This window comes from Arachis stenosperma, chromosome 5, assembly GCF_014773155.1.
Source record: "Arachis stenosperma cultivar V10309 chromosome 5, arast.V10309.gnm1.PFL2, whole genome shotgun sequence".
Lineage (NCBI taxonomy): Eukaryota > Viridiplantae > Streptophyta > Magnoliopsida > Fabales > Fabaceae > Arachis > Arachis stenosperma.
In genome coordinates, this window is record NC_080381.1 from 19,969,787 (window position 1) to 20,038,858 (window position 69,072).

A 69,072-nucleotide genomic window follows, 5' to 3' on the forward strand; every position below is an offset into this window, starting at 1 on the left:
TACTATTGTATTTAGAGAGACTTTGGTAGCTATCTTCGTTTTATGCTATCTTAGACCTTTGGGAGGCTGGCCATTCGGCCATGCCTAGACCTTGTTCTTATGTATTTTCAACGGTGGAGTTTCTACACACCATAGATTAAGGTGTGGAGCTCTGCTGTACCTCGAGTATTAATGCAATTACTATTGTTCTTCCATTCAACTCCGCTTGTTCTTTATCCAAGATATCACTTGTTCTTCAACGTGATGAAGGTGATGATTGACGCCCATCACCATTCTCACTCATGAACAAGGTGACTGACAACCACTCTTGTTCTATAAGCATATGAGGCTTAGTGAATATCTCTTGGATTCTTTAATCGGAATCTTCGTGGTATAGGCAGGACCTGATGGCGGCATTCAAGAGAATCTGGAAGGTCTAAACCTTGTCTGTGGTATTCTGAGTAGGATTCAATGACTGAATGACTGTGACGTGCTTCAAACTCCTAGCAGGCTAGGGCGTTAGTGACAGACGCAAAAGTATCAATGGATATTATTCCGGCCTGACCGAGAACCGACAGCTGAATTCCGCTATGCCGTGACAGGACATATGCAATCGCTTTCACTGAGAGGATGGGAGGTAGCTGCTGACAACAGTGAAACCCTACACGAGCTTGCCATGGAAAGGAGTAAGAAGGATTGGATGAAGGCAGTAGGAAAGCAGAGAGACGGAAGGGAAGGCATCTTCATACACTTGTCTGAAGCTCTTACACCAATGATATACATAAGTATCTCTATCTTTATCTTTATGTTATTTTCGTTCATCATCATATACATTTGAGTTTGCCTGACTAAGATTTACAAGATGACCATAGCTTGCTTCAATGCTAACAATCTCCGTGGGATCGACCCTTACTCACGTAAGGTATTACTTGGACGACTGATGAGCGGATAATTTGTATGCTTTTTGGCATTATTTTTAGTATGTTTTTAGTATCTTTTAGTTAGTTTTTAGTACATTTTTATTAGTTTTTAATTAAAATTCACTTTTCTGGACTTTACTATGAGTTTGTGTGTTTTTCTGTGATTTCAGGTATTTTCTGACTGAAATTGAGGGTCCTGAGCAAAAATCTGATCAAGAGACTGAAAAGGACTGCAGATGCTGTTGGATTCTGACCTCCCTGCACTCGAAGCGGATTTTCTGGAGCTACAGAAGCCCAATTGGCGCGCTCTCAACGGCATTGGAAAGTAGACATCCAGGGCTTTCCAGCAATATATAATAGTCCATACTTTGTCCAAGATTTGATGGCCCAAACCCGCGTAGCAATCCGGCCTCAGAAATTCCAGCGTTAAACGCCGGAACTGGAATAAAAGTTGGAGTTAAACGCCCAAACTGGCATGAGAACTGGCGTTTAACTCCAGAAAACGTCTCTACACATAAAAGCTTCAATGCTCAGCCCAAGCACACACCAAGTGGGCCCGGAAGTGGATTTTTCTGTCATTTACTCATTTCTGTAAACCTTAGGATACTAGTTTACTACTTATAGGACCTTTTGACATTGTAATCAAAACCTGATGACCTCATAACATTTCATACACGTTCTTTCCACAGTATGAGCCTCTAAACCCCATGGTTGGGGGTGAGGAGCTCTGCTGTGTCTTGATGGATTAATGCAATTACTACTGTTTCTTATTCAATCATGCTTGCTTCCGTTCTAAGATAACACTGTTCTTAATCCGGATGAATGTGATGATCCGTGACAATCATCATCATTCTCAACCATGAACAACGTGCCTGACAAGCACCTCTGTTCTATCTTAGATGAGTAGTTATCTCTTGGGTTCTTTAATCGGAATCTTCGTGGTATAGGCAGGACCTGATGGCAGCATTCAAGAGAATCCGGAAGGTCTAAACCTTGTCTGTGGTATTCTGAGTAGGATTCAATGATTGAATGACTGTGATGTGCTTCAAACCTGTAACCTACTGGGCGTTAGTGACAGACGCAAAAGAGTGATTCTATTCCGGTAGGGGAGGGAACCAAACCGGTGATTGGCGGCACTGTGACAGAGTGCTTTGCATTAGCTTTCACTGCGCGGATGGGAGGTAGCTGCTGACAACAGTGAGACCCTACACGAGCTTGCCATGGAAGGAGACATGCGTGTTTGATGAAGAAGACAGTGGGAAAGCAGAGATTCAGAAGATGGAGCATCTCCAAACCTCAACCCATTCTCCATCACTGCAATACAAGTAACCATTACATGTTCTTTTGCTTTTTACAATCAATCCTGATAATTTCTGATATCCTGACTAAGATTTACAAATAACCATAGCTTGCTTCAAGCCGACAATCTCCGTGGGATCGACCCTTGCTCACGCAAGGTATTACTTGGACGACCCAGTGCACTTGCTGGTTAGTTGTGCGGGATTGCAAAAGTGTTATTGCAATTTCGTGCACCAAGTTTTTGGCGCCGTTGCCGGGGATTGTTCGAGTTTGGACAACTGACGGTTTATTTTGTTGCTTAGATTAGGACTTTTTGTTTTTGTTGGTTTAGAGTCTTTTTAGTTGAGTCCAGTTTCATATTCTAAGTTTGGTGTCATTTGCATGATTTTGTTTTTCTTGTGATTTTCGAATTTTGCATGTTCTTAGCCCTTTTTGATTCATAAAAGTTCTAAGTTGGTGTCCTCTTTGTGTTTTTCCTTTAAAATTTTCGAAAAATTAGTGTTTGATTTTCTAAAATTTTAAGTTTGGTGTCTTTGTGTGTTTTTCTCTTTCCTCTTTTTAAAAAAATCAAATCTTTTTCATAAAAGTTTTTCAATCATATCTTCTTAATTGCTGTTCTCAAAATCTTTTCTTCATTAATTGATTCAGTTCTCAATTTGCTTTGATCTTATTTTATTTTTAATTTTCGAATTTTCTTTTATTTTCCTTTTATTTTATTTTATTGAATTTTATTTTTCGGTTATTTCAAAAAAAATAATAATAATAAAAAAATAAACAAATTCATCTCTTTGCAATTATTCTCATTTCCCTTTTGTCTATTATGGACTTAAGTGGAATTAATCAGTCCAGAAGGACTCTGGGGTCCTATGCCAACCCCAGTACAGCTGCATATGGGAGTAGCATCAGTGTACCTCCCATCAAAGCAAGCAGCTTTGAGCTAAACCCTCAACTCATTATCATAGTGCAGCAAAATTGCCAGTATTCCGGTCTTCCAGAGGAAGAACCTACTGAGTTTCTGGCACAGTTCTTACAAATTGCTGACACAATACATGATAAAGAGGTAGATCAGGATGTCTACAGACTGTTACTGTTTCCGTTTGCTGTAAAAGATCAAGCAAAAAGGTGGTTAAATAACCAACCTACAGCAAGCATAAAGACATGGAAACAGTTATCAGAAAAATTCCTGAATCATTTTTACCCTCCAAAAAGGATGACACAGCTAAGGCTGGACATCCAAGGCTTTAAACAAGAGGATAATGAATCCCTTTATAATGCCTGGGAGAGGTATAGAGGTATGCTAAGAAAATGTCCCTCTGAAATGTTTTCAGAGTGGGTACAGTTAGACATTTTCTACTATGGGCTCACAGAAAAAGCTCAGATGTCTTTAGATCACTCAGCTGGTGGATCTATACACATGAGGAAGACAATTGAAGAAGCTCAAGAGCTTATAGACATTGTTGCTAGAAACCAATACTTATATCTAGCAAGGAATTCGTTCCACAAGAAGAGGTCATGGCAGTAGTCACTGATCCTGATCCTCAAGAACAGATGAATGAGCTTAATCAACAACTACTCCTGATGACTGAACAGTTAGCAGAATTTAAAGAAATGCTCCATGATACTAAGGTTGCTAACAAGAGCATAGAACTGCAGTTGAATCAAGCAAAACAGCAAATATCTAAACAAATAACAGAAGAATGTCAAGCAGTTCAACTGAGGAGTGGGAAAACACTGAATGCCACTGCTCAAAAGAGCAAGAAGTCAATTAAGGAACAGTTGACAGAGGATGACCAAGCCACTGTTCAAAATCCCTCTGAGGACAGTAAGAGCCCAGAGAGGAATATTATTGGCGTTCAAACGCCAGAAAGGGGAGGAAAATTGGCGTTAAACGCCCATTCCTTGCCCAATATTGGCGTTCAAACGCCAGAACAGGGAGGAAAGCTGGCGTTAAACGCCCATCCCTGCCCAGTTCTGGCGTTCAAACGCCAGAAAAGGGGGAGAAGTTGGCGTTTAACGCCCAAACTTCATCCACTCCTGGCGTTCAAACGCCCCAGGAGAATCAGACACCTGAGAGTGCTGACAGTAATCCCTCTAACAAGGCTTCTTCAACCACTTCTGTAAGGAATAAACCTGCAGCATCTAAGGTTGAAGAATATCAAGCCAAGATGCCTTATCCTCAGAAACTCCGCAAAGCGGAACAGGATAAGCAATTTGCCCGCTTTGCAGACTATTTAAGGACTCTTGAAATAAAGATTCCTTTTGCAGAGGCACTTGAGCAAATACCCTCTTATGCTAAGTTCATGAAAGAGATCTTAAGTCATAAGAAGGATTGGAGAGAAACTGAAAAAGTATTTCTCACTGAAGAATGCAGTGCAGTCATTCTAAAAAGCTTACCAGAAAAGCTTCAAGATCCTGGAAGCTTTCTGATACCATGCACATTGGAAGGCACTTACACCAAGGTAGCCTTATGTGATCTTGGAGCAAGTATTAACTTAATACCTGCATCCACTATCAGAAAGCTTGGGTTGATTGGAGAAGTCAAACCAACCAGGATATGCCTCCAACTTGCTGATGGCTCCATTAAACACCCATCAGGCATAATAGAGGACATGATTGTCAAGGTTGGGCCGTTTGCCTTTCCAACTGACTTTGTGGTGCTGGAAATGGAGGAGCATAAAAATGCAACTCTCATTCTAGGAAGACCTTTCCTAGCAACTGGACGAACTCTCATTGATGTACAAAAGGGGGAAGTAACCTTGAGAGTCAATGAGGATGAGTTCAAGTTGAATGCTGTAAAAGCTATGCAGCATCCAGACACACCAGAGGACTGCATGGGCGCTGACATTATGACTCTCTGGTAGAAGAGATCAATATGGCTGAAAGCCTAGAATCAGAACTTGAGAACATCCTCAAGGATGCTCAAACTGATCAGGAAGCGCCAGAGGAGGCAATGGAATTTTCGAAAATTCCTCAGGAGGAAGATAAGCCTCCTAAGCCTGAACTCAAGCCATTACCACCATCCCTGAAATATGCATTTCTGGGAGAGGGTGATACTTTTCCAGTGATTATAAGCTCTGCTTTAAATTCACAGGAAGAGGAAGCACTGATTAAAGTGCTAAGGACACACAAGACAGCTCTTGGGTGGTCCATAAGTGATCTCAAGGGCATTAGCCCAGCCAGATGCATGCACAAGATCCTGTTGGAGGATAATGCCAAACCAGTGGTTCAACCACAGAGGAGGCTAAATCCTGCCATGAAGGAGGTGGTGCAGAAAGAGGTCACTAAATTACTGGAGGCTGGGATTATTTATCCTATTTCTGACAGCCCATGGGTGAGCCCTGTCCAAGTTGTTCCCAAAAAGGGAGGCATGACAGTGGTTCATAATGAAAAAAATGAACTGGTTCCTACAAGGACAGTCACAGGGTGGCGCATGTGTATTGACTACAGAAGGCTCAATACAGCCACCAGAAAGGATCATTTTCCTTTACCATTCATAGACCAAATGCTAGAAAGACTAGCTGGCCATGATTATTACTGCTTTTTGGATGGCTATTCAGGCTACAACCAAATTGCAGTAGACCCTCAGGACCAAGAGAAGACAGCATTCACCTGCCCTTCAGGCGTGTTTGCCTATAGGAGAATGCCTTTTGGTCTGTGCAATGCACCTGCAACCTTTCAGAGGTGCATGCTCTCTATCTTCTCAGATATGGTAGAGAAATTTCTGGAAGTCTTCATGGATGACTTTTCAGTATATGGAGACTCATTTAGCTCCTGTCTTAACCACCTATCACTTGTCCTGAAAAGATGCAAGAGACTAACCTGGTTTTAAACTGGGAGAAATGTCACTTTATGGTGACTGAAGGAATTGTCCTTGGGCACAAAATTTCAAGCAGGGAATAGAGGTGGATAAGGCAAAGGTGGAAGTAATTGAAAAATTACCACCACCTGCCAATGTTAAGGCAATCAGAAGCTTTCTGGGGCATGCAGGATTCTACAGAAGGTTTATCAAGGATTTTTCGAAAATTGCTAAACCTCTGAGTAACCTGCTAGCTGCTGACACACCATTTGTGTTTGACACACAGTGTTTGCAGGCATTTGAGACCCTGAAAGCTAAGCTGGTCACAGCACCAGTCATCTCTGCACCAGATTGGGCATTACCATTTGAATTAATGTGTGATGCCAGTGATCATGCCATTGGTGCAGTGTTGGGACAGAGGCATAACAAACTTCTGCATGTCATTTATTATGCCAGCCGTGTTCTAAATGATGCACAGAAGAATTACACAACCACAGAAAAAGAATTACTTGCAGTGGTCTATGCCATTGACAAGTTTAGATCCTACTTAGTGGGATCAAAGGTGATTGTGTACACTGACCATGCTGCTCTTAAATACTTACTCACAAAGCAGGATTCAAAACCCAGGCTTATCAGATGGGTGTTGCTTCTGCAAGAGTTTGATATAGAAATAAGAGACAGAAAAGGGACAGAGAACCAAGTGGCAGATCATCTGTCCAGAATAGAGCCAGTAGCTGGGGCGTCCCTCCCTTCTACTGAGATCTCTGAGACTTTCCCAGATGAGCAACTCTTTGCCATCCAGGAAGCTCCATGGTTTGCAGACATTGCAAATTATAAAGCTGTGAGGTTCATACCCAAGGAGTACAGTCATTGCAAAAAAGAAACTAATTTCAGATGCCAAGTACTACCTTTGGGATGAACCATATCTCTTTAAGAGATGTGCTGACGGAGTGATCCGCAGGTGTATACCCAGAGAGGAAGCACGAAGGATCCTATGGCACTGCCATGGATCACAGTATGGAGGACACTTTGGAAGTGAGCGAACAGCCACTAAAGTTCTCCAGTGCGGCTTCTACTGGCCTACTCTCTATAAAGACTCCCGAGAGTTTGTGCGTAACTGTGACAGTTGCCAAAGAGCTGGTAACCTGCCTCACGGATATGCCATGCCTCAACAAGGGATATTAGAGATAGAGCTGTTTGATGTATGGGGAATTGACTTCATGGGGCCATTCCCACCATCATACTCAAACACTTACATTCTGGTGGCAGTGGACTATGTATCTAAGTGGGTAGAAGCAATTGCTACACCCACTAATGATACCAAAACCGTGCTGAAATTCCTCCAGAAAAACATTTTCAGCAGGTTTGGCGTCCCTAGAGTACTAATCAGTGATGGGGTACTCATTTCTGCAATAAACAGCTATACTCTGCTATGGTTAGATATGGAATCAGCCATAAAGTGGCAACTCCGTATCATCCACAGACAAATGGGCAAGCTGAAGTCTCTAACAGAGAGCTAAAAAGAATCCTGGAACGGACTGTGATGTCCCGAAGAAAGGATTGGGCAAAGAGCTTGGATGATGCTCTGTGGGCATACAGAACAGCATTCAAGACTCCTATAGGCACCTCTCCATACCAATGGTGTATGGAAAGGCCTGCCATTTGCCTGTGGAACTGGAACATAAAGCCTACTGGGCAACCAGATTCCTAAACATGGATGCACAGTTAGCTGGAGAGAAAAGACTGCTCCAGCTAAATGAGCTAGAGGAGTTCAGACTCAATGCCTTTGAAAATGCTAGATCTATAAGGAAAAGGCAAAGAAGTGGCATGACAAGAGATTGTCAACCAGAGTCTTTGAACCAGGACAAAAAGTTCTGCTCTTCAACTCTAGGCTCAGACTGTTTCCAGGAAAACTCAAATCCGGTGGAGGGGTCCATATGTGATTACAAAAGTGTCACCATATGGGTATGTTGAGCTTCAGGATATTGATTCTGACAGTAAGTTCATTGTTAATGGACAGAGGATCAAAACACTATCTTGAAGGAAATTTGAGCAGGAATGCTCAAAACTGAGACTTGAGTGATTCTCAGTGAAAGTCCAGCTAAAGACAGTAAAGAAGCGCTTGCTGGGAGGCAACCCAGTCATTAGGAAGTTGTACGATTAGTTCTTACAGAGGCAAGTATCAAAAATGAAGGAATTCACAGAGTTACAGAAGGATTCAGCTCAAAAAGCAGAGAAATGAGCTTACTGGCGAAAAAACGCCAGTAAGGGGCATTTTGGGCGTTAAACGCCAGAATGGGCACCATTCTGGGCGTTAACGCCAGTAATGGTACCATTCTGGGCGTTAAACGCCAGAATGGGCACCATTCTGGGCGTTTAACGCCAGGTGTGCAGCATCACTGGGCGTTCAGAAAAACGCCCAGTGAGGAAGGTTTTCTGGCGTTTAACGCCAGCCAGGGTACCTGGCTGGGCGTTAAACGCCCAAAAGGGGCAACAAATGGGCGTTAAACGCCAGAATGGGTGCCATTCTGGGCGTTTAACGCCAGCTTGGTGGGGAGACCACATTTTGTTTTCAACTCAGATTTTCTCAAACTTTCCTTTCTCACCCATACTTTTCTACAAAATCACACTTCAATCATTCATTATTCACTTTCAAATCTTCAAAAATCAAAACAATTTTTCAAATCTATTTCAAAATAATCCCAAATCTTCTCAAAAACTCACCCTTTTCTCAAAAATCTTTCATATCTTTTCAAATTTCCTTTCAAATCTCTCTTTTGTTTTCGAAATTCTCCTCCCCCCACTCTACAAATGAACGTTCCTCACCCCTCCTTCCTCACACCATTCGAATTTTCTCTCCCTCTCTCTCTCTCTCTCTTATTTCTTTTCTTTTTGCTTGAGGACAAGCAAAACCTCTAAGTTTGGTGTGCTTTTCCGTGATCACTAAGCCAAGATTCATCAATATCATGGCTCCCAAGGGAAAACAAACCAACTCAAGAGGAAGGAAAGAGACCAATCCAAAGAATCTTTGGAATGAAGAGAAGTTTTTAACCAAAGAACATGAGGACCATTATCACAAAATAATGGGACTGAGGTCAGTGATCCCAGAAGTTAAATTTGATCTGAAAGAAGATGAATATCCGGAGATCCAAGAGCAAATTCGAAACAGAGGTTGGGAAGTTCTGACCAATCCTGAGACAAGGTTGGAAGGAACATGGTTCAGGAATTCTACTCAAATCTGTGGCTCACAGATAAGCAAAGAATGACTGGAACCGCTTTTCCTACCCACAGAACCATGGTCAGAGGGAAAGTTATGTACTTCCATCTGGACAAAATAAGAGAAATCTTCAAGTTACCTCAACTACAAGATGATCCTGATTCCTTCAATAGGAGGATGGTGAGAGTAGATAAGGGGTTGGATCAAGTTCTAGAGGACATATGCCTCCCTGGAACTAAGTGGATAACCAATTCTAAGGGTGTCCCAAACCAACTCAAGAGGGGAGACCTCAAGCCAATTGCAAGAGGTTGGCTAGACTTTATTGGGCGTTCCATATTGCCCACTAGCAACCGTTCTGAGGTCACCATCAAGAGAGCAGTAATGATTCACTGTATTATGCTTGGAAAAGCAGTGGAGGTGCATCATGTGATTGCTTGTGAGATCTACACAATTGCAAATAAGAATTCCACTGAAGCCAAATTGGCCTACCCAAGCTTAATCTCCTTGCTCTGCAAAGAGGCTGGGGTAAAGATGGGAGTAGATGAGTTCATACCCATTGAACACCCAATCACCAAGAAGTCAATGGAAGGACAAGTGCAAGACAACTCCATCAAAAGGAGGGCGCGTGAGTTCCTCCCTGAATTCCCTGAAATTGGCTACTGGGCCAGCCTAGAAGCATCCATCAACAAGCTGCAAGAGACTATGGAGCAACTGAAGGAAGAACAGCAGAATCAGAACTGCATGATCTGCAAATTGCTGAAGGAACAAGAGAAGCAGGGGCGTGATATCAAGGAACTGAAACGCCAAAAGCTCTCCTCTCAAGCTGGGGGAGCATCCACTTCTCAAAATCAAGGTTGTTGAGTCCTAACTCTGTGAAACCTCTATCATTAGAGGCCTCTGTTTTTCGTTTTTTTTTTTATCTCTTTCCTTTATTTTTAGTCTCATCTTATATCTATAATTGAGTCTTGTTCTTAATTAATAAAAATAATAAAGTTTATGCCTTAAAGCTATGAATGTCCTATGAATCCGTCACCTCTCTTAAAAGAAAAATGCTTTAATCACAAAAGAACAAGAAGTACAGGATTTCAAAATTTATCTCTGAAACTAGTTGAATTAGTTTGATGTGGTGACAATACTTTTTGTTCTCTGAATGAATGCTTGAACAGTGCATATGTCTTTTGAATTTGTTGTTTTAAGAATGTTAAAATTGTTGGCTCTTGAAAGAATGAGGAGAAAGAGAACTGTTATTGAGGATCTGAAAAATCATCAAAATTGATTCTTGAAGCAAGAAAAGCAGTGAAAAAAAAAAAAAAAATTTTCGAAAAAAAAAAAAAAAAAAAAAAAGAAAAGAAAAAAGAGAAGGAAATAAAGTTGTGATCCAAGGCATTAAGAGTGTGCTTAAGAACCCTGGACACCTCTAATTGGGGACTTTAGCAAAGCTGAGTCACAATCTAAAAAGGTTCACCCAATTATGTGTCTGTGGCATGTATGTATCCGGTGGTAATACTGGAAGACAGAGTGCTTTGGGCCACAGCCAAGACTCATACACTGGCTATGTTCAAGATCAATGTACTTAACTAGGAGAATCAATAACACTATCTGAGTTCTGAGTTCTTATAGATGCCAATCATTCTGAACTTCAAAGGATAGAGTGAGATGCCAAAACTGTTCGGAGGCAAAAAGCTACTAGTCCCGCTCATCTGATTGGAACTATGTTTCTTTGATATTTTGGAATCTATAGTATATTCTCTTCTTTTTAGCCTATTTTGATTTTCAGTTGCTTGGGGACAAGCAACAATTTAAGTTTGGTGTTGTGATGAGCGGATAATTTGTATGCTTTTTGGCATTATTTTTAGTATGTTTTTAGTATCTTTTAGTTAGTTTTTAGTACATTTTTATTAGTTTTTAATTAAAATTCACTTTTCTGGACTTTACTATGAGTTTGTGTGTTTTTCTGTGATTTCAGGTATTTTCTGACTGAAATTGAGGGTCCTGAGCAAAAATCTGATCAAGAGACTGAAAAGGACTGCAGATGCTGTTGGATTCTGACCTCCCTGCACTCGAAGCGGATTTTCTGGAGCTACAGAAGCCCAATTGGCGCGCTCTCAACGGCATTGGAAAGTAGACATCCAGGGCTTTCCAGCAATATATAATAGTCCATACTTTGTCCAAGATTTGATGGCCCAAACCCGCGTAGCAATCCGGCCTCAGAAATTCCAGCGTTAAACGCCGGAACTGGAATAAAAGTTGGAGTTAAACGCCCAAACTGGCATGAGAACTGGCGTTTAACTCCAGAAAACGTCTCTACACATAAAAGCTTCAATGCTCAGCCCAAGCACACACCAAGTGGGCCCGGAAGTGGATTTTTCTGTCATTTACTCATTTCTGTAAACCTTAGGATACTAGTTTACTACTTATAGGACCTTTTGACATTGTAATCAAAACCTGATGACCTCATAACATTTCATACACGTTCTTTCCACAGTATGAGCCTCTAAACCCCATGGTTGGGGGTGAGGAGCTCTGCTGTGTCTTGATGGATTAATGCAATTACTACTGTTTCTTATTCAATCATGCTTGCTTCCGTTCTAAGATAACACTTGTTCTTAATCCGGATGAATGTGATGATCCGTGACAATCATCATCATTCTCAACCATGAACACGTGCCTGACAAGCACCTCTGTTCTATCTTAGATTGAGTAGTTATCTCTTGGGTTCTTTAATCGGAATCTTCGTGGTATAGGCAGGACCTGATGGCAGCATTCAAGAGAATCCGGAAGGTCTAAACCTTGTCTGTGGTATTCTGAGTAGGATTCAATGATTGAATGACTGTGATGTGCTTCAAACCTGTAACCTACTGGGCGTTAGTGACAGACGCAAAAGAGTGATTCTATTCCGGTAGGGGAGGGAACCAAACCGGTGATTGGCGGCACTGTGACAGAGTGCTTTGCATTAGCTTTCACTGCGCGGATGGGAGGTAGCTGCTGACAACAGTGAGACCCTACACGAGCTTGCCATGGAAGGAGACATGCGTGTTTGATGAAGAAGACAGTGGGAAAGCAGAGATTCAGAAGATGGAGCATCTCCAAACCTCAACCCATTCTCCATCACTGCAATACAAGTAACCATTACATGTTCTTTTGCTTTTTACAATCAATCCTGATAATTTCTGATATCCTGACTAAGATTTACAAAATAACCATAGCTTGCTTCAAGCCGACAATCTCCGTGGGATCGACCCTTGCTCACGCAAGGTATTACTTGGACGACCCAGTGCACTTGCTGGTTAGTTGTGCGGGATTGCAAAAGTGTTATTGCAATTTCGTGCACCAACGACCCAGTGCACTTGCTGGTTAGTTGTGCGAAGTTGTGTAATGCCATGGAATTGAACCACCAAGTTTTTGGAGTTCATGACCAGGGATTATGAGAGTTGTGAAAAGTATTGTTCACAATTTCGCGCTACCAAGTTTTTGGCGCCGTTGCCGGGGATTGTTCAAGTTTTGAGCAAGCTTTTGGTAACAATGCCTGGGATTGTTCTAGTTTGGACAAATGACGGTTCATCTTGTTGCTTAGATTAGGTATTTATTTTTTTTCGAAATTCTTGAAGATGAATTCTAGAGTTTCATGATGATTTGTTGAAATCTGGCTGGCTGAGAAGCCATGTCTAATCTGATTGGACCGAGGTTTCAACTTATCACCACAAGAGCTTGTTGATTTTCATCAATTTTGCTTTTGGAGCAGTGATCCGCTAAGGCTTGGCTGACCTTTGGTCATGTCTAGTGTTTTGGACCGAAGCTTCTTTGAAAGCTTGGCTGGCTGTGAAGCCATGTCTAATTCCTGGACCGGAGTCTTAGACTAGCATTGCACTGATTCCTGGAATTCTCATTAAGAATTTTGATACCTTTTTCCACTTAATTTTCGAAAAACACAAAAAAATTACAAAATCATAAAAACCAAAAAAATATTTGCTGTTTCTTGCTTAAGTCTAGTGTCTCATCTTAAGTTTGGTGTCAATTACATGCATTCATTCATGTGTCTTAAGGATCTTCAAGTAATTCTTGATGATTTCTTGCTCTGATCTTTGAATTCTTTTGGCTTGAGTATTTATGTGTCTCATATAGTGTCAGTAGTACACAAACTGCTAAGTTTGGTGTCTTGCATGCATTGTTATTTGATTCTTGTTGCATTTTGATTATTAAAAATCCAAAAATATTTTTAATTTGTGTCTTTTCAAGTCAATAATACAAAGAATTGAAGATTCAGAACATACTGCAGAGGAATTATACAGAAAAAGCTGAGCATTCAAAAATGCCCAGTGAAGAAGGCAGACTGGCGTTTAAACGCCAGCCAGGGTACCTGGTTGGGCGTTTAACGCCCAAAAAGGTAGCATTTTGGGCGTTAAACGCCAGAATGTATACCATTCTGGGCGTTTAACGCCAGGATGGTGCTAGGGGAAGATTTTGTTTTTCAAATCAATTTTTTTTTTAAGTTTTCAAAGTTTTTCAAAACCAAATCTTTTTCAAATCATATCTTTTCAATCAAATGTTTTCAAAATCAGTTTCTTTCCTTTTTCAAAGATACTTACTAACAATTAATGATTTGATTGAACATTTTTTGCCTTTTCTATTAAGGAAGGTTTTATGTTTGAATCATATCTTTTCTTGTTAGGCAAGTCATCAATTTTTTTTAAAATCACATCTTTTCAAATTGTTTTCAAATCATATCCTTTAAAGTTGTTTTCAAACCATATCTTCTCAATCACATCTTTTTAAAACCATAACTTTTCAATCAAATCTTTTTAACCTCATCTTTTTTTTAAATAGTTTTCAATCAAATCTTTTTAATTTCTAATTTCAAAATCTTTTTCAAAAATCACTTGATTTCTTTTTCACTTTTAATTTTCGAAAATTATCAATCAAATTTTCAAAATGTTTTCAAAATCTTTTAATTGAATTTTCGAAAATTCTCTTCCCTCCTTCCCACATCCTTCTATTTATGGAGTACCACTCCTTCTAAATGCACAATTCGAACCTTATCTAATTAAAGTTCGAATTCTTCTTCTCCTTCTTCTTACTATTTCTCTTTTCCTCTGACACTTCAAGGAATCTCTATACTGTGACATAGAGGATTCCACATTTTCTTTTTCTCTCCTATTTCATATGAGCAGGAGCAGAGACAAAGGCATTCTTGTTGAAGCTGATCCTGAACCTGAAAGGACCTTGAAGAGAAAGCTAAGAGAAGCTAAAGCACAACTCTCTTTAGAGGACCTGACCGAATTCTTCAAGGAAGAAGAACACATGGCAGCCGAAAACAACAACAATGCCAACAATGCAAGGAAGGTGCTGGGTGACTTCACTGCACCTACTCCTGATTTTTATGGGAGAAGCATCTCTATCCCTGCCATTGGAGCAAACAACTTTGAGCTTAAGCCTCAATTAGTTTCTCTAATGCAACAGAATTGCAAGTTCCATGGACTTCCAATGGAAGATCCTCATCAGTTCTTAGCTGAATTCTTGCAAATCTGTGAAACAGTCAAGACTAATGGGGTTAACCCTGAGGTCTACAGACTGATGCATTCCCTTTTGCTGTAAGAGACAGAGCTAGAATATGGTTGGATTCTCAACCTAAAGAAAGCCTGGACTCTTGGGAAAAGCTAGTCAATGCCTTCTTGGCAAAGTTCTTTCCACACAAAGATGGAGTAAGCTTAGAGTGGAAGTCCAAACCTTCAGACAGAAGGATGGAGAATCCCTCTATGAAGCTTGGGAAAGATACAAACAATTAATCAGAAGATGTCCTTCAGACATGCTTTCTGAATGGAGCATCATAGGTATTTTCTATGATGGTCTCTCTGAACTATCCAAGATGTCTTTGGATAGCTCTGCTGGAGGATCTCTTCATCTGAAGAAGACGCCTGCAGAAGCTCAAGAATTGATTGAAATGGTTGCAAATAACCAATTCATGTACACTTCTGAAAGGAATCCTGTGAACAATGGGACTAGTCAGAAGAAAGGAGTTCTTGAGATTGACACTCTGAATGCCATATTGGCTCAGAACAAGATATTGACTCAACAAGTCAATTTGATTTCTCAAAGTCTGTCTGGAATGCAAAATGCACCAAACAGTACTAAGGATGCTTCATCTGAGGAAGAAGCTTATGATCCTGAGAACCCTTCAATGGAAGAGGTGAATTACCTAGGAGAACCCTATGGAAACACCTATAATTCTTCATGGAGAAATCACCCAAATTTCTCATGGAAGAATCAAGAGAGACCTCAACAAGGTTTCAACAACAATAATGGTGGAAGAAACAGGTTTAGCAATAGCAAGCCTTTTCCATCATCTTCTCAGCAACAGACAGAGAGTTCTAAGCAGAGTACTTCTGACTTAGCAACAATGGTCTCTGATCTAATAAAGACCACTCAAAGTTTCATGAATGAAACAAGGTCCTCCATCAGAAATTTGGAAGGACAAGTGGGACAGCTGAGCAAGAAAATTACTGAACTCCCTCCTAGTACTCTTCCAAGTAATACAGAAGAAAATCCAAAAGGAGAGTGCAAAGCCATAGATATGGCCGAATATGGAGAGGAAAGAGAGGAGGAGGACGCCACTGAGGAAGACCTCAGTGGGCGTGTACCAATCTCCTCTGAGTTCCTCAATGAGGAACCATGGGAATCTGAGGCTCAAATTGAGACCATAGAGATTCCATTGGACTTACTTCTGCCATTCATGAGCTCTGATGAGTATTCTTCCTCTGAAGAGGATGAGTATGTCACTGAAGAGCAAGTTGCTAAATACCTTGGAGCAATCATGAAGCTAAATGACAAGTTATTTGGAAATGAGACTTGGGAGGAAGAACCACCTTTGCTCACCAAAGAACTGGATGACTTGTCTAGGCAGAAACTGCCTCTAAAGAGGCAAGATCCTGGGAAGTTTTTTATACCTTGTACCATAGGCACCATGACCTTCAAGAAGGCCTTGTGTGACTTAGGGTCAAGTGTAAACCTCATGCCCCTCTCTGTAATGGAGAAATTAGGGATCTTTGAGGTGCAAGCTGCAAGAATCTCATTAGAGATGGCAGACAATTCAAGAAAACAAGCTCATGGACTTGTAGAGAATGTTTTGGTGAAGATTGAAGACCATTACATCCCTACTGATTTCATAGTCCTAGAGACTGGGAAGTGCATGGATGAATCCATCATCCTTGGCAGACCCTTCCTAGCCACAGCAAAGGCTGTGATTGATGTTGATAGAGGAGAGTTGATCATTCAAGTGAATGAAAAATCCTTGGTGTTTAAGGCCCAAGGACATCCCTCTATCATCATGGAGAGGAAGCATGAAGAGCTTCTCTCAAAACAGAGCCAAGCAGAGCCCCCACAGTCAAACTCTAAGTTTGGTGTTGGGAGGCCACAACCAAACTCTAAGTTTGGTGTTGAACCCCCACATTCAAACTCTAAGTTTGGTGTTGGGAGGTTCCAACACGGTTCTGAGTATTTCTGAGGCTCCATGAGAGTCCTCTGTCAAGCTAATGACATTAAAGAAGCGCTTGTTGGGAGGCAACCCAATGTTTTATAGCTAATTATTTTCTTTTGTTATTTTATCTTTTTTGTAGGTTGATGATCATAAGAAGTCACAAAAACAATAAAAAAAGCAAAAACAGAATGAAAAATAGGAAGAAAAACTGCACACCCTGGAGGAGAAGAAGCTGGCGTTCAAACGCCAGTAATGCTAGCTGTTGGGCGTTTAACGCCCAGTCTGGCACCATTCTGGGCGTTTAACGCCAGAAAGGGGCACCAGACTGGCGTTAAACGCCAGTAAAGGGCAACAACCTGGCGTTAAATGCCAGGAATGGGCACCAGCCCGGCGTTTAACGCCAGAAATACCTCAAAACGTGATTTTGAGCAACATTTGGTGCAGGGATGACTTTTCCTTGACACCACAGGATCTGTGGACCCTACAGGACCCCACCATCACTCTCTCTCTTCTTCCCCCATTCACCAATCACCTCAATACCTCTTCCCCAAAAACCCTTCACCTATCAAATCCCATCTTTCTCTTCACCACTCACATCCATCCTTCATAAATCCCCACCAACCTCACCCTTCAAATTCAAACCACTTTCCCTCCCAAACCCACCCATCATGGCCGAACCATTACCCCCCCTCTCTCCTATATATACCCTTCTTCAACCCTTCATTTTCACACAACCTAAACACCCCTTCTTTCCCTTCTTGGCCGAACACACCACCTTCCCCCTCTTCCTCATTTCTTCTTCTTCTACTCTCTTCTTTCTTCTTTTGCTCGAGGACGAGCAAACATTTTAAGTTTGGTGTGGTAAAAGCGTTGCTTTTTCGTTTTTCCATAACCATTTATGGCATCCAAGGCCGGAGAAACCTCTAAAAAGAGGAAAGGGAAGGCAAAAGCTTCCACCTCCGAGTCATGGGAGATGGATAGATTCATCTCAAGGGTGCATCAAGACCACTTCTATGAAGTTGTGGCCTTGAAGAAGGTGATCCCCGAGGTCCCCTTTTCACTCAAAAAGGGTGAATATCCGGAGATCCGACATGAGATCCGAAGAAGAGGTTGGGAAGTTCTTACCAACCCCATTCAACAAGTCAGAATATTGATGGTTCAAGAGTTCTATGCCAATGCATGGATCACCAAGAACCATGACCAAAGTATGAACCCAAATCCAAAGAATTATCTTACTATGGTTCGGGGGAATTACTTGGATTTTAGTCCGGAAAGTGTAAGGTTGGCATTCAATTTGCCCATGATGCAAGAAGAGGAACATCCTTACACTAGAAGGGTCAACTTTGATCAAAGGTTGGACCAAGTCCTCACAGTCATATGTGAAGAGGGCGCACAATGGAAGAGAGATTCAAGAGGCAAGCCGGTTCAATTGAGAAGGCATGACCTCAAACCCATGGCTAGAGGATGGTTGGAGTTCATTCAACGCTCAATCATTCCCACTAGCAACCGGTCCGAAGTTACTCTAGACCGGGCCATCATGATTCATAGCATCATGATTGGAGAAGAAGTGGAAGTTCATGAGGTTATAGCCCAAGAACTTTATAAGGTGGCGGACAAGTCCCCTACCTTAGCAAGATTAGCCTTTCCTCATCTCATTTGTCACCTCTGTTATTCAGTAGGAGTTGACATAGAGGGAGACATCCCCATTGATGAGGATAAGCCCATCACTAAGAAAAGGATGGAGCACACAAGAGACCCTACTCATCATGAGATCCCTGAGATTCCTCAAGGGATGCACTTTCCTCCACAAAATTATTGGGAGCAACTAAACACCTCCCTAGGAGAGTTGAGTTCCGACATGGGACAACTAAGGGTGGAGCATCAAGAACACTCCATTCTCCTCCATGAAATTAGAGAAGACCAAAGAATCATGAGGGAGGAGCAACAAAGACAAGGAAGAGACATTGAGGAGCTCAAGCACTCCATAGGATCTTCAAGAGCAAGAAAGAGCCGCCATCACTAAGGTGGACCCGTTCCTCGATTTTCTTGTTCTTTATTCTTCTGTTTTTCGATTTTTATGCTTTATGTTTATCCATGTTTGTGTCTTATGATCATTAGTATCTTAGTGTCTATGCCTTAAAGTTATGAATGTCCTATGAATCCATCACCTTTCTTGAATAAAAACGTGCTTAATTGATAAAGGAAAGAATTGCATGAATTCTGAATTTTATAATAGTTTAATTATTTTGATGTGGTGGCAACACTTTTGTTCTCTGAATGTATGCTTGAACAGTGCATATGTCTTTTGAACTTGTGGTTCATGAATGTTGGCTCTTGAAAGAATGATGAAAAAGGAGACATGTTACTGAGGATCTGAAAAATCATTAAAAATGATTCTTGAAGCAAGAAAAAGCAGAAAAAAAAAAGAGAAAAAGCAAACGAAAAAAAAAACCGAAAGAAAAAAAAAGAGAAAGAATAAAAAAAAAAGAAAGAAATAAAGTTGTGATCCAAGGCAAATAAGAGTGTGCTTAAGAACCCTGGACACCTCTAATTGGGGACTTTAGCAAAGCTGAGTCACAATCTGAAAAGGTTCACCCAATTATGTGTCTGTGGCATGTATGTATCCGGTGGTAATACTGGAAGACAGAGTGCTTTGGGTCACGGCCAAGACTCAAGAAATAGCTATGTTCAAGAATCATCATACTTTACTAGGAGAATCATTAACACTATCTGGATTCTGAGTTCCTAAAGAAGCCAATCATTCTGAATTACAAGGGATAGAGTGAGATGCCAAAACTATTCAGAGGCAAAAAGATAAAAGCCCCGCTCATCTAATTAATACTGATCTTCATAGATGTTTTTGGAGTTCATTGCATATTCTCTTCTTTTTATCTTATTTGATCTTCAGTTGCTTGGGGACAAGCAACAATTTAAGTTTGGTGTTGTGATGAGCGGATAATTTGTATGCTTTTTGGCATTGTTTTTAGTATATTTTTAGTATGATCTAGTTAGTTTTTAGTATATTTTTATTAGTTTTTAGTTAAAATTCACTTTTCTGGACTTTACTATGAGTTTGTGTGTTTTTCTGTGATTTCAGGTATTTTCTGGCTGAAATTGAGGGACCTGAGCAAAAATCTGATCCAGAGACTCAAAAGGACTGCAGATGCTGTTGGATTCTGACCTCCCTGCACTCGAAGTAGATTTTCTGGAGCTACAGAAGCCCAATTGGCGCGCTCTCAACGGCGTTGGAAAGTAGACATCCTGGGCTTTCCAGCAATATATAATAGTCCATACTTTGCCCAAGATTTGATGGCCCAAACCGGCGTTCAAAGTCACCTCAAGAAATTCCAGCGTTAAACGCCGGAACTGGCACCTAATTGGGAGTTAAACGCCCAAACTGGCACTAAAGCTGGCGTTTAACTCCAAGGAGAGTCTCTACACGAAAAAGCTTCATTGCTCAGCCCAAGCACACACCAAGTGGGCCCGGAAGTGGATTTTTATGTCATTTACTCATCTATGTACTAGTTTTCTATAAGTAGGACCTTTTACTATTGTATTTAGAGAGACTTTGGTAGCTATCTTCGTTTTATGCTATCTTAGACCTTTGGGAGGCTGGCCATTCGGCCATGCCTAGACCTTGTTCTTATGTATTTTCAACGGTGGAGTTTTTACACACCATAGATTAAGGTGTGGAGCTCTGCTGTACCTCGAGTATTAATGCAATTACTATTGTTCTTCCATTCAACTCCGCTTGTTCTTTATCCAAGATATCACTTGTTCTTCAACATGATGAAGGTGATGATTGACGCCCATCACCATTCTCACTCATGAACAAGGTGACTGACAACCACTCTTGTTCTATAAGCATATGAGGCTTAGTGAATATCTCTTGGATTCTTTAATCGGAATCTTCGTGGTATAGGCAGGACCTGATGGCGGCATTCAAGAGAATCCGGAAGGTCTAAACCTTGTCTGTGGTATTCTGAGTAGGATTCAATGACTGAATGACTGTGACGTGCTTCAAACTCCTAGCAGGCTAGGGCGTTAGTGACAGACGCAAAAGTATCAATGGATATTATTCCGGCCTGACCGAGAACCGACAGCTGAATTCCGCTATGCCGTGACAGGACATATGCAATCGCTTTCACTGAGAGGATGGGAGGTAGCTGCTGACAACAGTGAAACCCTACACGAGCTTGCCATGGAAAGGAGTAAGAAGGATTGGATGAAGGCAGTAGGAAAGCAGAGAGACGGAAGGGAAGGCATCTTCATACACTTGTCTGAAGCTCTTACACCAATGATATACATAAGTATCTCTATCTTTATCTTTATGTTATTTTCGTTCATCATCATATACATTTGAGTTTGCCTGACTAAGATTTACAAGATGACCATAGCTTGCTTCAATGCTAACAATCTCCGTGGGATCGACCCTTACTCACGTAAGGTATTACTTGGACGACCCAGTGCACTTGCTGGTTAGTTGTGCGAAGTTGTGTAATGCCATGGAATTGAACCACCAAGTTTTTGGAGTTCATGACCAGGGATTATGAGAGTTGTGAAAAGTATTGTTCACAATTTCGCGCTACCAACGTCCTCTAGATAAAAAAGAGTTCCCAATTGAGGAACCTAAGGAATCTGAGGCTCATCTAGAGACCATAGATATTCCATTGAACCTACTTCTGCCATTCATGAGCTCTGATGACTATTCCTCCTCTGAAGAGGATGAAGATATTATTGAAGAGCAAGTTACTAAGTCCCTTAGAGCAATCATGAAGTTGAATGCCAAGTTATTTGGTAATGAGACTTGGGTGGATGAACCCCCCTTACTCACCAATGAACTGAATGACTTGATTAGGCAGACAATACCTCAAAAGAAACAGGATCCTGGTAAATTCTTAATTTCCTATACCATAGGCACTATGACCTTTGAGAAGGCTTTGTGTGACCTAGGGTCAGGCATAAACTTAATGCCACTCTCTGTAATGGAGAAATTGGAAATCTTTGAGGTAGAGGCTGCCAAATTCTCATTAGAGATGGCAGACAAATCCATGAAAAAGGCTTATGGACAGGTAGAGGACGTGTTAGTAAAGGTCAAAGACCTTTACATCCCTGCTGATTTCATAATCCTAGACACTGGGAAGGATGAGGATGAATCCATCATCCTTGAAAGACCCTTCCTAGCCACAGCAAAGGCTGTGATTGATGTGGACAGAGGAGAGTTGATCCTTCAATTGAATGAGGACTACCTTGTGTTTAAAAGTCAAGGATCTCCCTCTGAAACCATGGAGAGGAAGCATGAAAAGCTTCTCTCAATACAGAGTCAAACAAAGCCCCCACAGTCAAACTCTAAGTTTGGTGTTGGGAGGTCCCAACAATGCTCTGAATATCTGTGAGGCTCCATGAGAGCTCACTGTCAAGCTATTGACATTAAATAAGCGCTTATTGAAAGGCAACCCAATTTTATTTATCTATCTATTTTCCTTTTTTTTAGGATGATGATCATGTGGAGTCACAAAAACAATTGCAAAAATTCAAGAAAAATCAAAAACAGCATTAAAAATAGCACACCCTGGAGGAGGAACTTACTAGTGTTTAAACGCCAGTAAGGGTAGCAGAATGGGCATTTAACGCCCAGTCTGGCACCATTCTGGGCATTAAACGCCAAAAACAAGCACCAGACTGGTGTTAAATGCCAAAAACAGGCTACAGAACAGGTTGCAGCTTGGCGTTTAACGCTAGGAAAGGAATAAAAGCTGGCGTTAAACGCCAGAAACAAGCAGCAATCTGGCGTTAAACGCCAGGATTGCACAGTAAGGGCGTTTACACGCCTAAAAAGAGCAGGGATGAAATCCTTGACCCCTCAGGATCTGTGGATCCCACAAGATCCCCACCTACCCCACCTCTCTTTCTCTCTCACTCACCAATCAAATCATATCATCTTCCCTATATTCTCTTCACCAATCAACTCTATACCTCTTCCCTAAAAACCCCACCTACCTCACTTTAAAAATTCAAACACTTTTCCCTCCCAAACCCAACCGTAATGACCGAAACCCAACCCTCCCCTCACCCCTATATAAACCCATCACTACTCCTTCATCTTCACACAACACAAACACCTTTTCCCCCTCTTGGCCGAACCTCCTATAACCCTCCATCTCCTCTATTTTCTTCTTCTTCCCCTTCTTTCTTTCTTCTTTTGCTCGAGGACGAGCAAACCTTTTAAGTTTGGTGTGGTAAAAGCATTGCTTTTTGTTTTTCCATAACCATTTATAGCACCTAAGGCCGGAGAAACCTCTAGAATGAGGAAAGGGAAGGCAAAAACTTCTACCTCCGAGTCTTGGAAGATGGAGATATTCATCTCAAAGGTCCATCAAGACCACTTCTATGAAGTTGTGGAAAAAAAGAAGGTGATCCCTGAGGTCCCTTTCATGCTCAAGAAAAATGAGTACCCAGAGATCCGACATGAAATCCGAAAAAGAGGTTGGAAAGTTCTTACCAACCCCATTCAACAAGTCAAAATCTTAATGGTTCAAGAGTTCTATGCCAATGCATGAATCACTAGGAACCATGATCAAAGCATAAACCCGAATCTAAAGAATTGGCTTACAATGGTTCGGGGGAAATACTTAGATTTCAGACCAAAAAATGTAAGGTTGGCATTCCACTTGCCAATGATGCAAGAAAATGCACGTCCTTACACTAGAAGGGTCAACTTTGATCAAAGGTTAGACCAAGTCCTCATGGACATATGTATGGAAGGAGCTCAATGGAAAAGAGACTTAAGAGGCAACCCGATTCAATTGAGAAGACCGGACCTTAAGTCTGTGGCTAGAGGATGGTTGGAGTTTATCCAACGCTCCATCATTCCTACTAGCAACCGATCTGAAGTGACTGTGGATCGGGCCATCATGATCCATAGTATCATGATTGGGGAGAAAGTGGAAGTTCATGAGATCATACCTCTAGAACTCTACAAGGTGGCTGACAAGTCATCCACCTTGGCAAGGTTAGCCTTTTCTCATCTTATTTGTCATCTATGCAATTTAGCTGGGATTGACATAGAAGGAGACATCCTCATTGAAGAGGATAAGCCCATCACTAAAAAGAGGATAGAGCAAATAAGAGAGCCCATTCATGGACCTCAACAAGAGCATGAGGAAGATCCTCATCAAAAAATCTCTGAGATGCCTCAAGGGATGCAATTTTCTCCACATAACTATTGGGAGTAACTCAACACCTCCTTGGAAGGCTTGAATTACAACATAGACCAACTAAGGGTGGAGCACCAAGAGTACTCCATCATTCTCCATGAGATTAGAGAAGATCAAAGAGCTATGAGGGAGGAGCAACAAAGGCAAGGAAGAGACATAGAGGAGCTTAGGCGTTCCATTGGTTCTTCAAGAGGAAGACGCCACCCTCACTAAGGTGGACTCATTCCTTAATCTCCTTGTCTATTTATTTTTCTATTTTTGGTTTTTAAGCTTCATGTTTGGCTATGTTTTGTGTCTTCATTACATGATCATTAGTGTCAAGTGTCTATGTCTTAAAGCTATGAATGATTCCATGAATCCTTCACCTCTCTTAAATGAAAAATGTGCTTAATTACAAAAGAACAAGAAGTACTTGGATTTCAAATTTTATCTTGAAATTAGTTTAATTATTTTGATGTGGTGGTAATACTTTTTGTTTTCCGAATGAATGCTTGAACAGTGCATATTTTTTATAGTGAAGTTTATAAATGTTAAATTTGTTGGCTCTTGAAAGAATGATGAACAAAGAGAAATGTTATTGATGATCTGAAAAATCATGAAATTAATTCTTGAAGCAAGAAAAAGCAGTGAAAAAAAAAGAGTGGCAAAAAAAAGAGAGAAAAAGAAAGAAAAAGAAAAAGCAAGCAGAAAAAGCCAATAGCCCTTTAAAACAAAAGGCAAGGGTAAAAAGGATCCAAGGCTTTGAGCATTAATGGATAGGAGGGCCCAAGGAAATAAAATCCAGGCCTAAGCGGCTAAATCAAGCTGTCCCTAACCATGTGCTTGTGTCATGAAGGTCCAAGTGAAAAGCTTGAGACTGAGTGGTTAAAATCGTGATCCAAAGCAAAAGAGTGTGCTTAAGAATTCTGGATACCTCTAACTGGGGACTTTAGCAAATCTGAGTCACAATCTGAAAAAGTTCACCCAGGTATGTGTCTGTGTGGCATTTATGTATCCGGTGGTAATATTGGAAAATAAAGTGCTTAGGGCCACGGCCAAGACTCATAAAGTAACTGTGTTCAAGAATCAACATACTGAACTAGGAGAATTAATAACACTATCTAAAATTCTGAGTTCCTATAGATGCCAATCATTCTGAATTTCAAAGGATAAAGTGAGATGCCAAAACAGTTCAGAAGCAAAAAGCTACTAGTCCCGCTCATCTAATTGGGACTAAGTTTCATTGATATTGTGAATTCATTGTATATTCTCTTCTTTTTATCCTATTTTGTTTTTAGTTGCTTGGGGACAAGCAACAATTTAAGTTTGGTGTTGTGATGAGCGGATAATTTATACGCTTTTTGGCATTGTTTTTAGGTAGTTTTTAGTATGTTTTATTCATTTTTTGGTATATTTTTATTAGTTTTTAAGCAAAATTCACATTTATGGACTTTACTATGAGTTTGTGTGTTTTTCTGTGATTTTAGGTATTTTCTTGCTGAAATTGAGGGACCTGAGCAAAAATCTAATTCAGAGGCTGAAAAAGGACTGCTGATGCTGTTGGATTCTGACCTCCCTGCACTCGAAATAGAATTTTTGGAGCTACAAAAACTCAAATGGCATGCTCTTAATTGCGTTGGAAATTAGGCATATAGGGCTTTCCAGCAATATATAATAGTCCATACTTTTCCTGAGTTTAGATGACGCAAACTGGCATTTAACGCAAGCTTTCTGCCCTATTCTGGCGTTAAACGCCAGAAACAAGTTGCAAAGCAGAGTTAAACGCCAGAAACAAGTTATAAACTGGCGTTTAACTCCAAGGAAGACCTCTACACATGAAAGCTTCAATGCTCAGCCGAAGCACACACTAAGTGGACCCGGAAGTGGATTTCTGTATCATTTACTCATTTCTGTAACCCTAGTAACTAGTTTAGTATAAATAAGACTTTTTACTATTGTATTTTTATCTTTGGACGAGCTTTTGGAAGTTCTTTTGATCATTGTTAGTCCTTAGACATTGGGGGCTGGCCTCACGACTATGCCTACCTTATTTTCACTTATGTATTTTCAACGGTGGAGTTTCTACACACCATAGATTAAGGTGTGGAGCTCTGCTGTTTTTCGAGTATTAATGCAAAGTACTATTGTTCTTCTATTCAATTCATGCTTATTCTTATTCTAAGATATCCATTCACACACAAGAACATGATGAATGTGATGATTATGTGAGACTCATCACCATTCTCACTTATGAACGCGTGATTGACAACCACTTCCGTTCTACATGAAAACAAGCTTGAATGTATATCTCTTGGGTTTCTAATCAATGATTCACATTGAATCCCCTCTAACAATGGGGCATCTGACCGAGATCAGAGTCTTTGTGGTATAAGCTAGAATCAATTGGCAGCATTCTTGAGATCCGGAAAGTCTAAACCTTGTCTGTGGTATTCCGAGTAGGATCTGGGATGGGATGACTGTGACGAGTTTCAAACTCGCGACTGTAGGGCGTGGTGACAAACGCAAAAGGATAGTAAATCCTATTCCTACACAATCGAAAACCAACAGCTGATTAGCCATATGATATCTGTGCATGGCATTTTTCATCTGAGATGAGCAATTCGACAGTTGATTAGCCGTACAGAAACTGTAGAGGACCATTTTCGCTGAGAGGACGGGAAGTAGCCATTGACAACGGTGACACCCAACATACAGCTTGCCATGGAAAGGAGTATGAAGGATTGGATGAAGGCAGTAGGAAAACAGAGATTCAGAAGGGATAGAGCATCTCCAAACACTCATCTGAAATTCCTACCAATGAATCACATAAGTGTCTTTATCTTTATTTTATGTTTTATTTATCTTTTAATTATTAAAACTCCATAACCATTTGAATCGCCTGACTGAGATTTACAAGATGACCATAGCTTTCTTCAAGCCGACAATCTCCGTGGGATCGACCCTTACTCATGTAAGGTTTATTACTTGGACGACCCAGTGCACTTGCTAGTTAGTTGTGCAAAGTTGTGTAAAGGAGTTGAGATTACAATTGTGCGTACCAAGTTGTTGGCGCCATTGAGATCACAATTTCGTGCACCAGCGTACTTGACGCATACGCGTGACTGACGCGTACGCGTGATATACGCCACGTGCAGAAAATGCAGAAAACGCTGGGGGTAATTTCCGGGCTCCATTTAGGTTTATTTCTTCTTAATTCCAGGTTCAATGTTCCTTTAATTTAGTTTCTCTTCTACTTTTATTTATTCTAATACTTTAGTTCATTTATTTCTCTTGTTGATTTGTTTATTTCCCCAATTTGGTTTACGAACTCCATGTTAGATTTGATTTTCTATTTAATGTAATTTGAGGTGTTTTATATTTATAATTGCTTTCTTCAATTTATGTTATTGATGCTTTCAATTGGTTGTTTGGATCTTATTATCTCTTATTGCTTTTCTATGCTTTTGTGTTGTGCCTTCCAAGTGTTTAATAAAATGCTTGGGAGGATTTTAAGTTAGATGTTTATATTTTTGGCTTTGGTTGAGTAATTGGAGACTCTTGAGTTATCAAACTCCTTTGTTGATTGTTAATTGAAGGTTGCTGGTTGATTTGGATCCCTCTAAAGCTAGTCTTTCCTTAGGAGTTGATTAATTAGGAGTTGATTAATTAGTCCACTTGAATTTCGTCCATAGTTAGAGGTTAACTAAGTGGGAGAAACAGACAATTCTCATCATAATTGATAAGGATAACTAGGATAGGACTTCCAGTTCTCATACCTTGCCAAGAACTTTTCTAGTTATTAGTCTATTTTCCTTGCAATTTACTTTTCTTGTTTCTTATTTCAAAAACCCCAAAAGATACCCTTACATAACCAATTATAAGAACACTTCCCTACAATTCCTTAAGAGACGACCCGAGTATTTATACTTCGGTTATTAGTTTTATTAGGGGTTTTATTACTTGTGACAAACAATCTTTTGTATGAAAGGATTCTTGTTGGTTTAGAAACTATACTTGCAACGATGATTTATTTGTGAATTTTAAACCGTCAAAAATCCGTTCATCAGGCCTCAACCGTCTGGACAGAGAATTGTACTTGGAAAGGATGATGAAGAACCAAAGGTAGAGGTGCCTAACCCGAATAGAGAAGATGGAGACAGTGGACCTGAGATGTATCAATACAAGTCTGAAGAACTATGTAGCCCTCCTGGATCTGATGATGAAGAGGAACCTGTATTTTCTCAACATAACCCCAACACACCATATGGAAAAATTACTTTGGAGTTCAACATGGAGTTCGAGACCATGGACCACTTCAAAGCAGTAGTGCGGAAGTAAAACATACAAATTGGGAGACAGGTATTCTATCTTAGGAACGAGAAGAAGAGGTGCAGGGTGATATGCTATGACCCCGACTGCCCTTGGTTGTGTTACTGTGCAAGGACCAACTATCCAGCCTCATTTTAGATTAAGACATTTGTAGATGAACATACATGTCCGAGAAGCAACAAGAGTAAGTCAGTCGCATGTGCTTGGGTTGCTGAAGAGCTGGTGTCAAAACTCAGAATCCATCCCAACATGTTACAGAGGGAGGCACAAGAGTGATTTAAGGTGAAGTATGATATTTCGGTTAATGAGAAGATGATATATAGAACTATGGATAAGGCAAAAGATGTTATTAAAGGCACAAAGAATGATCAATACCTTAGGCTGAGAGACTATCTGTACGAAATAATGAAGGCTAATCCTGGGTTAAGAGCAAACATAGGGACTACTCCACAGTCGGATGGGTTGCCAAAGTTTAGGAACTTGTATATTTGTTTGGTTGCTTGCAAGAATGGATTTAAATCAGGGTGTAGACCCTTTATCACATTGAATAGGACATTTCTGAAAGGTTACAAATTGGAGGACAATTACTAACAGTCGTTGGTCAAGATGCGAACAACCAACTGTTCCCAATTGCATACGGGGTTGTGGATGCAGAGACTAGGTAAAATTGGAGATTCTTTTTTGAGGAGTTACATAGTGACATAGGGGACTACAATGAGAATGAATGGATTTTTATGTCTGACCAGCAGAAGGTGATATGCACTATGAACCTATTTTTGTGGTGTTAGATTCTTCTTTATATTATTGCATGAATATCTTCTAATTATGGAGTCTACTCTTTAATGCAGGGATTAATACCAGCATATGTGATGCCAGGTGTCAAGCATAGATTTTTTTGTATGCATATATGGAAAAACCTGAATAAGAGATAGAAGGATAAAGAACTTAAGGGAGTATTTTGGCAATGTGCGAAAGCAACTACTGATCAAGAGTTCAATGATGCAATGGCTAATGTGAAATGGATCAATAAACAAGCGTGGGAGTATTTGTCAAAATTTGAGCAAGAGCAATGGTTGAGATCAAGGTTTTTTGAGTGGCCGAAGGTAGATAATCTGACAAGCAATAACTGTGAGTCTTTTAATTCAACAATTGTGTGTCTTCGAGGGAAGAGTATTTTGACAATGCTTGAGGAGTCCAGGTTCTACATCATGAAGACAATGGCTACTCACAAGGACGCATTGATGGCCTACACTGGACAGCTGCTCTTGTACAAGGATAAAAGATAAGCTAATTATTGGGAAGAACAATGGTGTGGTGATGATTAGCACAACCAATTTGAAGTTAGAAAGTGGCAACATAGAGTAAGAGTGAACACACGGGAGAGAACATGCAGAAAATGGCAGCTAATTGGACTACCATGCTGTCATGGGACTACAGCAATTCAGAGAAAGAATGAGAAGCCTGAAGATTATGTCCATCACAAACTCACCATTGAGGCATATAATAAGACTTACCAGTTTCACATTAACTGTATACTAAGTCAAGAGTATTGGAGCAACATAAAGGGTTGCCATGTCTACCCCCTCCATACAAGAGGCCTATTGGCAGACCTAGAAAAAAGGACAGCACTAAGCAACGTTCTGGGAGCCAATACAATGCCAAGAGAAGATATAGACAAATAACATGTCAAACCTATAATAGAGTTAGTCAAACAAAATTATTAATTAACATATATTTACAAAATATAATTGAAATGTTTGTGTCTATGTGAATGCTGAATTACTTTATTGATTGTCTCTATGCAAGGTTGGACATAATAGTAGAACTTGTTCTGAGAGACCAATTGGAGCAGTAGCTAAAGAGCAAGATATTGATGAAGAAGAAGCTAGAGAGCAAAAAGCAAACTGGGAGGAGACCATGGAGGCTGCACATGCTGCACATGTTGTAGATGAGGAGGAACTCACTCAAAACCATCCACAAAGTCAGCCTGATCAGGTAAACAATGCAATTTAGCTTACCTTGTTGTTCATAAAGTGTTGGATCTGAACCTATATAACATTTTTTTAACTAATTGCCAAACTGATCCAGAATACTATCAATGATGGGACAACTACAACAAATGCACCACCTCCTAATGCAGACATTGTACCAGCAGCATCCACTTTAGTTAGACCAGCAACTAGCTCAGAATCAGCACCTCAAGTGACCACAAGGCCAACATCACCAACATCAACAAAGAGAGGCAAACCTACTTTTGTAAGGAGCAACCCAGTTAATCCAAGAAGAAGAGACAGCATCACTCGAGGAGGACTGACAGCCACTTCAACTACACCTCCAACTCCCGAACAATATGCAGCAACTACACCACCATTCCTTGCTCAACCTAGGGTTGTCAGGCCTCCTGTTGGGTCTAAATCTCAAATTTCAGCCTCACCATTGACTGTTGAAGCCACATGTAGTGGGTCTGGATCAATGACACAAGCCCGAATAGTTAGGCCCACTCTTCAAGTCCAAACATCAGCTCTATTTAGACCACCAACCGTGACTAGAAAAACTATGACAGCAGCAAGCCCAGCCACCTAGAACAGGTTTACAGGCTTTATGCCCACCCCATTTTTGAAGAGGAAAAAGTCATTTGGACCACCACCATCAAAGCCATTCACAAATGAGAAGAAGAAGTGATATGAGAATCTTGGATTTTCAGTTTGATGTTAGCTCCATTTTGGGTCTGAAGTAGTTACTATGAACATAAGTGTCATTATGGCATGTTAGTGCTATACTAATTTTTTGTGATTTGTTAGTGTTATTTTAGGTCTGAAGTAGTTACTATGAACATAAGTGTCATTATGGCATCTTAGTGCTATCCTAGTTTTTTGTGGTTTGTTAGTGTTATTTTGGGTCTGAAGTAGGCCATCCTAGTTTCTTGTAGTTTGTTAGTGTTATTTTGGGTCTGAAGTATGTTACTCTGAATAGTTATGGATTCTATTTTCATGTTATGTTACTGGTATTTTAATGTGTCTGATATAGATTAATGACTCTGCTATGAACAATGGAATTCCTATGAGCATCAGAACATCTGCAACTTTATTACATGTTGTAACTTATTGTCAATTAGAATGGAACTAGGATGGATTTTGGATGGAATTTGGCTATATTCAGCTTCTGTTGCTATAACTATTTTTAAATGTTTAGCTATCTTTTATATAGCTTGCTCACATCACAACTACAATAATTCAGTCAGAGAACAAAAATAAAACAACATCCATTAAATCATCTCAATTATAATTATTTTAACATTACAAAGTAAAAAAATGTCATTGTTAAACTCTTAAACTATCCACTGTCTACCTACTTAGCCAAATAAAACATACTGAAAGCCAGATTTAACCCAATCAATATACAAATAAAAATCAGCAACAATTTAACCCTCTTCAGATGCTCCTTTATTTTATTTACCACAAATAGCACCATCATCATCCTATCAATTTCCAGATCATCCCCACACTTGACATTGATTCTTTTTTTTTTTGTTCTGATTTGCCCACTATGTTACTATTTTCCAAAGATACTTTTTCTTCCACACATTGTTCTTGTATTTCATCTAACCATTAAAAATACCCGCATCGCATTTGTGTGTTCTAGCATGAAACAAAAAATTCATGGATCAGAGAATGATTGAAAACTAAAATTGATTAACCAGAGATGACGAAATAAGGAGGGCTATTAGATTACTTCGTTAAATATCCATCAACACTCTAAACTTACCTTCCACAGAGGGCATCGTAGAAACCATCTATTAGGTGTTACTTGTCTTTGACTTCAACAGAACCACTGAAATGGCACAAAAGCATGTTTCGTCATAGGTTTTGCTCACAATATCTAAACCACCATCCACGTCGAAGGCTTGCATTGATGACTACTTTCTCCCGGTTGCAGCTTTTTCACGAGCCTTAGCTGTATGCATCTTCCAATTTTGCAACCTGGAATATGCGTGAACGAAGAGAGCAATTTAGGATTTAGGGCAAATCCATTTGATTTAGGGCAAATTCAATTTCAATTAGGGATTTTTCAGCTAGGTTGATGATTTATTTAATTAAAAATTCTAGCTAAAATTAAACTTATCTTGTTAGAAAAAATCGGTGGTCAGCTTAGCATCTTCCTCACCGGAGCTGTAGTTCGACGAGCACGAGGACACGTTTGTCAATTTTTTAAATCATTCAAGTACCATTTTGTCAATAACAATAGTGATGTACCATTTTGTCAGTACCAGAATCTTTCGGGTACTGATTTGGTATTTACCTCTTCTTCTAAGAGTAATGTATCGTTTTTATCCCCAACATTTTCATCTTATTTAAATTTTTAACGTTTTAAAATTGTCTCAATTTTGTCCACTGTCAATTCTGTTAATAGATTTTTAACAATAGGACAACATTGAGACAATTTTAAAATATTAGAAACTTAAATAGTATAATTTAAACGTTAGAAACAACTTTAAAATTTATCTCAAATATTGGGGACAAAAATAATACTTTACTATTTATGTATATAATAAAACGGTAAATGACTTTTCAAAAGCTAGTACAGCGCGCATCCCCCCATTCGCCCATTACAAGACTAAGGGAAAAAAAAGGCCTAAATGTAACAATTTTAGGAGGGGCTGTGCATTTACAAATTAGTATATCACCATGAAGGGCATATATAATTCAAATTGATGATAGATTGGAGGCTTGGAGGAATCTCGTGATTTCTGAATTTCTCTTTTTCTTTTTGCTATATCTACATTTGACAGTCTCTTCATGGTTCAAACCACAAATAAGGAGCAGTCATTATGCTTTTTCATGATGGATCCCATGACTAGATGCCATTTGCCTATGCTATCTGAGGATGATGATGATGATGATGATGATGATGATGATGATGATGATGTGCCCTCATCTACACTATTTTCAACCTTTTGTCCTCTGCAAAAAGCTGGAGCTGATTTTGTAGAATCTGTTCAAAAGTGAGGGTAGAAAAATCTTGAGTTAGTAAGATTGATTTCACATTTTCATGGGTTAAAATTTGATGCCACGGCAGGGACTACAATGTTGAAGTCCACTTTTTGGTAATCCCAAAATGAAATAATGTTAGATAGCACATGCCATCCAGAAATAATACCAATTTGTTTGGGTATATTTGCTATCATTTGTGCTTATTGAGATTCTATAATGTAATTCTTAAGCTGGTGGCGGAATTGAGAACAATGAGAAGAGAATTTCATTCTATGGTCACTATAATCATCAAATTAGTTTATTCTTCATATTCAGGAAAAAGGACACAAAGACCCCACATAATTTAAAGAGAGAAACAATTGTACCTCAATCTGGTACTGAAGAAGTTTTCTTTGAGCTTCCAGGTGCGAACTTGGCATATTCGGATAAACTCCAAACTCCATTCCATGATTTGCAGGAACTGGATGTGTTTGGGAAGGAAACAAATGGAAGTGCCCCATTTGAGGAAAGGATACAATTGGTCCACCAGGGAAAACAAGCGGCTTTTGTGCCTGTTCACTGGAAGCTTGTTCTTCGTTAAGCCCCGTGTTAATGGATTCACCCAAAGACATTTGAACTAGAGGTAGAAGAGCGTACCCAGGAGAGCTGTGAGATTGAGAAGTCGCCTCAGTAAGAGCGCACAACTAAAAACTGACACTGATATATAAGAAGAATACGGCTGCTAATTTGCTCCTTTGTTTATGCACTTTTTCATGTCTTTATTAGACAACACTATCAATAACCAGCAAAATGCACAGCATAAGACTGATTTCTTAATCAGCTCTAGAAAAAAACATGGATATTTTCCATGCACAAAATTCATACCATACTAAAGATGATGTGGAGGGGTAAACATAAGAATTCTCGTATATTGAAACAGCAGCAGCAGCAGCTTGAAGTCTGGCTTGATGGCGACTCAAATTATCAGTTGCCCCACCACCGCCAACCTCATTTTGAGCTGAGCTTCCAGTGCTAGTCCCTGTTCCTGTTCCAATTTAAAATATCCAATATTAAATGAAACAGCCAATAAACATATATGCAGTGTCATAATATTTGAAATGACAAGGTAGGCAACATGCTTATTTAATCATAAAGTAACACATTCAAAAGATTTTAAACAGCAAAATTGTTTTCATCAAGGAAAAATGGAAAATAAACAAGGTTTTGAAAGTTAACTATGAAATGTAAAATATATATAGCAGTACATAAAAGAACATGAATGATGGATACAACTGTATAACAAGGATATTAAGTATCATTAAAAAGTTTATAAAATGATGATGAGTTAAAAAAGAATATGTAGCATTAGCAATTGTTTAGAAGGTGCAATTTGCAAAAGCATCCACTTGATTGAATCAAACTTTCAACTCTATTTTTCTATTTTTGATTCCAAAGAAACTGCATTCATTTGAAATACTAACGGTTGAATTAAGAAAATCTGCACATTATAAACATGTTTTATATTCTGGTAACCAGCAGTGTTTGATTATTTCATTATTATATGATTACCCTGTCGATGAGCATCTGATTGTGCTCCTTGCTGGCCTCCAGTTGCAGTTGCCCCATTTTCGGGTGGAACAACCAGGGCTCTGCAGGTAGGGCAAGTATGTTGCCGCTCCAGCCATGATCGGAGGCAATGAACATGAAACAGATGTCCACATATAAGTTTCTTGGCAACAGTCATCTCTTCACGACAGATAATGCAGGGTGCATCACTTCTGCATAGGCATTTAAGAAAAGCACTCTTACATACAATAACTTTAATATAGTAAGCAGAGGTGTTAGGTATAGAACTAACGCATTATGCTCTTCAGGGGTTGCCTCTGGAAAACGGTCCTTCATATTTGAAGTGATCTTACAATATCGGATGTAATCTTCAACACGGACTTTGAAGTTCCTAAATGTCTCGTAAAGCACCCGTATTAAGTGCAGAGGAACACCGTAGTTTCTGAAGAAAACCTAATGTTAGCAGGGAAAACCATAAAGTATATAGCCTTTACAATGCTATCAAACTAACAAAATGAGAACAATAACAAGTAAACCAGATGTATAATTGATACTATGTGCATTGTCAACTATAACACTGAATCTGACTCTAATTGAAGCCCAATGCAAATAATTAAGAGTCAATAAAACACACAAATGAACTACGATTCCAAGAGTGCATAGATCCAAGAGCTACCATATATATGTAAATAGTAGGCTGAACACTTACATAAAAATTACAAGGAAGAAGAAAAGATGCGTAGACAAGTGAAGCAAGTCCCTGATAAGTTCCAAGTAGAATGTGAAGATTGGTTTCCTTTCCCATTGTCCTTCCATGAGCATGGTACTGACATAGAAAAGATATTTTACAAAAACTGACACAGTTATAGTTGCAAGTATCATGTACCTGGGAGAAAAAGATCATTTGTCAAAAGGAAATCCCTGACTATATATTATTTCAATGCCACAATATTGGGAAAAATAGAATGCATCAGCTAACAAATACAACTGCAGCCTCACATACTAAACACACTCCTATTAGGAAAAATAGAATAAATCAGTTCACAAATACAACTGAAACTGCACATAAGTACAAGCTTGTTCTCAAGTCAAGTGTATTCTCACCCAAGCCCAAATTCTGCTAAGTACTATTCATAGTTCTGAATTTACATTGGTCATGTTTTGTTTTGCGAATTTGTACGAGAACAAGAAAAAGGAAAGGAAGAACGACTTACTCAAAAGAAAAGAATATTGAAACAGACGGTTGCCATGTTTGAAGCAGATGCTTCAGAGAACTGTATAAGGATACGCTATCTAGGAGAAGAAGGAAACCATGAAAGATACAATACGAATGTGGAATAACACGGACACAGCCGCACAGGAGTGGTCTCAATGTACTCAACCCTCTTTTGAGCCAACCAATGCAAAGCTTGAATCAACAGCAATGCTGTGGCCATGGCAAGGAATGTAACAGAGAAATCCTGCCTAAAAATAGTAATGGCAAAGAGGATTTCCATAATCTCCCTCCATGATCGCTCGTTAAGCCTTTCTACCTTGGCTTCCCGAGGAGAACCCAGGAAAACCTTCTTCGTTAACTGCCATAAAATACACATAATGACCAAACCCATGTTGAGAAGAAGCACTAAACTAATCTTGGAAGTTGAAAGATACACCATTGCCGGATAAAACTGGCCTCTACTGTTAAATGCATGATATGTGATAGCTAGAGTTGCAATCAAACTGAGACCCGCATATGTCTTCGGCCTCATCATTCCACTCTACACAAAAACACAACAATCATTAATCAATTCTCTCTTCTAATTTCTACACATGTAACCTGAACTACATATGAATTTGGATATTTCACAAATAAGAATGAAGCAAAATGAAATAATAGGATTGATCCTATTGCTTTTTCAACTATCTATACGTAGCTGGGGAATCAAATCAGCCACACAGAAGAAACCAAAACACACACACACAAGATCAAACAATTGAGGTGCCATAGAAGAAAAAACAGAGAAAATGAAACGAAATAAAATGCAACGATTCTTTAACCGCATATTCAAATTAGAGCAGAAAAATGAACAAGATACTACATCCTTATCTGAATTGATAATTGAATTTTTTTCATTTAAAAAAAAAAAAAAACTATGCATATGAATTCCCCCATTACAGTGAGCCCTAACTTGGAATCAAGCTAAAACAGTATCAAAGATATTCAAGAAAATAAATTAAAAAGAAGTGGCGTTATTTCAAGAAACGAATTACCAATTGAGCAGTGTCGCTCTGAGTTGGTGTGATCGTAAACGGTGTTTTCTTCCAATTATGAGTCTTAAATATTTGATAATTGGAAGAAAATGATGTTAAGTGTAGCCTACCAGCTCTCGCCACGTACACATCTCAAACATTTATTTATTTAACACAAAATTAAAAAGAAAAAAGGAGGCGAGAAGAGAAAAGAGACAGAAAGAGGAGGAAATGGCATCCTCGGTGGTGAAGAACGTCATGAAATCGATCAGAGAGAAGGGTTTCGGTGCCTTCCTCAGAGAGCTCAAAGATGAAGGCTACCTGTTTGTCCCTTTTTCCCTTTCTATTTGCTTCCACCCGAAATCGTTTACACAAGTTCTTCACTTCCATGGATTCTGTTGCATTTTCCTTTTCTTTTAGGGATTAATCTATTGTTTTGTTTTGTTTATTCACTTCAAAGTTCACAGTTCATTCATTTACCTGAAATCATTGACGATTCCTTGATTTGATGAACAAGAATGTGATGCTTATTATGCTTTTGAGATTTGTGCTGACATCTGTTTCTCATTTCAGGAGGTGCCTTCCGGACGGGAATCTCTTGTAAGTGAATTAATTGCTCTGCTTTGATCTTCTACTTTATCATGTTTCAAAGCCAAATGCTATTTGCTTGGATATGCTTCATGAAATAATAGATTTTAGAGATTCCTTTATATGCAATTGAATGAGCTTATCCAACTATTATTCAAGTAATGATTGAGCATTTGAAGAATGAATTGAAATTTGAAAATAATATTTATTCGATTTTCAAGTGAACCTCTTTGGTACTAATGGAGAAGGGATAATTTAGCCTTTTATAGGTTTTGATTGCAAGTCGCTATTTTTAGATTCTTGTTCGGTTGTTCCTGTCATCAAGCTGTTTGGATAAAGATCAAGTTCCATAGAGTTGGTGAAGGCTTGGGTTCATATTACCAGTAATTTTCACCAATTTTTTGTCTGAATTTATGTAGGCAAACCAAGATTCATAATATTGGTGCAACGCTTGTTGGTGTTGACAAATTTGGTAACAAGTACTATGAGAAACTTGAAGACACGCAATACGGTTAGTTCCTACTCCTGCTTTATATGTCTCAATCTGTGCATGTGTGTGATGGTTTAAGTTACACATGGATCCATATGGGCAGGAATGGTTGAACATAAGCATTCTAGACAGCACGTAGCAACCGGAATTACAACATAGTGATCGAGAAAAGGATATGGAGAATAGTTCTTTCATATTGTCCTTTGATGGCCCATACGATAATATGCATTCCCCCTTTTTCCAATAATTTCCCTTATCATGTCTGGATATCTGTCAGATAATATATTTGAGTTTCAATATATTGTGTGCTCATGCATGCCATTGGATTCATTGAAAACTGGCAGGAAGGCACAGGTGGGTTGAATATGCAGAGAAGAGTAGATATAATGCTTCACAAGTTCCACCTGAATGGCATGGTTGGCTCCACTTCATAACTGATCATACAGGAGATGAGGTGAGGTGAATTCAGTTATTTGCTTAATCTTTCCTTGTCTGTGCCATGTGGTCTAAAAGATAATAATGCAGTGAATTTTGTTGCAGCTTCTTTTACTGAAACCAAGAAGGTATGGTGTTGAACACAAAGAAAATTTGTCAGGAGAGGGTGAACAGTATATCTATCACTCCAAGGGACATGCACTCAATCCGGGGCAGAGAGACTGGACAAGCTACCAACCATGGCAATCCAAGCCTGAACCATGATTACAGTTCATCTGTGTTGCTTATGTTCCTGAATGTTGGATTTTGATATCCTGGATAAATGTCTTGCATTCATATTGGAGGGAAAAGAAGTGCTTTTCTCATGAAATAAATTGAATTATTAGCCGTGGTAATTGACTCACTCACTCTGTAATTCAAATATTACTCATACTTCCACAAATGTCCATTTATTTACGTGTTTAAAGGACATTAATTGTTTTATTTTTGGACGACGGGATTTCCTCATGTTCCCATTCCTGTTTTTTATTAGGATTAACATATTTTTTTAAGGTTATAGTCGCATTTTCCAATTTCTACTACTAAAGCTCAAAGCTGTATGTACTTTCACCCACGCCTTATACGCTTGAAAAATCATGTTTATTTGTCTACCACATATAAATATTAGCTTTATGAAAAGGCCAGGATAGTTCCATTCTGCAAGGAAAAATAATTCATTTGAGGTTTCAATGTTCCTTTCTATTTATGACAACACATAAAAAAAAAAAAAGCCGACCCAACTCGAAGGAAGGAATTAATTCTTCTTACGTTCTAGCTGGAATCTTTAATCAATTTACACCTTCTCTCAACAATAATGCTCCACATCCATACAAAAAATACTTTCAAGTTATCCAAGTAGTTTTTGCTAGATGTGCCTCTCCCACCCCCCAACTCGTTTGTGATACACACACTCTAACATATTAATGTAAACCTTCTCTGCTGCAACTTAAACCTTCTGCTCAACGTAAAGCTCTCCTAGTTCTTCTCTACTCGCGTTCTTCTTTTTCATTTTCTTTATCGATTTGCATTGCATCCAATGGAATAAGTTTTGTCGTTCTTCTCTGCTCGCGTCCATCTTTTTCGTTTTCTTCTGTATTTATCTTCTTCCCATTGTTTTCAGTTTTCTTCTTTGATCTGCACATAACATTTATCTTCTGAATCAAAACAATGAATGATTCAACTTCAAATCAGTTGAATGAGAGCAATTTAGATTATTCTTCTTAAACGAATCAAGCGGATGAGGTTTGGGTTATTTTTTTAATCGAATTGAATGGAATTGAATGGACGCGGGTGTTCTGAATTGAATTGGATTGAATTGAATTGAATTGATAATCTCTAAATTATAGACTCATGTATTTTGAATTTGATTTTATATAATGGATAATGTTCCGTTCATTTAGTACTATACAATTGTTTCACCTTAATAACGTGTTCGGTTTATTATGCAGACAGCCCTTTGAATTTGAATTTAATCAATTTATATAATGGATAATGTTTTGTTCATTTAGTACTATGCAATGTTTCACGTTATAAGATGTTCGGTTCATTCTGCAGACCAGGTGTATTGTGGATGAACAATTTGTCACAAAAGTTGGATGACTTTCAAGACACTAGAAGAAACCGGAAAGTTCTACAAAAATTATTCCAAACTTGTTAGTTTTTCTACCAAAATAAGGAACACGACTCGAAAGGGAGACGAGATTAAGAATCAACTAATCGTATGCAGCAGAGAGGAGAGGTGAAAATCCAAGATATCTCCAACTCTAAAGACAAATTCCTTAGCCGGCATAAATTGTCCAGCCAAGATTTACGTACACATATTGAAGGACGTCGGTCTTTGAATAATTTCCAAAGTTGTTGTGAATCATTCACACCCCTGCTGTCTAGACCAGGCAGAGATGCTCAAACAACACAGGGAGCTAAACATGTTCGCGCATTGCACCATCGAAACTAACGAGGAAGCCGAAATTAGATCGAGCAAAACTTACCAATCATTCGTAGTAGCAGCTGGCATTCACCGGAAACTAAGTGTTATAGAAAAAGACGTGAGGAATTACATCACAAGAAAAGTATGGAATATTTTCGAATAAGATGATGCCAAAGAACTCGGAAAGTACTTATTAAGAATGAAAGAGAATAACCAAAATTTCTTTTTCGAGCTCAACCTCGAAGGCGATCACTCCATCAAAAATGCATTCTGGGCCAACGCAAGAAGCAAAACTGCATGCGAGTATTTCGGAGACGTGGTTTCATTCGACACCACCTACAACAAAAACTGGTATTCAGTTCACCAAAATTAAGTCTTTACGTTCACTGAATCTACACATTTCGGTTCACAACTATGTGAGTGTCCATTTATGTAGGTACAATCTGGTTTTTTGTTCTTTTGTGGGCGTAAATCACCACGGTTAGTCGATACTTCTCGGATGCGCCCTGATAAAAAATGAAGACATCCAATCATTCGAATGGTTATTCGAGTGTTGGCTCCGTTGCATGGGAGGAAAGGCACTAAAAGGCATTCTCACTGACCAATGCGCATCGATGCAAAGGGCCATTGAGATGTACATGCCAACAACAATTCACGGGTGGTGTATCTGGCACATCATGAAGAAGATCCCAGTAAACTAAACGGCTATAAGCGACACGAAGAAATCGAACAAAAGATAAGCCACATCATTTGGAACTTGTTCACAAAAGATGTATTCGACAAAAACTTGAATGATTTCGTCACAAAGTACGGCCTTTTCACAGCTCAAAATGAGCCATGACTGACGCTCAGGAAAAAGAGTTCTCTAGCAAGCTTAACAGATTCGAATATAAGATAAATAAAAAGGTTACAAATAATTTTTGATAAATTTACACTTTCTAGAATGAATACTTACATAATTTAACAAAAATAAAATAAATAAATATAGATGGATCCTGCCTGTGACATATGGAGCAGATGACGTCTAAGAACTCAACAAGGAATAGAAACCATTGCAAATCATTGCTCTTGAATAGAAAGGCTCACATAATCAAATACTTATTCCTGGAAATTATTTTTTAAAAAGGGGTGAGTTTTGCAACTCAGTGACTAGACAGTACATCTATAATTTACATGAGACCATCTAAACATTATTATGAAAATAATTTTAGTTAGAAAATAATAATTTATATGAATAAGTGAATCAATAAGGGAGTTCTCATACAGAAATCAAATCAAATAGTCCACACTTGGGGTGGCTCCACCTCTAAGGGGTAGTCCTTTCCTCTAGTGTGTCCGTACGGAATAACAGATTCAACGTGTGGCCTACACGTTAGGCTAGCAACGCCCCTGCTAGCTGAGGTCTGAGCCAGATGCATCTAGGTTAACGTCATAACCGCTGTTAACTACGGTTTTCTAATACGAGCCTCCCTAACCAATTCAAAACATATAATTTCAAATACAACCAATCTTTGATCTTTCAAATATAGACAGTATCAAATCAAATTAAATAATACTTTCTTATCAAAATACTTTACAAATTCATAGTATATGAGTGAGTATTCACAATACTTTAATGTTTCAAAAGCACGTATTTAATAAAATCGAATATTCTAAAATAATACAAAATTTCATCAAACATGTATATAGTCTCATGTGCAGATTAAAAATTCGAATTTCACAAAAATAATATTTAGTTCTAATAAATCCATTATTAAAATCAAGTTCAAATCCTTTGTTAATAACTTGTAAGTATAGTCATAAATTCAAACATCATATATCAAAATAATTATAGATGTAAAGCCAAATAATTATAAATGTAAAGCCTACTCACAACTTAGTCTCAAGGGACTGAAGATACCAAACTCAGGGTACCAAACTAAAGGGTACGAAAGAGCGAAAAATTTAGACGGAGGCAGCAGCAGCTCCAATAGGCAAGCAAAACAACGAACAAAGGCACAACGGAACAAAAGTGACGAACGACTAAAAGCATAGCAACAACGACAACATCAACAACTGTGGTAAAACAGTAGCGAAAACGGAAACAAAAACAGAACAACCACTAACCAGGCTAGAACGGTAGTAAAACAGAACTGACAGAAGTGTGAAACCCTTCCTACGACGTTTTCAAAGGGCAAGGATAATGGCGGAACCAGTGGAGGAAGAATGGACGGCGGTGACAAGGCCCACCAGCGCCGCTGCATCTTCTCCTTTCTCTCTCTCTCGGATATCACTCTCTCAAATCTCCCTCTCTTCTCATGTCAACAGCGGCGGCGACAGTGGCAGTAACACCCACCGCACTGCCTCTCTCTTCTCTTTTCCCTTCACTGGTCTCCCTTCACCTCTGCTCTCACCCTTTCCTTCTTTCCCTCTTCCTTTCTTCTTTTTTTTTCTTTCATTCTCAGCTGCTGCTGTTAGGGGTGTGTGTGTTGCTGAAAAAGAAAGGGGGCTAAGGTTTCTTTGGGGTAAAGGGATAATTGGGTGCTAATTAGGTTAGGGTTTGGTAAAAGAAATAAGGGTAATATAGGAATTTTAATAAAATTGAAGGGTTGGATAGTAATCAAAGAAATCAAATGTAAAAGGTTAAAAAAAATTCAGGACATTACAGCCTCGGAGGCAACAAGTGGCTCTTAGGTAACCGAGGTTTTAATTCGAATTATTTTCATGCAGTTACTTTATGGGTTAAAATGTGCACAACTTTCGGTTTAACACAGCTCATATGTTCGGTTCATTATGTAGAGCTATACGAAGATCGGCATATATGGATTCCAATTTATCTAGATCACCACTTTTGGGCTGAGATAAGAAGCACACAAAGGAGTGAGAGCATGCACATATTTTTCAACAAGTTCATCACACGCAACAGCTCCTTGAGTCAATTTGTGAAAAAATACGACAATTGCCTAGCAAGCAGAGAGCAAAGAGAGAGAGAAATCAATGTTGTAGATTTTTACACCGTGATACCGTGCGCAACAAAATCAGCAATAGAGGCTCAGTTTCAGCACGTGTATACTCACAAGAAGTTCAGGGAAGTTCAAAGACAATTCAAAGGAAAGGTGAACTGCATCACAAGATCAATGTATCCACCCTAGGTTTCACAACATACAAAATCAAAGAGCAGGTTTCTAACTTCACATTCAACAAGTTTTTTCATCACCTACCACGCAGTATCACGAGAGGTAAAGTGCCAATGCCTGCTGTTCGAGTCAAGGGGCAAACTGTGCCGCCATTCTCTGAACGACTTAAGCTTCGAGCGAGTAGATAACGTGGCACCGAAATATATACTGGAACACTGGAGTAAGAACATAAAGAGAATGTACACACACATCAAGAGCATCCAAGACGAGCCTCTACTAGAGCCGAGAAGCAAGAGATTCGACGATTTGGTGTTTCAATCGCACAATATTTATGAATTTCCATCAAAGTCCGAAGAGCTAACCAGAATTCTGCACTGGCTGTTTCACAATGTCATAGCCAAGATGCAAGAATATCAAGTGAGAAGCAAAGGAAAAAGTTTGTTATCCCACGAAGAAGCGACATTGAGCGATGTGAACAACCTTCAAAGCCCCCACGTGTTAGAACATGAGGTCGGCCCAAGAACACACCGGGATCAAACCTGAAAAAAATGATATCAAACGCCATGATAAAAAAGAAAAAAGGCATCTCCAAGTGAGGTAACATTGATTTGTTTTTGATTTGGAAAAACATCATTTGTGTATTTTGCTAATATACGATTTATTTTCTCTTTTGCAGTTGAACCTTTTAGACAGCAGATCAACGATTCAGTCAAGCTCTAGCATTTACAATGCACCGGATATGAATGATCCCAGAGAGGATTATAGGAGTTTAAGTTTTTATTAACATAAATTTTCATTCATGTATGAGCAAATTTTGGTTCATTGAAGTTATAGGAGGGTTAATTTCTTACTGATGTTAGTCTTTATTGAATAGTCACCTTTTTGTGTTTAATATTAGCTTTCTGAAATTCTTTATTGAATATTCACTTTTTTTATGAAATAGTCAATTTATTTAGTTATGTCAAAGAGTTCAGGTGTTTCTAAAACTGAATACTGATAGCAACATTTTTTTAAAATTAGCTATCTGCAATAGTGATATATGCACTTTTTCGGTTCATCCAGTATATTAATTTCGGTTCATTTGTATTTTTGGGGCTCTTAATGTTTGATAAATACGCTGATTCCATTCATTCTGAACCTGGAAAAAAAACAGTAGCCAAACAGTTCCAATAGATATATACATTAACATCTCAGACCGACAGGACAAGGACTAATTCATTTTAAATCAGATATATACATTAATATTAGATTTCCAATAACATTTACATTAATATTCACATATATACATTGAAAGAAGTAGTGTTTGCTTTTTAAACAAGTTAAACAAAATAATGTTAATTACAACAAGTCAAATAAAATATATCCTATTTACTATCTATATCCCCAGATGTGAATTTACAAAAAGGGCTAGAGAGGGCAGCAAATGACTTCGGGAGTCTTATGGCTTCAGATTCCCGAATTACTTGGTCTCTGATTTTGTTTAGTTTGTGCAACAGGATGTTTGGACCATATTCGCGCCTGAAGGTATCAATTTCTTCCTACTATTCAATTGAAAGAAATTAGTTACATAAGAAATGAACCCCAACCGAAATAAGAAATGAAACGAATTTCATTAATTTAGAAATTACTTACTTGTGTCTAGTTTTTATATTGATACCTCTTCTCTTTTTTATCTTTCAAGGATCAATTGTTTCTAGCAATTTCATGATGTACATCCCGTAATCATAGCTAAGTAGGAAATAAGTAAAATATGATTAATAGTATCCAAAATAAAACACATTAAAAATAGCACTATCGTATAGAAAGATTTTTACCTTGTACATTGACCATTCAGCCTGATATGCTCTGCTTTTTCTCCCTCTCCGTCCTCCATTAAGGGTTTCGCCCCAGCATAAACCCTCATCTGGGAGATTATTAATCCCTGAAAGGGATACAAAAAGTGAATGAAAATTAGCAACTATAATGAATCGAACTCTGTTCATGTTCTGAATTTAAAATGTGATAACATTAAATCAGCAAGAGAAACATTTTGTGCATGCAAAAGAACCCAAAGTGAACACATAAGGATGAGGTGAATGTAAATCAGCAACAACAATAAACTGAACTTTGTTCATGTTCTAAATAAAACGTGATAAACATTTAATCTGCAAGAAAAATATTTCTGCATGCAAAAAAAACTCAACTGAACACTTAAGGATGAACTGAATGTAAATCACCAACTCTAATGAATCGAATTCTACTCATGTTTGAATAATTTACAGCAAAATATATATGATTTAATTAACTTACAACAAATTTGTTCAGTTTAATTCTCAAGTCAGGTATTTCATCTTTCATCTTGTTCACAGGGTCAAGCACATAGAATACCTTTTTCCGGACTTCGGCAATCCACAACCACCAGTGTCCTCCATTGTAAATCGGCACAAACATCTGAAATTTAGAAAAATGATAAAATATTTCAGTCTAAACGATAGAAAACGAGAGAATTATCAAAGAATTTTTAAAAATCACAACTTACAAATGGATGCGATGCGAGTTTTCTTTTGTCAAGAAAATGGCAGTAGTGGGCATATTGATCAACATCCATCCGATAGGCCTTGTTGGTCTTTGGATCAATGTAATTCTCACTATGGTTTTCCAATATAAACATCTGCAAAATGAATCTCAGTCAAATCACAAATGAACCAAATTATTTATCAGAATCAGTAAATTACTCAAGGAATAAAAAAATTGGCTTAACACAATATCCGTCAGCACACAGTATATTTCTTCCTGAAACTGGAGACATTTTATGTCATTGAGAATCATGCAATGTGCATTGACCACCTACAGAAAGAAAATTTATGAGATATACGGTATATGAGTCTTTAGAAAAATCATTAATGCTAACGCAATAGGCAAATAATTTACCGTGCTTTCCACATGTTGTTCGGGCATTAGAGACAAGAAATGATATTTAAGCCCCTCGAAATTCGCTTTATGGTTCAAGACGAATATGGCGTCATATTCGTTGGTGCTATCTTTGGATTCTTTCACATGTGTCATCCAATGATAACACTTTTCTTTCAACTCCTCAGTGATTTCTTTCTCTTTCTCTGGAGTTTTGTACCCTTCAGCGGCTGTCAAGCTCGGCTCGGCACTTGTTGCGTCAGCAAATCTCATTGCTGCCACCACCATAGCATCTATCACCGCCTCTGCCAGGATTTCAAGCTATGTCATCGTCGGTTGAGAGGTCGGGGGAATTGGTTGAGATGTCGGGGGACTTATGCCAAGTTCGAATGAAGGTGCATCATGTTCCCACAAAGAAGAATGAGCAGCACTGCAAGATGACAGGGGAAAGTTTTAAGTAATAATGAAAAATCAATATCATATCACACGAAAGCTAATAAAAAATCATATTAATTGAAACTCACACGTTCAACGGAGGTTCTGGCTCCATCTTCCTCGGGGAAGATCCCTTGCCAGCCTGCTTTTCAGGTTCTAGAGGGCAGCTGTGACAAACAAAAGAGAGTACAATTAAACCATGTAATGAACCAAAATTATTCAGATTTGAACAAGTAAAAAACTTACAAATCAGGATGTGCTTCTTCTTCCAATTGCCATGCCACTGGAGCTTCTTGGCACGGTTGTTGTTGTTCTTCAGGAGGGCTGCTACATTAAACAGAAAAGAGTTCAATAACGACTCGAAATTAGTATTTTGTACCATTAAAACTAAGAAAAAGAATTCTAATTACAACTTAAAGCAACAATGAAAAAGCAATATCATATAACACCAAAGATTATAAAAAAATGATATTAATTAAAACTTACACATTCAACGGAGGTTCTAGCTCCGTCTTTATTGGGGAAGATTCCTCACTGACCTGCTTTTCGAGTTTCGGAGGGCAGCTATAACAAACAGAAGAGAGTCCAATATATGAACACATGGAATTGATTTCTGGATTCAAATGATCCACAAATAAAGCATGTAATGAACCGAAATTATCCAGTTTTAAACAAGCAGTAAAACTTACACATCAACAAGTGCTTCTTGTTCCGATTGCCTTGCAGGTGCTTCTTCGCAGGGTTGCTGTTGCGATTCTAGAAAACTGCTGTATTAAACATAAAAGGGTTCAATAATGACCCCAAATTATTATCCTATACCATTAAAACTAATAAAAAGACTTTTATGTGCAACTTACTCATTAACAGAAGCTTCTTGTGTTATACTTTCGGAAGGGACATAGGTAAAGGCATCTTTTATTAGCTCTTCCTTAAGAGAACTTGGAAGAGACACCACAATAGGAAATCTAAGGAATGTAAACAAGGAAGAAGTTAATGTTGAATGATTAGAATAGGTACCAAGAAACAAAAATCTGCACATTGAAAAACGCAGATATCCAAAGGTTGAGAACGAGTTTCTTCTCGAACCTCAATGATTTGGAGTTCAGGATCAGGTGTAGTGCTACTGACATTTAAATACAAATTCCATGTGATTAATTAAAAAAATATTACCTAAATCTAAAAGACCAACATAAATATTTCAACTTACACAGGTGGACTTTGTAAACTCTGTTTTTGATTGATTTTCTTTCTTCTAAAAACTTTTACCAGAGTTTCCAAGGTATTTTTCCTAATAACAAAGATACCAAATTAAAATTAGCAACCAAGATTACAAGCAGAGGTCTAGAAACACCTGAAATTCATTTTTTAGAATCCAATTAATCGAATTTAAAGCCTGCAATGAACGAATTTACCTGGTATTGGCGGGGACATTTACAGACTGTGTGGAGCTCATCTGAGTCTGTAACAGAGGTTCGTTGCCCAGATTTACAGTCGGTAGTCTAAGCAAAATAAATAAATATTATTCAGTAAATCCAGAGAAATCAGAAGAGGTTTTAGGAAAAGTTAGCAAACAAAGAAAAAGAACTCAATATAAGAAACCGAATCTTACTTCTCGGATAAATCATTTCGCATTTCTGTCGAGTCAAAGCGATCCGGAGCAACGTTTGTTTTCTGAGCTTTGTCATTTCTTCTCTTTGCTCTATTTTCTTTTAACAGTTGCAACGCCTCTCTTCTTCTTTCGGCAGCGCTGACCCTTACTCGTTCACTTCTGAAAATTCATAAAATAAGTATCAATGAAGCTAAAATAAAAGTATCAATTAACCTAAAATATGATTTCAGAAACTTACCCCCTCTCCGATTCAGTTTTGCTTTATGAACCTGTCAGAACAAGCTTGCTTGATTTGGTTTGTTTTTTGCACCCTTCTCCGGTTGTTTTCTTTTCACTGTCGGAGTTTTTTTATTTTTTTTCTCTGCAACACATACAAACACATCGAATTTATACCGGAGAACAATATCATAGTTGTAATTTACTTAACAAGCACACACAAACAATTTTCAGCAAAGAAAAGCCAAACTAAACCAGATGAACATTATACAATCGAAATGAACCGAAAATTATCAATTCCCAAACTCACTGTTTTTCAGATTCGCTTGTGCTCTCCGAATCCGTCAGCACAGGCTTCTTTTTTTGGCTTTCTTTTTTAACCACCTTCTGTGGTTGTTTTCTTTTCTTTGTCCCTGTTTTTTCAATTTCTTCTTCTTCTCTGCAATACATAAGAACAAGCGCAAAAGAACAATTTTAACCAAATACAAGCAAAACAAAACCAAATAAACATCAAACTTACTGGTCTTTTGATTCACTTCTGCTTTCTGAATCTGTGGAACTGCTTTCAGATTCACTTGTTTCCGAATCCGTCGGAACAATCTTTTATTTTTTTTCACTAGCCTTTGTTGTCTTGTTCTTTTGGCTAGTGGTCTTTTCTCAGATTCAGATTCGGATTCGGAATCGGAAAAACTTTCTTCTTTTGAAGAAGAATCTAGAAAAACAATTTTCTTTTCTTCTTTCTTCCGCTTTCCCTTCTCTTTTCCCTTCAGAAATAAATGGTTTCTTCTCCACCTTCTCTCATTTTGATTTTCCTTCTTTAGAAGCATCTGAACGGAAATTTCAGGGAAAATTTTTGTTTAATTTACCATTATATCGGTTGCTTCCTAAGAAATCTGGTCGAGCATCCTCTTCCGTGTCCAACGGGCCACCGTGCCCAGGAGCCTCAGGTGCATCCAACCAAGAGAACTTGGATTCATGGAAATATATGAGCATCAACACAAACACGCAGCCATCAACGGAGTGCTTCTTTCCCTTTCTCCCGTTTTCAATCCCCTTCCTCAGGAAGCTCAAGACATGAGTTGCCCAATCCCACTGTTGGATGTTGTCCACACGAAGGGTAGGTGACTTATGGATCGAGGAAGCCATGCTTACCGTAGTCGGCAGCAAAAAGCACTTTTATTTGGACGAAGACAACAGAAGTCCTCCAGAATTTCTGCGGGTTTTCCTCCCCTTCAACACTCATATCGAGGACAGATTTTGTCAAAGATGCCAAAGTAGCACATTTAAAGGTGTCAATAATCTGCTTGTCTACCTCATTCAGTCTGTCGTAGTTAACTTTTTCAGAAAAACGATCCCCTACAATATTTTAACCAGTCAAATAGGCTCAGTTTTATTTTATGTAAACAAGTGAACTGAAAATAAAGCAAGCAATGAACCGAAATAAGCACAAGGTGAAAAGTGTATTACCCCCGTGATTTATGCCCAGCGTAGCTGCTACCTTGTCAGGTGTTATGAATATTTTTCCATAGAAAGTGTACAGGTGTCCATAATAGTCATCATAATAAGCAATCAACTCTCTCAAGAGGCTGTGAGAGACATTCATTTCCGGGACATGTGCCAGCACACATAATAGTCATCATAGCAAGCAATCAACTCTCTCAAGAGGCTGTGAGAGACATTCATTTTCGAAACATGTGCCAGCGCACCGAATCATATTTCTTCAACGATATCTTTCTTTTCCTGACTCATTGCCTTGAACACCCTCGCTATTGTCTTTGTCTAGCATCTGAGATCGTGAGTTTTCTGCAAGATTTTGAAAAAGTATGTCAAGATATATTTATAATACAAAATAGATTTTATTTGAATGAAAGGGGATAAATATATTTAATGTGTACATATGCTTACGTTATAGCGCGGCTTCTGCTTTTTTGTCTCCATCATCTTTTTCATTTTTGCTGTAACTACAAAAAAATTTGGTCAATACTTCACTCAATATATCGACAAGCACAAGCATGCATATTTTACTCAGGTGAATCAAAATGGCCAAATTCACTGAACCGAACACCATTCATGTTTTGAATAAAACGTGATAAACATTCAATCAACAACAAAAGCATTTCTGCATGCAAAAGAACTCAATTGAACACACTAACAATTAAGTGAATCAAAATGCCTAACTCCACTGAACTGAACACCATTCATGTTCTGAATAAAATGTGATAAACATTCAATCATCAAGAAAATGACTCAATTGAACACACTAACAATCAAGTGAATTAAAATGGCCAACTCCACTGAACTGAACACCATTCATGTTCTGAATAAAATGTGATAAACATTCAATCATCAAGAAAAATATTTCTTCATGCAAAAGGACTCGACTGAACACTTAACAATCAAACGAATGAAAATGACCAACTCCACTGAATTGAATACCATTCATGTTTTGAATAAAACGTGATAAACATTCAATCATCAATAAAAATATTTCTGCATGCAAAAGGACTCAACTGAACACACTAACAATCAAGTGAATCAAAATGGCCAACTCCACGGAACAAAACACCATTTATGTTTTGAATAAAACGTGATAAACATTCAATCAGCAAGAAAAGCATTTCTGCATGCAAAAGAACTCAACTGAACACACTAACAATCAAGTGAATCAAAATGACCAACTCCACTTAATTGAATGGAAATAAGAACATATTTCTGTTCCTATGCCCTAGTTACGAAAAAAAATTGATTCAGAATAAGTCGATCTACTAAATGAAGCAACTCAATCCAGTAAACCTAAAATGCAACTAGGAGAAACGCGAGATTGCGAGATTTTAAATGAACATTAGTTTTTATCATATGTTTCGCAGTCTCTGTTTTTTTCGTTTGTTTTTTATTCTTCCTTTCGAAATCTTCTCGCGATTCCTGAGTAAAAGCAGTTTCCGCAGAGAAAACGATCGAGCTTTGAGAGATTCGAAATTCTCCAGTAGCAATTTTAAGGTTGAAGAAGGAATATTGTTTCATAATAAAGGCGCGAATGAATGTTAAACGTTTTCGGGGATTTGGATACGTGTAATATACGTTCATTTAATAGGATTAAATTTTTTTAGTGTTTAACCAGCTTTGATGGATTTGGATGGAAAATTATATGGATGTATAACCCATCTGTTCTCTCAATACCCGCGGGGGAGTAAGATCAAACTTATTGGGAAGTAAGATCCATATTTTCTATAGTTCATGCCCTTCTTTACTATGCAACGTATTATCTTCAAACTTATTTGCCCGACGCCCGTCATACAAGGGGTTGCTTTTAGAAGACGAGAGAAGAAAAAAAATATAAAAGAAGTGCTCATCTTAAAATTTATAGACTTTTCCTTTATGAAAACTTACCAGTTAATAATTTTTTAAGTGTTTACAAGGTGTTATTAAGATATCCGCTAGCGCAAATCTTAAAGTAGCCTCGACTACAAAATAAAAAATCGCGATAGTGATTTTGCAAATTAATCAGAATTTCACTTCAATCGAGAAAAAGAGGGTAAAATCATTCACTAAATTTCACTTTTATATTGAGCCCATATTGCTAATTCATCATCACTATTGTCAAATTGTTCTGGACTAGGAACTGACTTAGAATCTTGTTGATCTTCGACATTTGCCTCCTGCTCAGTTGTTGCAAACTCCTCCTGTTCAGTTGTTCCAACATCCTCCTACATTCATGATAAAATGAGTTCAAAATTTTGCATGGCTAGACTGCAGAAAGTTATATAATCCATAGTATATAAGGTAAAGAAAGCAAGAACCCATATCTATCAAAGAAATGTGGCATTGATCAACAAAAAATATGGTATTGGATAAAGCAATATGAACATAGAGCAATAGATCTATCAGAAGACAAACAAAATGGACCAAGAGTGCATACATTAGTTCCAGGTGCCGAATTCTCAACCTCCTCTGCTGCCATCGAACCTGATGCATCTTTACCACGGTCTTGATCTTCCTTGGCTGAAGCTTGCTGCAGTCTCTCAATCAACATCTTAAAATGAAAATTATCTACAACAAAAAATAGAGAAGCCAATCAACATCGTAACATGATCTACAACTTCAGTAGCATCTCATTCGTTCAAAAAGAAGCCAATCATTTGAACAATAATATAACACAGTATCACTGAGAACAGCACAAAACAGGAGCTAAGAGTTAACCTTTTGAACGATTATTTACAGCATCAGCTAACCGTAGAGGATGCTGTCGCTCTTCCTTCTTGTACTTCAACTTAATTTGGTGACGTGTTCGATCAGGAAAAAGCTGTTGTATCATAGAAAAATCTGTGCCAAACTGCCTAACTGCCTATATTACAAGGTCATTAGTCAATTTAGAGGAAACCAGCCCCCCCCAAAAAAAAAAAAAAAAAACAGTATTTACATAGTTGTGGTCGAGAAATAATTTATGACATTCATCATATAGTAAGAATTCTATAAATACCTCATAGAACAGTTCATTATCATGTTTTGTCCATTTTCCCCTAGGAGTCTTTTCCATGAAGGATTGGTAGTTGAATAAAGAGGAAGCCAACGGAACACTCTCACTGGCTTCATCGTCACCTGCTTCTCTATCATCTTCTGAACCTAAATACTCCTCTTCACTATTAGCTCCAGCCTCGGCCTCATGTTGGGAATCTCCACCACTGCAAATATATTTTTCAAACTAAATCTATTTACTAGAATGCAAGTTACTCATAAGTGATATTAACAAGCCATTTGATAACATGCAACACATTCAGTATGAACTGTTACCATTTCCATTCTTGTTCTCAGAAACTGAGGAAAGTTAAAGTGTTTAGCATAGCATGGAAACTGGGAAAAGACCACTATCACATTTACACACCCTCCCCTGACTCAGGCCCTCAACCCAACTGAAGCCAATGAAATAATAAAATAATGCACCTGACAGCATGGCAAAATCCAGTCAAGAACTATTTTGACAAAGAGGTGAAGGACATCATAGAATCATGTAATGAGAAGTTACACCACTTAATGGTTAGAATGAGATTTATATACCCCCAAGTGAAGGAAAAGGCAACAAAAAGAATTTCCTTTATTTAACATAAGTTCGTCAACATTTTCAGATTTTCCCCAAGTCAATTAAATATTGCATTATGTAAGAATCACACATATTGCAGAAAATAAGAATCTACAACATCATATTTTCAAAATCAAGATTTGCCTATATATAAGAAAAACATTTAAAATGTTAGCAGAAAATGTAATAGACTGTAAAGTACACTCTTGTTCAAAGCTGAATACCTTTGATTGGCAGATGTCTTTGAAGTTGCTGCCTCCTTTTTCTACAAAAAAAAAAAGGTTAATGAAAACTTTAAATGATAAGCATACGTGACAAGGATAAAAATTGAGAATACGCACTGCCAGCCGCTCCCTGTGTTCTGCAAGTAAAATGATATCCTTGAGAGACAATGTATGCATATCAAGTTCATCCTCAGGAATTTCCAGCAGTGCTTGGTTCACTATGTAAAAGAAAAATACTTCCATAATAAGCATATAAGATATAATCACCAAAGGTAAAAATTACACAAAAATATTCTATTATGTTTACCACATCTTCTTTTTTGTCTGCTTGAATGAGAGAACTTTTTAGGAGGTTCTTTTTTGCCATTTTCTAAATCTTCATTAGCCTTCTTATGTTTTTGAGATGTTTTTCCATTTTTAGCCACTGATTTCTTTGTTGAATTCAATGATGCCTTCTTCTTGGAGGAGTCATCCACTTCAAATTCTTCATCATTCTCTTCAGGTTCATCTCTATACGGATTATAGGGAGGGTCAAGGTCGTCATCATCATCATCATCCTCATTCACCGAGTTGCTAACAGGTTTATGAGTTGCTTGCTTCCTCCGCTGCCTTGAAGTTTTAACACCTTTATCCTCCTCATTAGCACCAGATTTTTTGCGCTTCCTAAGAGAACTCCACACTGCGTCTTCCTTTTTTCTTCCATTAGCATCCTGATAACATGGTATAATAATAACCTCAAAAACAGATTCACATATAAGAAAAAGGAAAAAAGCAAACAAAAACAGATCAAACATATATTAATGGCTTATAGCTTATGTTTTACTTCTTTTTTCTCTAGTAAAATCAACCTGCATAAGATCAGCCAATGTGGGACTATTTGGAGAATTTGTCAGTTCTTCATCCACCGGGATTTCAGAAGCTGGATCTTTGTCAGTTTTCTTGGACTGATAATCTGAGACATTATCAACTGGGCAGCCAGGACTCAAGTTCACAGCTTCCTGAGACCAATAATACACTGATTAGTTTTATACAGAAAAATCTAATTTAACATATTTTATATAAAACCATCATATCTCTTATAAGAACATGATCTTCACCTCTGTTTCCGATTGAAGAATTGGTTTTCCTGCACACAGAAGAACACTTTTAAGTATTACCCACAAAAAAGACTCCCACACACAAAAACAAACAGCAGTGTCAAATATTTGTGATTGGCTGAATGGCATTTATTGATAACATCAAGATCTAAGGGCAGCACGTCAAAACACCAGTGATGGTGATGCTCACATAAGTTAGAAGGATGGACCCTGAAGATAGTTGCCCCAATTTAAAAGACTACAAAGCATTTAATATTCACCTGTAGTAGTGGCAGCTTGGGTGGTAAAGTCATCAATGGATTCCAACCCAGCAAAAATGTCTGCACTCTGGAGGAACAAAAACTTTTCAACATTTAGCAACTTAATGAAATTGAAAGATAAATAAATAAAATGAAAAACCCTCTTTTACCTCTGCAGCTGATTTACCAACACTAGAAGGCAAATCCCTAGTTCCATTATGAACTGCAACATCAGAAAACACAGCATCGAGAGAATCCAGTTGGGAAGCACTGACTGCTGCCAAATTATTGTTGTCTTTAGAGAATGGAATACTTGAGTCCACATAATCAAACTTACTTGATAAATCAGTTGCCATAGGAATCTCTAATGTGGGTACAGGTGAATTGCTTGGTTGATTTAACATACTAATGCCATCATCACTAGACTGAAAAGATTGAACTTCATTCATGCAAAATGTAGGCAACTCAACAGACCTTGCCATCATATCATTAGATGAAGCAGAAGCAACAGCAGGTTTTGCGCCTACTCTAGGTCGTGGCTTAATCTTGGGTTGAAACTTACGAGCTGCAACAAAAAAGACATACAAATAATATATCTTTCAGCTAATATAAAGCATATTAAGTAATTTGAAATAGAAACGATGTTACTAACCAGTCCTAGTGCCAGGATCAGGGAGGACTTCACTAAAAGGATCCAATTCAAATTTCTCAGACTCTGCCTGAAAAGAATTCCCTTCCTGAGTTGATCACCTAGGTAAAGCAATTGACGTACTCAAAGAAAGGCAAAAAATTTATACCTCTCGTTCTCTTCCAAAGATAAGGTTCGATTGAATGTTGCTCTCAAGTATTGCAGCATCATTATCTGAAGCATTTTCAAAGCCCACATCCGGGCCAACTTGCATCAAATCATCACTAAGTCCCAAGCAGTCGTTGCTATCAAGAACTGGCTCTTTTTCATTTTGAGCGGGATCTCCCATACTACCTCCGGTTGAGCATATTGTAGATAGAATAGCTACATTATTTGATAGCTTCTCTACAGAATCAGCAGTTTGAACTGGATGTGTTGAGTCTAAACCAAAGGACGTATATGAAATGAATCAGAACATAACCAAATTGTATGTTGTCTTACACATTGTGACACTTGCTGCATAAAATTACAAATGAGTGAATGACTAACTGGTTATATGAAAGCATAACTTACCATTACTGAGATTGGTCTCAGGAACAAAATTAGAATGTCGGCTCCCTTCCAAAGCTACAGGATCTTCCTAGAGTTCATAAACATTACAAAAACTGTTATAAATACTACATAGCATCAAACAACTATAGCAAATACTACTACTACTAATACTAATAATAATGATAATAATGAAAATGGACATTTACCTCACGAGCTGACTCAACTTCAGTCGATGCAGCTGTGGAAGGTTGAGCATCCACTAAGGCTGCAGTATCTACATTTACACCAACTTGCTGAGGATTTGCCATTTGAGATTTTGTGGCATCCTCTAAATTTGAACCTGCAGAATGTTGAGGTCGCACACTCAAAGTGGAAGCAACAGCAGCATGGCATTTACTCTGGGGAACAGTATCTATGTCCTTACTGCTGGTGATGATGGATGAAGCAACACGTTCTCCCTCTCCATCTTTAGACGAGATTTCATGTTTTTCAGCAGAAATTTCCTTCCGAGGCACCGGTTTCGGTTTGACCTTCGGGGCAAACTTTGCCCCAGCACGACCTAATAATGAATATCAATAAAGCATATAAACAAAAATGACAAAAGCAATAATATTCAACCAAGAAGAAGATGAAGCTTTCTCAGTGTCATTTAGTCGAACATTTACCGCGCCCAGCAGGAGCCGTTGGGAGAATATCATCGTAAGGATCCATGCGGCGTTGACCTATTTCACCTTGAATTAAACAAAACCAAATCTGAAATTCAGACAAGGAAAATTTTAAAATCGGTGAGGTTTCTGCAGAGTATGAAAGGTAGCGTAGAAATAGAATAGTAGTGGTACCCGCGAAGAATGGAGGGAGAAACTGAAAATTCTCAACTCTTGTTCCTCCGGAAAAAGCTGTTGTATGTAATTCGTGCGTGGAGGAGGTGGGCTGGCCCACTTCTAATTGGGCCAGGGCTAGCCCAATTGATTTGCCGAGACTGTAATGCTAAACGACGGAGAAGTGCAGAGGCGATCACCGCGGAGGTGGTAAGGAGATTTCCGACGCAGCAGCGGCACCCTTCGGAAGGCCTGGCAGAGGTTACAGAGCCAGAACGCGGCGGAGCTCCGGCCACAACCTCAAGGAATCCTTGCCAAACATGGAGCAGCGCGTAGGAATCGTTGGAAGAAAGAAGAAGAACCGGGTTGGCGTCTGGTGCTCTCTGGGTCCGGAGATGTTCTTTCGGGTCGGGTTGCGAAGTTGGACCTGGCCCTAAAATTTACTCCGAGGGCAGTCGAGGAGGTCCGAGTGAATATTGGGAGTGAGGTTAGTCAAAATTGACGGAAAGAGGTGAGTCAGGCAATTAGATTGGACTAAGAGGAATGGAGATGGAGGAGGCGCGCCAGATAAGCCACGAGCTGGATGTAGCAGTGGAGATGCAGAAGGTAGAAGCCGCCGCGACACGTTGAAGAAGAAGAGGAGCAATCTTGAGATGTGAACCGGAGAGTGTGATTTGCTAGGTCATGGTGCCGAAGAATTCAGGGCGAGTGTGAGTTCCGTCGGAGTAGCTGGAAGCCTGGAACCGAGCAACCAGCGGGGAAGGGACAGTTTGGGCCCAGTTTGGGCTCAGCCCATAATTTGGGCTTCTTTGTCATCCTCTATCTGTAGTTTTTATGAAGTGCTCATCATTCTGAACAAATAAAAAAAAAAAAAACAAGTTGTCCTTAGGTGCATCCTTGATCCTTCTGAAAATGTAGAAATTGATCAATTGAAAATGATAATCTAATTATCTTTGAATTTTATTATATATAATTTTTTTATCTTGGTTCAATTTAAAAATAATTAATTTTTTTATTTTACTAATATTTTTATTTTTAAAAGACTTATGCGACAAACCTGGCTGATATTGTCAAGTTCTTTTGTTATTATCATAGTTATCAAATCTCTTTGGATTTTAATCCCTGTTGTTAATAAAAAAAAAGTAAAATATTAAATTAGTTCCTACGTTTTGGCGTAATCTTATTTTGGTTCTTAATGTTTAAAGTATCTTATTTAAATCTAAAAAAGTTTCATTTAACTTCAATTTAGTCCCATTGTGAGGTCAAAGTTAAATAATTAACAAAATGTCCTATATGACAACGTTCAAAAACAAGATCGATAATTTAGAAAATAAGTACAAGCTTTAAAGGCACAAAATCAACCGCGAATGTATCAATATTATTTATCATTCTCGTTAGTTCTATAGAAATATTTCATTTAAATTGTAAGAAGAATGATAAATAAATGTGTTCATACCCTGGCCCAATGTTAAGGGCCCAGGTCCAACCAAAAGGCCTGATCCAATAGATTAAACCTAGCAAAGCACCGACCTCCACTTAAGAAGTCGGTGTCAACCACGACTTAGTATGAAGAAGTCGGTTATGAGATTAGCTGGCAGATAAACACTCATTCAAATGAGCAACCGCCCCGAAAATCTCTCTAACCACTTCATAAAGCCATATCTTAACCTCCCTAAGATAATGGGACGGTTAATACCCTAAAGATACGGCACTACTCCAACGGTGGTTATTGGCTCACCACTATAAGTACACTGACACGCCTCAGGTATCTCTAAGCCCAATACTCTTTAGACCTGCTCACACTCTTGCTAACTTAGGCATCGGAGTGTCTTTGCAGGTACCACCCCCCATTCACCCACGCGCGCAAGTCGGACGGAGCCTCCCGAGTTGCAGATCCATCCGGAGTCCTCCTCCTTCATATACTTGGGCCACTCAATGCCATCCATCTCATTTATCTCCGGTTACCCACCGTAACATTGGCGCCGTTGCCGGGGACCCGAGAGATCATCCATCGATGGCGGATAGATCCCACGAGGAAGTCCATGCGGAAACGGATTCCGAAGAAGAGAATCTGAACGCAGGTAACGACAATGTGGATTTAACCCTCCACCAGGAAGTTAATGATCAACATAGAGAGGGCACCTCCGGGGTAAAAAACCCGAAGGCAAACCCCTCAGACGAGCGAGAATCAGGAAAAGGTGGACCATCCCACATAATTGAATTAATGGGGTTAGTCCACAGTCGCTTAGAACAATTGGAGCAAGAGCGGGAGAAGCAAAAAGAAACTGAAAGGTACCTCAAAGAGGAGATGGAACAGCGAAAAGAGTTAGAAAAAAACTCTTACAGCTAGAATCCTCCCTCAAGGGTCACAACTCCCGCGACGACCAAGAAGATCAATTCCCGGGTGGAGAGGATCCTTTCAACGAGAACATAATGAGGGCAAAAGTTCCGAGAAACTTTAAAAGCCCTGATATGGACCTCTATGATGGGACCACAGACCCAAAGCATCATCTAAGCAACTTCAAAAGTCGGATGTACCTAGCTGATGCCTCCGACGCTACGAGATGCAAAGCTTTCCCGACCACTTTATCGAAAGCGGCAATGAAGTGGTTCGATAGCCTCCCACCAAGATCAATCACCAGCTTTGAAGACCTCTCAAGGAAATTTTTGATGAGGTTTTCAATTCAGAAAGATAAGGTAAAACATGCACCGAGCCTCCTGGGAGTAAAACAGGAGGACGGAGAGTCTTTGCGAGCCTATATGGAAAGGTTCAATAAGGCATGTTTGGAGATCCAAGACCTGCCCACAGAGGCAGTCATAATGGGGCTAGTCAATGGGCTCAGAGAAGGTCCCTTCTCACAGTCCATATCTAAAAGGCACCCCGTTTCTCTAAGTGATGTACAAGAAAGGGCCGAAAAGTACATCAACATGGAAGAGAATGCGAAATTAAGAGACCTGAGTTGGCGACCTGGACCCCCTCCCTCATCCAAGGAGAGGGAAAGGGAAGTCAAGAAGAAGGAAGAACTCGGTCTCGAGAGGCCCAGAAAATATCACTCTTATACTCCTCTCAAAACTTCTATAGTGGATGTATACAGAGAGATTTGCCACACTGAAAGGCTGCCACCCCCTAGACCTATTAAAAACAAAAAAGGGGGAAGCCGCAGCGACTACTGCGAGTACCATAAAATATATGGTCACTCCACCAACGATTGTTACGACCTCAAAAATGTGATAGAAAAGCTGGCTAGAGAAGGTCGGCTTGATAGATATCTCATGGAAAGGTCGGACACTCACGGGAAAAGAAAGCGAGATGACATGGATAGGAAAGATCTACCACCGCAGACTCCAGAGAGACATATTCATATGATCTCGGGAGGATTTGCGGGAGGGGGCCTCACTAAATCCTCTCGCAAAAGACATCTCAAAAGAGTCTATCAAGTCGAGGAAGAGACACCCGACTTCCCCACTATTTCATTCACAAAAGAAGATGGGTAAGGGATAATTCCCGGGCATGATGATCCCGTGGTGATAACTATGATCCTAGCCAATGCCCATCTCCACAGAACCCTAGTAGACCAAGGAAGCTCGGCGGACATCCTTTTCAAGCCCGCCTTCGACAAGCTAGGGTTAGATGAAAAAGAGTTGAGAACCTACCCCGACACCTTATATGGATTAGGGGGTACGCCAATAAAGCCACTGGGATTCTTACCCCTTCACACCACTTTCGGAAGAGGGGAAAAATCAAAGACTCTGAGCATAGACTTCATAGTCATTGATGAAGGGTCAGCCTATAATGCCTTAATCGGCAGGACTACCCTTAATCGCCTCGGAGCAGTGGTATCCACTCCCCACCTTTGCATGAAATTCCCGACTTCAGCGGGAATAGCAACGGTAAGAGGAGATCAAAAATTGGCGAGGAAGTGCTATAATGAAAGCCTAAATTTGAGAGGAAAGGGCAAAGAAGTCCACACCATAGAGCTAGGCGGCACAAGGACCAGAGAAGAACTGCGACCCCAACCGGGAGGAAAAACCGAGGAGATACAAGTCGGTGAAGAGGAAGGAAAAAACACTTACATAGGAGCCAACCTAGGGGAAACCCTGAAACAAAAGTTGGGTGAACTCCTAAGAGCTAATTCTGACCTCTTCGCATGGAAGGCTTCCGACATGCCCGGGATTGATCCCGAGCTCATGTCCCACAGACTCTCGGTTTACCCAGGGTCCCGACCCGTACAGCAAAGAAGACGCAAGCTCGGCCCAGAATGAGCCCTAATAGTAGAAGAGCAAGTACAGGCGCTCTTGGAAGCCGGCTTTATTAGAGAAGTCAAATACCCAACGTGGCTAGCCAATGTAGTGCTAGTCAAAAAACAGAATGGTAAATGGAGAATGTGCGTCGACTATACCGATTTGAATAAGGCATGTCCTAAGGACCCCTATCCCCTACCGAGTATTGACACCCTGGTGGACTCCAGCTCGGGGTACCAATACTTATCATTCATGGACGCCTACTCGGGATATAACCAAATCCCGATGTACGAGCCCGATCAAGAGAAAACATCTTTCATCACACCGAGGGTAAACTATTGCTATGTGGTCATGCCATTCGAATTAAAGAATGCAGGAGCCACATACCAACGGTTGATGAATAAAGTGTTTTCCCCCCACCTAGGGAGCCTGATGGAAGTATACGTCGACGACATGCTAGTAAAGACCAAGGAAGAAGTCGACCTCTTGACCGACCTCTCACAAGTCTTTGACACCATAAGGTTGCATGGGATGAGACTAAATCCCGCAAAATGCGCCTTCGCGGTCGAGGCAGGAAAATTTCTAGGGTTCATGCTAACACAGAGGGGGATTGAGGCCAATCCCGATAAATGCAGAGCCGTCCTAGAAATGAAAAGCCCGACTTGTTTGAGAGAGGTTCAACAGCTCAACGGCCGACTTGCAGCCCTTTCCAGATTTATGGCACGATCGGCACTAAAATCCCTTCCCCTGTTTTCCTTATTAAGGAAGGGATGCCAATTCAAATGGACTCCGGAATGCGAGGAGGCGTTCCAAGAGTTCAAAAAGTTCTTAAGCCAACCTCCTATCTTAACCCGACCAATACCGGGAAAATACCTCGTCCTATACCTATCCGTAGCAAACAAGGCTGTTTCATCAGCCCTGATCAGAGAAGACGAGGTCGGGCAACACCCGGTCTATTTCATCAGTAAGGTCCTACAAGGCCCTGAGCTAAGGTACCACAAACTAGAGAAGTTTGCCTACTCCTTAGTAATAGCCTCACGAAGGCTACGACCTTACTTTCAGGCTCACACAATAAGAGTCCGCACAAACCAACCCATGAAGCAAATCCTCCAAAAGACGGATGTTGCAGGGAGAATGGTTCAATGGGCGATAGAACTCTCCGAGTTTGATCTAAGATATGAAACTCGGACAGCAATTAAAGCCCAATGCCTCGCCGACTTCGTTGCAGAATACGCAGGAGATCAAGAGGAAAAGCCGACTACATGGGAACTCTATGTAGACGGATCCTCCAACAAAACGGGAAGCGGCGCAGGCATAATATTGGTAGATGAAAAAGGAACCCAAATAGAGGTCTCCTTAAAATTTGAATTCCCGGCCTCAAACAATCAGGCAGAATATGAAGCCTTGATTGCCGGGTTAAAACTAGCAGAAGAAATTGGTGCTACAAAGGTAATGATCTACAGCGACTCCCAGGTGGTGACCTCCCAAATAAGCGGGGAGTATCAAGCAAAAGACCTCAATATGAAGAGGTACTTGGAAAAAACCTTGGAGCACCTTGGGCGCTTTGCGGAAACCGAGGTCAAACACATAACTCGGGATCTAAATAGTAGAGCGGACGCCCTCTCCAAGTTAGCAAGTACCAAACCAGGAGGAAACAACAGAAGCCTGATTCAAGAAACTCTCCAAGAGCCCTCAGTTGCAAAAACAGAAGATAAGCAGGAGGTACTTGAGGTAGTCGGTCTAAACCTCGGATGGATGAACCCTTTAGTCGAATACCTGAAATTCGACATCCTCCCTAAAGAGGAAAAAGAAGCCAAAAAGATCCGAAGGGAAGCACAACACTATACCTTGGTGAGAAATGTCCTTTACAGAAGAGGGATATCAACGCCATTATTAAAGTGCGTACCGACCTCAAGGACCACCGAGGTGTTGGAGGAAGTACATAGCGGGATCTGCGGAAATCATCTCGGAGCAAGGTCACTAGCCAGAAAAGTTATCCGAGCCGGATTCTACTGGCCAACCTTGCAGAAAGATGCCACAGAATTTGTGAAAAAATGCCAACCATGTCAGATGCATGCAAATTTCCACGTAGCTCCGCCAGAAGAGCTCATCAGTATCACTTCTCCCTGGCCCTTCGCAAAATGGGGAATGGATTTGTTAGGTCCTTTTCCCCAAGCACCAGGACAAGTCAAATACTTGATCGTGGGAATAGACTACTTCACAAAGTGGATAGAAGCAGAACCATTAGCCACTATCACCGCCCAAAGAAGTCGCAGATTCCTCTACAAAAACATCATCACAAGGTATGGGATACCTTATTCCATCACTACAGACAATGGAACTCAATTTACCGATGCCACCTTCAGAAGTCTAGTAGCCAGTCTGAAAATTAAGCACCAATTCACCTCGGTGGAGCACCCACAAGCCAATGGGCAAGCCGAGGCAGCTAACAAGGTCATACTGGCAGGACTAAAGAAAAGACTACAGGAAGCAAAGGGAGCTTGGGCTGAAGAGCTCTCTCAGGTGCTATGGGCTTATAGGACAACTCCCCAATCCGCCACGGGAGAAACACCCTTCCGACTAGTCTATGGCGTAGAAGCCATGATTCCAATAGAAATTAATGAGCAAAGCCCAAGGGTAATTCTCCATGACGAGGTCGGAAACATAAAGGGGCACAAAGAGGAGCTCGACTTGCTCCCCGAAGTTCGAGAAGATGCCCAAATAAAAGAAGCGGCATTGAAACAAAGGATGACTGCCAGGTACAACAAGAAAGTCATTCGAAGAACATTTGCCCTAGACGACTTGGTCCTAATCAGGAACGACATTGGAGTCAACAAATCAGGAGAAGGAAAGCTCGCCGCAAATTGGAAGGGGCCATACAAAATCAAGGAAGTGTTAGGGAAAGGTTATTATAAAGTAACCGACCTGAATGGCACTGAGCTACCAAGGTCGTGGCATGCTTGTAATATGAAAAGGTACTATAGTTAAAAGTGAACTCTACTCCCTGATGTACTCTTTTCCCAACTTCATGATTTTTTCCCAGAAAAGGGTTTTTTCTGGAGAAGGGTTTTTAACGAGGCATCATAGTAGAGACTAAGGGAATAGGCTATCAAAACCCTTAGTAGCAAAAGAAGGTACCTCCCCAATCAATAAAGATCTTTTTCATTCATAATATCTCTTATAATATCCTCCCTTATTTTTTTTAAGTCTTTCTACGAAACGCGCCGACTTAAGCTCGACAAATCGTGAAAATCCCATGAATCGACCTAGATGGTCGTCAGGATAAAACGACGAGGTACAAGTCGGTGTAAAGAGGTTATATGAGTCGATCGTAAAAACTCGGGTACCAACCCGACCCATAAGTCAGAACGAGACCCCGAGTAGGAAAACTTGGAAACGCTTCGATCCGTAGATCGGAGTATAAAACCGAGTAGAAGAAAAACGCATCGCAAAAATAACCTAAGTCATGAAAACTCATCAAAAAGCAAAGTTGAGTACAAAGGAATAACAAAAAGAGATAGGAAAACCTAAGAAAAGTTTAAAGGACGACTCGAAAAGTCCTTAAACGAAAAACGAGCAATCCAAAAACAAAAGGTTTTCAAGAAAAAGCTAAGGGGAATTCAGGAAAATCAGAAAAGCATACACGCACAAGGTAACTTAAAACCCTTATCAAAAAAAGGGGGCATTCACTTTTGTTTAAAAGCCCTTATCCAAAAAAGGGCACAGAGCAGAATATTTTGTTTACGGCCTTAAAAGGCCAAAAGGAAATCGTTCACACAACCAACAACAACGAATAAGTTTAAAAAAGGGGGGACTCACAGGCCGAGCCCCCATATAGCCATAAAAAACAAAGTTATCTTTTCAAGGGAGTAGAGGAATCACCACCGCCAGACTCAGGAGGAGCGCCACCAGGACCAGGAGAGGGAGCTGAAGAGGAAGTCGGATGAACGGCTGAAGAACTCGGAGCATCTCGGGAATGAGGAGGAGACTCAATAATCCTCTGCCCCCGAGTCTTCAAATCTGACTCGGAAACAACCTCGGGGGCAGGAGGATAAACGATGGCGCCATCAATAACCACCTTGTCAGGATGTAGAGGAGAAAGATCCAAGTCGGGAGCAATAACTCTGACTTGTTCCAGGAAAATTCTCCAAGACTCCTCAGCGCCCTCAGCGATAGAGTCCTCCAACTCGGCGTATGCGTTCCGAGAATTCAGCAAGTCCTTTCTCACAGCCACAATATCTTGAAATAAACTGTGATAGCTGTTGATGAGCGGATAATTTGTATGCTTTTTGGCATTGTTTTTAGTATGTTTTTAGTATCTTTTAGTTAGTTTTTAGTATATTTTTATTAGTTTTTAATTAAAATTCACTTTTCTGGACTTTACTATGAGTTTGTGTGTTTTTCTGTGATTTCAGGTATTTTCTGACTGAAATTGAGGGTCCTGAGCAAAAATCTGATCCAGAGACCAAAAAGGACTGCAGATGCTGTTGGATTCTGACCTCCCTGCACTCGAAGTGGATTTTCTGGAGCTACAGAAGCCCAATTGGCGCGCTCTCAACGGCATTGGAAAGTAGACATCCTGGGCTTTCCAGTAATATATAATATTCCATACTTTGCCCAAGATTTGATGGCCCAAACCGGCGCTCAAAGTCACCTACAGAAATTCCAGCGTTAAACGCCGGAACTGGCATAAAAATTGGAGTTAAACGCCCAAACTGGCATGAAAGCTGGCGTTTAACTCCAGAAAAGGTCTCTACACGAAATTCTTTCATTGCTCAGCCCAAGCACACACCAAGTGGGCCCGGAAGTGGATTTTTCTGTCATTTACTCATTTCTGTAAACCTTAGGACACTAGTTTACTACTTATAGGATCTTTTGACATTGTATCCGGACCTTATGACCTCATAACATTTTTACACGTTTCTTTCCACAGTATGAGCCTCTAAACCCCATGGTTGGGGGTGAGGAGCTCTGCTGTGTCTTGATGGATTAATGCAATTACTACTGTTTCTTATTCAATCATGCTTGCTTCAATTCTAAGATAACACTTGTTCTTAATCCGGATGAATGTGATGATCCGTGACAATCATCATCATTCTCAACTATGAACATGTGCCTGACAACCACCTCTGTTCTATCTTAGATTGAGTAGTTATCTCTTGGATTCTTTAATCGGGATCTTCGTGGTATAAGCTAGAACTGATGGCGGCATTCAAGAGAATCCGGAAGGTCTAAACCTTGTCTGTGGTATTCTGAGTAGGATTCAATGACTGGATGACTGTGACGTGCTTCAAACTCCTGAGGGCGGGGCGTTAGTGACAGACGCAAAAGAATCACTGGATTCTATTCCGGCCTGATTGAGAACCGATAGATGATTAGCCTATGCTGTGACAGAGCATCAGGGACGTATTTTCACTGAGAGGATGGGAGGTAGCCACTGACAATGGTGAAACCCTACATACAGCTTGCCATGGAAGGAGTCTTGCGTGTTTGATGAAGAAGACAGTAGAAAAGCAGAGATTCAGAAGATGGAGCATCTCCAAACCTCAACCTATTCTCCATTACTGCAATACAAGTAACCATTTCATGTTCATTTGCTTTTTACACTCAATCCTGATAATTTCTGATATCCTGACTAAGATTTACAAGATAACCATAGCTTGCTCCAAGCCGACAATCTCTGTGGGATCGACCCTTGCTCACGCAAGGTATTACTTGGACGACCCAGTACACTTGCTGGTTAGTTGTGCGGAGTTGCGAAAGTGTGATTGCAATTTCGTGCACCAGCTGTCTTGTGCTGTTTTCCTCAAATTTGCCTCCAAAGTACATTGAGCCCGCAGCTTACCCTCCTCCTCCTTAAGGTGATCCCTCTCCTTCTTCAACTTATCTCTCTCCTCCTTCAATTCCTTCTCATGTTTTTCATAAATAAGAAGCCTCCCCTCCAACTCCTCAACCCTCGAGGATGCCCCCAAAGAGCTGAGGGGAGTCTTCTAAAAAATATCCAAAAGTTTGCCACAAACACCCGCTGCCCTAAAACTCTCCTCGGCCATGGTGGTGAGGTGGTTTCGAACAGAAACATCATCCATACTTATAAAAGGATAGATGTTCTTTCGGACGAATGCCAGAGCATCCGCCTTAACCCCACCATCGAAAGAAGAAGAGCCAGACTCTGAAGTCTTGCGCTTCTTCTTCTCTGGCTCAGAGAGAGTTTGGGCAGAAGGGGGTGGTCGAGACAAACTTGAGGAAGAAATGACAATGGGTTGAGAGGGAGTGCCCACATTCTTAGGAGGAGGAGGAGGAGGAGGAGAGATGACTGCCCTGGCACCCCCGGACCTAGCCCGGGACTTCGCTTTAGCCTCCTGGACCCTTTGGTAAGCCTCCTGAGCATTCTTCTTTGCCATATCTACAAGAAAAACAATCAACAGTTATAAGTCGGCAACATTCAAGTCGGTAGAAACAACTCGAAAATGAGGAATGCATGCACTACCTAATTGAGATTGAACAAAAGTCGGCGTTCCCTGGAGGATTTTTCTGGTATCCAAGTATGGGGCTCTCCCCCACGCTTCTCAGAAAAACCCCACAATAGCCGCCTCCACCTCGTCCAGGTCATCTGGACCATACTTTTCACAAGGGGAGGCCGCCAACCAATAAAGGGGAAAGCGAGGGGAAGAGTGCTCATCAAGGAAGAAGGGGTGGTGACCCTCTACAGCTTGTACTTTGAAAAAATAGTTTTTGAAGTCATGAAAAGATTCGTCAAAAAGGGTGAAAATTCTCCGACCTTGTATGGCTCGGAAGGATACCCACTGCTGTTTGTTGTTTAGCCCACTAAAGGGCTTAGTCATATGAAAGAGAAAGAAGAAAATCCTCAAAGAGGTCGGAAAGTCCAGAGCATGGCTAATAAACTGATAGATCTTCAAAAAACCCCAAGAATTGGGGTGAAGTTGAGTAGGGGCAACTCTACAGTGGTGCAAAACAGATATTTTGAAATCTGAGAAAGGAAGAAAAACACCCAAACGGGTGATCATACATTCATACATGAAGAAAAAATGAGGGGCCGCCTCATTAGCTCTCCCAAAACAGACCCGGTCTTCAGGACCCGGGATTATCAGTTCATATTTTGGCTCGTCCTCCTCTGAAGTACAAAGCCGGTGATGAGTACGAAGATGAGTGATAAACTCAGCGTCGACCAGGGGTTCCTCCCCAAGGACAGTGTCATCAACCCACAAAGAAAGAACATCTACGGAAGCCATTTTTTATATATAAAGAAAAGTGGCAGAAACCTACAAAAAGAAAAAAGAAAAAGAAAAATCAAAAAACACGGCCCCTAAAGAGGAGGGATACGAAGCTAGAATCTACAGACCAACCTATCCACTCACAAAACAAAACATGCAAACATAAGGCATGACATGAAAAAAATAAAACTAACCTTTATCCAAGAAATGAAGGTTGGAGAGAGCGGAAATCTTCAAGCACAAGAATACA

General features: G+C 39.6%; 3 protein-coding genes, 1 non-coding gene and 1 pseudogene across 4 annotated transcripts; 1 reads left to right on the forward strand and 4 right to left on the reverse strand.

Moving 5' to 3' along the window:
* Window positions 1-14,912: 14,912 nt before the first annotated feature.
* Window positions 14,913-15,020, reverse strand: LOC130984044 (small nucleolar RNA R71). Its single transcript, XR_009088004.1, has one exon. It is a non-coding gene; the product is annotated as a small nucleolar RNA R71 (small nucleolar RNA).
* A 16,478-nt stretch (window positions 15,021-31,498) lies between these two features.
* Window positions 31,499-37,091, reverse strand: LOC130982552 (ERAD-associated E3 ubiquitin-protein ligase HRD1B-like; annotated as a pseudogene).
* On the forward strand, window positions 37,043-39,036 carry LOC130982553 (probable NADH dehydrogenase [ubiquinone] 1 alpha subcomplex subunit 12). Its single transcript, XM_057906592.1, has 5 exons — window positions 37,043-37,295; window positions 37,546-37,572; window positions 37,980-38,071; window positions 38,395-38,504; window positions 38,591-39,036. The coding sequence occupies exons 1-5, from the start codon at window positions 37,204-37,206 to the stop codon at window positions 38,747-38,749; spliced, it is 480 nt and encodes a 159-aa protein (XP_057762575.1). The 5' UTR covers window positions 37,043-37,203; the 3' UTR covers window positions 38,750-39,036.
* Window positions 39,037-46,777: 7,741 nt separating this feature from the next.
* On the reverse strand, window positions 46,778-48,523 carry LOC130980532 (uncharacterized). The gene is made up of 9 exons (XM_057904201.1): window positions 48,501-48,523; window positions 48,304-48,390; window positions 48,099-48,179; window positions 47,749-47,856; window positions 47,581-47,658; window positions 47,378-47,455; window positions 47,138-47,218; window positions 46,981-47,058; window positions 46,778-46,886 (listed from the first exon to the last, which is right to left on the reverse strand). The coding sequence occupies exons 1-9, from the start codon at window positions 48,521-48,523 to the stop codon at window positions 46,778-46,780; spliced, it is 723 nt and encodes a 240-aa protein (XP_057760184.1).
* Window positions 48,524-51,825: 3,302 nt separating this feature from the next.
* Window positions 51,826-57,515, reverse strand: LOC130982320 (uncharacterized). Its single transcript, XM_057906284.1, has 17 exons — window positions 57,370-57,515; window positions 57,196-57,261; window positions 56,737-57,089; window positions 56,552-56,618; window positions 56,148-56,419; window positions 56,003-56,069; window positions 55,521-55,915; window positions 55,372-55,438; window positions 55,112-55,140; window positions 54,863-55,012; window positions 54,322-54,724; window positions 54,132-54,232; window positions 54,015-54,055; window positions 53,194-53,395; window positions 52,914-53,058; window positions 52,633-52,763; window positions 51,826-52,420 (listed from the first exon to the last, which is right to left on the reverse strand). Exons 2-17 carry the CDS (start codon window positions 57,239-57,241, stop codon window positions 52,262-52,264), a joined length of 2,628 nt encoding a protein of 875 aa, XP_057762267.1. The 5' UTR covers window positions 57,242-57,261; window positions 57,370-57,515; the 3' UTR covers window positions 51,826-52,261.
* Window positions 57,516-69,072: the final 11,557 nt, after the last annotated feature.

Coding starts and splice junctions, on each gene's coding strand:
- LOC130982553 (XM_057906592.1), top strand. CDS start 37,204: ATGGCATCCTCGGTGGTGAAGAACGTCATGAAATCGATCAGAGAGAAG. Junction 37,296..37,545: donor CTCAAAGATGAAGGCTACCT/GTTTGTCCCTTT, acceptor TTCTCATTTCAG/GAGGTGCCTTCCGGACGGGA. Junction 38,072..38,394: donor ACTTGAAGACACGCAATACG/GTTAGTTCCTAC, acceptor GAAAACTGGCAG/GAAGGCACAGGTGGGTTGAA.
- LOC130980532 (XM_057904201.1), bottom strand. CDS start 48,523: ATGCGAAATGATTTATCCGAGAA. Junction 48,391..48,500: donor CGAAATGATTTATCCGAGAA/GTAAGATTCGGT, acceptor TATTTTGCTTAG/ACTACCGACTGTAAATCTGG. Junction 46,887..46,980: donor CCAGAACCTCCGTTGAACGT/GTGAGTTTCAAT, acceptor GTCATCTTGCAG/TGCTGCTCATTCTTCTTTGT.
- LOC130982320 (XM_057906284.1), bottom strand. CDS start 57,241: ATGGATCCTTACGATGATATTCTCCCAACGGCTCCTGCTGGGCGCG. Junction 56,420..56,551: donor TGAGACCAATCTCAGTAATG/GTAAGTTATGCT, acceptor CCTTTGGTTTAG/ACTCAACACATCCAGTTCAA. Junction 55,439..55,520: donor TTGGTAAATCAGCTGCAGAG/GTAAAAGAGGGT, acceptor TTGTTCCTCCAG/AGTGCAGACATTTTTGCTGG.